General features: G+C 44.0%; 2 protein-coding genes across 6 annotated transcripts; both read left to right on the forward strand.

Moving 5' to 3' along the window:
- The first annotated feature begins 1,118 nt into the window (after window positions 1-1,118).
- Window positions 1,119-6,226, forward strand: CYSLTR1 (cysteinyl leukotriene receptor 1). Its single transcript, XM_065643487.1, has 2 exons — window positions 1,119-1,189; window positions 4,523-6,226. The coding sequence occupies exon 2, from the start codon at window positions 4,569-4,571 to the stop codon at window positions 5,601-5,603; it is 1,035 nt and encodes a 344-aa protein (XP_065499559.1). The 5' UTR covers window positions 1,119-1,189; window positions 4,523-4,568; the 3' UTR covers window positions 5,604-6,226.
- Window positions 6,227-22,525: 16,299 nt separating this feature from the next.
- LOC135993383 (fibronectin type-III domain-containing protein 3a-like) lies at window positions 22,526-60,461 on the forward strand. Of its 5 annotated transcripts, none has more exons than XM_065643209.1 (28): window positions 22,538-22,606; window positions 25,383-25,516; window positions 27,096-27,199; window positions 37,039-37,173; window positions 40,047-40,122; window positions 40,806-40,882; window positions 43,172-43,400; window positions 44,142-44,411; window positions 45,711-45,766; window positions 46,900-47,054; window positions 47,325-47,384; window positions 48,111-48,249; window positions 49,000-49,053; window positions 49,710-49,831; window positions 49,919-50,093; window positions 50,334-50,420; window positions 50,734-50,872; window positions 51,415-51,483; window positions 51,692-51,810; window positions 51,896-52,001; window positions 52,544-52,719; window positions 53,547-53,660; window positions 54,113-54,262; window positions 54,612-54,892; window positions 55,559-55,771; window positions 56,486-56,652; window positions 57,638-57,759; window positions 57,898-60,461. In XM_065643209.1, the coding sequence occupies exons 4-28, from the start codon at window positions 37,078-37,080 to the stop codon at window positions 58,213-58,215; spliced, it is 3,570 nt and encodes a 1,189-aa protein (XP_065499281.1). In that variant the 5' UTR covers window positions 22,538-22,606; window positions 25,383-25,516; window positions 27,096-27,199; window positions 37,039-37,077; the 3' UTR covers window positions 58,216-60,461. The 5 variants fall into 5 exon arrangements, with proteins under 5 accessions (XP_065499280.1, XP_065499279.1, XP_065499281.1 ...); XM_065643210.1 differs by lacking the exon at window positions 22,538-22,606 and adding an exon at window positions 22,667-22,826; XM_065643208.1 differs by lacking the exon at window positions 25,383-25,516 and having other exon boundaries at window positions 22,526-22,606; window positions 37,036-37,173.
- The last annotated feature ends 487 nt before the right edge of the window (window positions 60,462-60,948 follow it).

A 60,948-nucleotide genomic window follows, 5' to 3' on the forward strand; every position in this document is an offset into this window, starting at 1 on the left:
AAAAGGTACCAAAAAAAGCAGAAGGAAGGGCAGGATGGAGTAATACCAGAACATGTACCACAACTAAAGCAAACTACAGAACCAGACTTGCCACGAGATGAAAAGATCTTCCCCTGCCAGTGCGATTTCCCAGTAACCAGCCCAGCACATCAGAGGTTTTACTGGGCACCAACCTGTCCTGCTGGTGTGCAGCCACGGTTGCCCCATTTGCATTTGCCCCCCATGATGTTGTCAAGCTACCAGTTTCCCAGTCGTGTGCTTCCTCACTTTGGATCCCATCTCGGGGGACTGTGCAACCAGCCTGTCCTTGCCCAGCTAGAGAACGTGCAGGTCTGCGGCAGCTCTGAAACCAGCCATCAAAATGGAGCTGGGGCAGAAAAAATGGCTCAAAATTCAGCCAAGCGGTCACCCAAACATGCGGCACTATGGAAAAGCTGTGGCGATGCAGGTGCATTTTCAGCAGGAGCAGCTGGGGGCACGGTTACACCACCTGGTTGCTGAAAAGGAGCTGGACAAGGCTGTGTCTGGGACCCCAGCACCAGGCGGGTCCCAGGGATGCACAGGAGCAGTTGGGGATCTTCATGGGGAGTTATCCCGCAGGGCTGTCTTAGATGCTGCAGTAGGTGCAATGTAAAGAATCAGAGGATCGTTTTGCTTGGAAAAGACCTTTAAGATCACCACGTCCAGCCGTTCCCCCAGCCCTGGCACTGCCCCGTGTCCTGAGAACCTCCTGTCCGTCTGTCCAGCCCCTCCAGGGATGGTGACTCCAGCACTGCCCTGGGCAGCCTGTTCCAATGCCCCACAGCCCTTTGGGGAAGAAATTGTTCCCCAGATCCAACCTCAACCTCCCCCGGTGCAACTTGAGGCCGTTTCCTCTGCTCCTGGCGCTTGTTACTTCCGTGAAGAGACCGACCGACCCCCCCCCGCCACCGCCAGACGCTTCCCCGCTGCCCCGCGGGGGCGGCAGCTCCGCAGGACGCGAAAAGCCGCCGGTTTCCCCCGCCCGCCGTCCCGGGGGCAGCGGGGACGGAGCGGCCGGGGGTCCCGCCCGGCCCGGGGGGGTCCCGGTGGGGGCCGGGCCGGGGCCGGGGGCGGGCCGGGCCCCTCCCCTCCCCTCCCCGGCGCTCGTCCCGGCTTAAGGGCGGCGGAGGGGCGGCTCGGGCGGAGCTCAGCGATCGGCCGGGCGGCGGTGAGTCCTCGCCGGGGGGCACCCGGGGATGGGGGGGTCGGGACGGGGTCCCTGGCGCTGCCCGACGGGAGGGACCCGGGGCCGGGGGGGACGGGACCGGCCGGTCGCCGTGTCCGCCGCCTTGAGCACCCGCGGTTTGCAGCCCAAGGGCGCTAGTCAGCTGGGTTAGTTAGCGTCCGCTACTTGCTTCGGTTTTCCGTTCTGTTCCTCTTTCTAAGACCCGACTCTGTTCCCTTCGAAGAAGGGAGTTTGGTTTTGAAGCGCATTCGGTGTTTTGGGGCAGTTTCTGTGCCGCCTCCACCGAACATTAAGTTCACCCCAAATCAGCCCTCAGAACACTCACGAGAACTCCTGGGGCTTCATCTCTGAGCTCAGAACCAGCAATAGCATCTTCGGGGGCGTGCTTTTTGGTTGCGTGATTAAATTGAATATAATCTCTTTATGATTATTTATGGCAACTATAAATCTAGCTGTGCTGCGTGAGACGTGGAGAATAATGGTTTTTTCAGGGTTTGGCTTAGTTTGGGATACTTTTCTCAGCCAACCATCGCTGCTCCGTCTCACTTGTGTACGTTCCTAATGAGCTGAATTCACCAGCACATAAACAAATGGTTCAGTGAACCATGACGGTACAAACAAAGTGGCAGAAGTGACATTTGTCTTCAGTTCGTGATGCAAACCTGGTTTAAAGCCTCCGCCAAGAAATGGTGTTTTGTGCGTTTTTTTTGTTTTTTACACGTGCACTTCTAGGTGTGGAGCTCTCTTACACTTTAGCAGCCTGCTTCGGTATTGTAATCGTCAGTTTTCCTTTTGGTTACAAAAATTATGTTTAGAAGTATGGCAGATAGATAGATGGCTTTGGTATCTTTTAGACAAGCTCCTTGTGCGGTTGCTCACTATCTGCTAATATCTTTAAGAACAGAAGCTCAAAGACTGAAATTTGGTCCCCAAAGGAGGTAAAAAGTTTATAATCCGGCTCAATACCACTTAAGAAGTGCGCACAGATAGGCATAGAGATGAAATAAGGAAGTTTATGTGAGCAGACGATGGGCTGAGACATTTAGCGATATCTCCAGGTTATCTCTTGGGCAGAACTCCACAGCGGTGCCTTTGCAGCCGGGCATCGCTGGTACCACCTCGAAAAACACACAGGAACCAGACCCAAAACGGGCTGCTGGGGGATGCAGGTTCTGCCCGGCTCCTTGCGCTCCATCCGTGCGCGTTCCTCCATCCGCGATCTCTTCCCTTCTCCAAGCATATTACATCACGTTGTTGCTTTTTAGCCAAAACATCTGTGTTGATCCACTGGGTTCACCACACAGCCCAGTCTGTCCCATTTTCTGCTCCTTCTTCATACTGGTCTTACCTGCCTGGAGGTGCCGGCAGGTGAAAAAAGACTCAATGTACAAAAGAGATTATTCCAGCCTCTTAATCTCAAATACCTTGATAGTGTTTTGTTTTTTAATGTCTGAGAAAGAACTGATATAGGATGCCTTGGTAGGCACAGAGATTTTACCTATATGAGTTTTCATATTAATAAGATAATTGAGCCACTAATCTCAATGTGTTCTTACAGTGCATAGCTCGGCAGGCATTAACCCAGCGATAGGAGTAATGGTAGTAAGAGCTTTATCACCTGCGTCAGATTATCTTGATGGATAAAAGCAAGGAAATGGGATCCTGCAGCTTTTTTCAGAGAACATTGCGCTACTGCCACATCCAATCAATTGGTTAAAATCAGACCAATGTTACTGCAAACTTAATTTTAGACCCGTCTTAGAGATTTCAAAGCATTATTGGAGTATTACTCTTTCCATAACCTGAAGTGAAGACCTCGGGCGATGCAAGGATGCCAGTGGTGTGGGATGAAGGTTGGATCTCTCAGCATCTCCCAGGGCTCGATGTCCCCTGCACGGTGCCACCGGGGCAGCAGCTCCGTGTCGCTGGCCGGTCCCGCACAGGAGGGATGGCTGGAGCCACGAGAAGCTGCTGGGGACAGTCTCTGGTGTTCAGACCCGCTCTGGGCTTTGCATCGTGGGGAGCCCAGACTCGTCCAAGCTGGGGCTGGTGTCTGGATTCTGCCACCACCAGGTTGCCAGAGGGGCAGGGAGAGGACACGGCTGCAAACTTGCTCCTTCTCTCTGGTTCTCGGTTTATTTGTAATGAGCATTGCTAGATAAGCTTCGTTTTTGCAAACTGCAAGCAATCACATACAGTGTTCTGATCTATGGCTTTTGACAGAACCGTGTCGAGTCTTGGCTGCCTCTTATTGCCAAAGACCTCCGTGCAGTCGCTCACAAATACCCAAGGGGGAAAAAGAAAATATCCTCTCTCGTACCAGGTTTTGCCTCCTCTCCTGCCTGTGCCACCTCGCTGATATCTGTTGAGCTTTCATGTACTTTGTGCATTGCGGGTAATCAAAGGGTTATTTTTAGAGTACAAACCCCCGAATTGCTGAAACCTGACTGAAACCTGGAAGCCTTGAGCATCCCAGTGTGCTCCTGAATTCCCAGTAAATCCTGGAGAGAGACAGAGACTCTACTTTAATGCTGCCAGATTATTTGTATGGATGAAAATATGTACCATGTAACATCAGGTTTGAGCACATATATGGTGTGGGTTCTCATAGCCGACCTCGTCCCATCTGTTGCTTTCGTCATTGTTTTTCTCAAATCCTGTTATTTCAGCCTATGTGTGCCCTGCAGTTCCGATCATCGGGGTTTTTCATGGGCTTGGACTGCAAGTGAGATTCTGCGTTTGAACCATTAGAAATTGAAAATGAATGGGGAAGATACGTGCATATTTTTCTCTTGCTTTGCTTTAGGACAACCCAAATTAAGAATGTAATGTCTCACTGCACTCAAATACCAAGAGGAAACAATAAAATTTCATGAAAGTCTGGCAGGCGTGAAGGTGGAGCACGGGGAGGCGGCGTTTGCCAGGCGGTGCGGAGGGGCAGGACTGAACAGTCGTTAGAGTCCAGGTCTGGTCTTTGTATTTTAAAATGCATAGTGCCACTGCCGCCTTCGTCAATCCTCTCTGCAGTTTTAATGAGGAGCTACCTGGTTTGCGAGGAGTTGGGGCTTTTTGGTAATTCAGTGGAAGAAAGATGCTGCCAGTACTGAGGACTTATGAAAGTGTGACTCTCTTAACGTGGTACTGACAGCTGGTGATGTAAAGGTGGCTGTAGAAAATAGTTATGATAAAGCCTATCCACATCCCTTCCTAGCTGTTCTCTCCTATATGAGATGACAGGTTTTTCCTCCTATTTAAAAATGACGTTTTAATTTTGTGTGTCGCTTTACAAAACTCACCCGAGTTTTCCATCCTCAGGCCTGACGTTCATCACCAGGCGGAATCGGTGCCCCAGCCAGGGAACATGACGCTGTTCGATAACCTGTCGTGCCATCACTCCATCGACGACTTCCGAAACCGCGTCTACTCCACGCTCTACTCCATGATCAGCATTATGGGCTTCGTTGGCAACGGCGTCGTGCTGTACGTCCTCATCAAAACCTACCGGCAGAAGACGGCCTTCCAGGTGTACATGCTGAACCTGGCCGTGTCCGACTTCCTCTGCGTCTGCACCCTGCCCCTGCGCGTCGTCTACTACGTGCACAAAGGCAACTGGTTCTTCAGCGATTTCCTGTGCAGGGTCAGTTCGTACACCTTGTACGTCAACCTGTATTGCAGCATCTTTTTCATGACGGCAATGAGCTTCTTCCGTTGCATTGCCATCGTTTTTCCGGTCCAGAACATCAACCTGGTAACGCAGAGGAAAGCTAAATTTGTCTGTGTCGGCATCTGGATCTTTGTCACCCTGACAAGTGCTCCCTTCCTGCGAAATGGGACATACCAACATGGCAACAAGACCAAGTGCTTCGAGCCCCCAGAAGACTCTCAGAAGACAAATCTAGTGGTGATCCTCGATTTTATTGCCCTATTTATTGGCTTCATTTTTCCCTTTATTGTCATAACTATCTGCTACACCATGATCATAAGGACCTTACAGAAAAATTCCTTGAAGAAGAACCAGGCGAACCGCAAGAAGGCGGTCTGGATGATCATCATCGTGACGGCCACCTTCCTGGTGAGCTTTACCCCGTACCACGTCCTGCGGACGGTCCACCTCCACGTGCTGTGGCTGAGGAACGCCAGCTGCGAGGACGCCATATACCTCCAGAAATCGGTGGTGGTGACACTCCCCCTGGCAGCTGCCAACTGCTGCTTCGACCCTCTTCTCTATTTCTTCTCAGGAGGCAACTTTCGGAAGAGACTCACCACGTTCAGGAAGGCTTCTTCCTCCAGCTTAACGCAAGCCTTCAGGAAAAAGTTCTCCGTAAAGGAGAAGGATGGGGAACCCTTTGGAGAAAGCCACAGGGAGAATGAAAGAGTGGCCGTGGCCCCTTCGTAGGGGGACAAGACCTTCCTCTAAGATCTTAGATGGGCAATGGAGATCTCAGAACTCTTCCGGAAGACATGATGGAGGCTTGCAAGCCTTTGTTGCAATTAGCCATGTAATCATAACAGTGGATGGTCCACTATTCGTGCTGCTTGGTGGTACAGCCGCTGTCGGGGATGGGCAGCCCCTGCTTGGACACGCACATTCACTGAGGATGGAGGAGCCACCGCCAGCCAGCACGAGAAAACTGTCGATCTGATGATAAACTCACATAAACAAACTCTTCAAAGCCTGTATTTGGGCATTTGCTTCGTTTCGCAGCTCCACAAAGAGCGTTAATGCCCCGAGTCAGTGGGAAATGTAAACACGTTTGCTGGACGCGGCGCTCGGGGAGCCGCTGGCAAATAACGAGGGCAGAGTTTTCACTGAATCTTCAAACAGCCGCTGAGTTATTTACACAGCAGAGGCCAGGATAATTCCTGCCCTGTTCCCAGCTGCTTCTGCTTTGGATTTCGGTTTTCAAGGCAATTCTGTGTGCAAGGTTTGCAGGGTTGGTGCCTGGGTCTGCGAATCCGGGACCTGGGGCTGAGCCCTTCTCCCACCTCCAACCTGCAGCTCTTTGGACACTCTTCCATGGGCAGCAGATCAGCAGGTCTGCCAGGATTTCCTGAATTTTTAGAATAATCTTGTCTGGCAGAGCAGTTTTAAAATTACACTGTCCTAGTCTGCATTTGAAACTTATTTCGATGGGGCTGGTCCTGGTAGTGATGGCTGCAGGATCTGGATTATCCCTCCAGTTCTTCAAGAGGTTTTACCTAAAAGTCGAGCTCTGGGTGCTCAGAGTCCAGGGCAGGATCAGGTTGATTTTTCTGAACTAGTCACCAAATTTAAAAAAAAAAAAAAAAAAAAAAAGGCAGCTGAAGTCCTTTTTAAAAATAGCTTTCTATGGTATTTGATCCTGTTCAAGAGCGTTCACCTTGCTCACACCTTGCAGAAAAGAGGCAACCCAAGGCCCTCGGATTTTTGAGACCAGCATGGTGAAAAACCCGGCTGGGTGACCTTTCTTATGTCCAGAAGAACTTCAAAATCTTGGTCAGAAGGAAACATTCCTGTGCTTTTCCAGTAAACCCATGGAAAAGCAGCACTGCCTCTTGCTGGAGCAATGCCCAGCCTGAGATGTGATACATCAAGATAAATAGAAATTCTTGTAGGATTAAGACTCTTATTTGGAAGAGTGGTTGATAAATGAATAGCAGGTATGTTTTCATATGGTGTTTATGAAGTTACCTGGTGCTGGTTCAAGGTATGACTGTGTAAACAGCTCCGAGAAAGTGTAAGAGATTCAGCTAAAACTTCTTTACAAGAGTTGGCATCAAGTATTATAGCTGTGTCTTAAAGCATTAAAGGCATTTTGCAACAGTAAATAGAAACCATCATGGGAAACTGAGTTTGAGAACATGTAGAAATAATGTGCACATTCACAAATTTTGAATTATTGTACAGTAAAGCTATATATATCTATATATAAGCACGTGTGTGTGTTGCAAAGCATTTTTATTGTACCGGGGGTATTTTTTTTTTTCCTTCTTACCTTTGTTTTTTAATGAGACAATGGTTATGGCAAGAGAAACAGCAGTGTTTTTTGTGCAAGAGGAAAGACTATTTAAAAAGAGAGTGCTAAATATTAAAATGTTCCGAGTTAAATTTTAACAACTACTGGTTTCTGTGTTTTATTTTCAAGTGTCTGCATACAGATTCTTCTTCCTTACAACACATTTTTATCTACACAGAGTGCCAGAGCGTAATGTTAATGTAATAATCATTGATAATGATAAAATAAAAACTTAAAGCAGCGCAGAAGTTGCTGAGGGCAACTCCGGCTGGAGCTGGAGTTGGGTCCAGCCAAACTGGCCTTTGCTGTAGCCCAAATTCCCCGGGCTCAGGGCAGCAACTGGGGCTGCTGGTGTGGGGACCCGTCGGAGCCAAAGCCCTCGGCAGGTCTTGCAGGGGTGAAGAACCTCCATTAATCTGTATTTACAAACGGAAAATGCTCGTTAGCCCCTTGGTGGGAAGTGATGCTTTTGGTGAGGATGATGTATTTGGGTGTCTGTCATCACGCAGGGTTCCTGCGCTGGAAATTCTGCGGAGAATGACGTTTTTCGACTCGGCTCTTCCCGAAATAGGCGCAGGATCCAGCTCCAGGTGAGAGGCAGAGGTGGTTGTCCCCTGCTTGGGTGGCACACAGAGAATTGCCACCCTGGCAGCAAACGCTGGTCGGGTTTTGCTGGGGAACAAGGACCTGGAGAGAAAAACGTGCCAAAACCAGGACCCGTTACTGTCACGAGGTGGGTTAGAAACTGTGGCATTTTTATGTGCTGTAAAAAGTTAAAGGATTGGGAAGAGGGGTGAAGTGCTGTCCTGGTACAGTGTCACTGTCAGAAATGACTAAAAAAAGAAAAGTGTTCATTTCTTGCCTGAAACTGGACTTTTTTTCTGCTGCGTGTGCTGCGATTTCTGGTACGATAGTGTCCCCTAGTGCCCAGTTACTCCTGGAGCAACTGCCTGTTGCCTGGTGGGGTTTCTTGTGTTTTTTGGATAGTCCAGTCTCAGCTCCTCACCTGTCCCCTTGTCCTGTTGGGGACACTCGGGTCCCTCTCTCCCACCCCTGCCCGCATTTTATTGTAGAATCTTTGGTTTTCCCTCTTTGCCACCTTCTCGTTTTCTTTTCCCGGAGGGATGCTCGGGCTGGGGTCCAGCAGCAGCATCAACCTTGCCTAAAAATTGTTATTTCTCTGTTAAATTTCTGTCCCGGTGCGGAGCTCAGAGCTGCAACGCTTTCACTGGATGCCGAAGGAAACTACAGCCCTGTGGCATCGCATCGTCGCAACCGATTGGGCAAATAGTAATGATTCTGTGGGTAAATCGGATAGTGGGGTGTTGGTACTTGTAGCACTGTTCGTTGCTGTTTGCTCAAAAATGGAATAACTGGAGCATCATAAACACGCCCGACCAGCTGCCTTGTCACTTCTGTCACTTGCTGTGCGCACGTCACCGGTCCTAAGCACTCAAAAACCTTGAGTCCAGCCTTCCAAATCATCACTTAATACTGCTCTGGATCTTTCTTTGCTGTTCAGTGCCTGTAGGGTGCAAGCAGGTAACATCTTCAGGCTTTGCTTGGCAGCCTCCACAGCTAGAAATATACTTCTTGTTCCCCAGAATAAGAGTGTAATTCTAACCAGTTTCCTTCAGGAATCTGGGTAAAACAGGCCAGAGAAACAAAAAGCAAGGCTCGCAGTTTATATTGCCATGAAGTAGTCGCAGCAGCATGGTAGCGCAGGGGCAGCTTGACCAGACAAATAATCGTATTTCCCTGTGTCACAGACGCGTTGGGAAGAGACGTGTAAAGACTCTTTCTGCAAAGACTGAGGCAGAGGATGAGGCTGAAGCAGCCACGGTCCCGCTCCTGCAAACACCTGCCTGCGTAGGAACTGCTGCTCTAGACTAGATTTAAGCCAGCCTAAGTCCAGCCACTAAGGAAGTCTACTCAGGGCTAGTGTGTCTGCATGGCAACCGTTTAAATTACACACGGGGCTCAGACAGTGGGGGAAGTGTGCTCTAGATGCTGAAGTATGAACTGATTAATATTATATTTTAAAAGGCTGACCCCAGCTGAAGCCTATAGAACGTAATGATGGTACGTACAACCTGCAGGTGTGAGCAGATGGGCTGAGGCTGTGCGAAGACACCCATTCCTTATTCTCCTTTCATAGTTTCGGTATATAAACCATACATACAAGAATAGAACAGAGATATTGTAGTTTATTTAAAACAAAAACAAAACCAGTGAGGGCACTCAGCTCTTTTCCCTGTGGGTTTGATGTGCACCACCATCTTCTTAGAGCATGAAATGGAACAAAACTGTGAACTACAAAAGAGAGAAACCTGCATCATGTGTTGATGGAGGCAGGAATCTCTTTCAGTTTGGATCACAGTGTGGCAGATAATGTACAATTCCCTAAAGGGCAGATGGGGCAGGGAGTTTCACTTAACAAACAAGAAATCCTGGTTTAGCAGATGCCTGGGCAGACAAAAACCTCTCTCCGTTACCTCCTGCAGGATGCGTTTCAGGATAAACTCCTGTGTAAGCAAAGAGAACCAGGTGGATGCTGGTTTGTCTTTGTAGCAGGCGAAAATGTGGTTTTATTTGTGGTCATTTGCAGAGAGGGTCCAAAGCAGCCACCTGCCACCAGGGGCTAAACCACAACCTAGACTTTCTGTTTGCCAAAATAGAACAATCTTTCTGCTCCTAAGAGAACGGTACAAACCTTGCTTTACAATAAATCCGGACCTTGACCACTCTGTGCTCCCTGTCAGCAGCTGCTCAGGACGGGCATCCCCTCCCTATAAATCACGGCAGGTATGAGCCCTATTTCTAATATTCAGTGGCACGTCTATCTTGTTTAGAAGCCTTCAATGGCCTTTTTTTCCTCAGGCTGTAAAAGTATTTCCGTTTTTTTAACACTCGTGGTCCTATAGCATATTGTCATTTGGGGTTTTTTAACCCCGCACCATTTTTGCCAGTTGTGAGGCCAAATTCCAACGCCACAGGCTGGGAAATTCAGAAACGGGGTGTGCGCAGGACCCTTAGCTGGAGCTAATTCTCGTGCTGAAGCCTAATTTAGCTTTTTTTCCCCCATTTCCACTGCAGTCTGACTTCTTCCTATGGCGGGAAGGAGAGCGCTGGGCTCTCCATCCTTCACGTACAGCAGCGGAGGACAGGACCTGATTACTGGGGGCGGAAAATCAGCAGCGAAACTGAAGGAACGTACATCAGATTTTAAAACACCATCAGCACAAGCAATAAAATTTCTTAGAAATGCCACTGAAAGCAAACCTGAGGGATGGCCAGCCCGACCTGCTGCTCGGGGTGGCGAATCCGTCTCCCGGTGCATGCATCGGCAAGAACGGGAAATCAGCCCGACTTCTCCCAAACTCTGAATTTCAGTCCTGCGAGTGGCCGCACGTACTAACAAATATTTGGAGTATTTGCAGACTTCACCTGAGGGTGAAACGTGCCCGTTTCTTTCCTGTCAAGGCGGCTTCTTACGCTTCAGAGGAAGCCAGGCTGCTCTGGAGCAAAGTGAGGGCCCCTTGTTAGCTCAATAAGTATATTGCAGAGGGATGTTCACCAGGTTGTTGGGGGATAAAGGGGAAGAGGTAGCAAAAAATAAAAAACTCTGCTTGCAGGAGCGCTGCTGCATGTCTCTGTTAGGGATGCCGAAGACTAAACAGAGCTTATTTTGGGTTTAGCCCATTGAAACCCCTTTATTTGCGAGGAGCGCGTCTCCGTGATGCTCTGCTTGACTTTAACCTTGACAGGGCTCCGCGCAGCGCCCGTGAACCCCCGATAACGCCGGCGCGATCGAGGGCAGCAGGAACAGCGTCACCCTGGGTCAGCATTTTGGGAATCGCCATCAGGACAAGGCAGGAGGTTCCTGCAGATATTTTGTCTGGCGAACTGGAGAGCCGCTCGCTTTTGTGAGCTGTTATTGCAGAAGGTGAGTGTGTCCCTGGCTCTGGGAGAATCGCATCTATCCCAGGAGTCAGCCAAGGCTTTTCTTTCCCCTCTGAATAACCATGTGAAACGAGACAGTTCCTACTCGCTGCCTTTTTTTCCTTCCACGTCACTCAGGGCAGGAAGCGGCCGAAGTGACGAGCACATGCTGCTTACGCCAGCGAGGGCTGAAAAATGCTCGGGTGCCCTTTCACCACGATTTTTCAAGGAAAATGGAATGAGAAGTCCCCCATAATTGGCCTTGAGCCTCTGCCTCCTGTCAGCAGCATCTCCTCCCACACGGCTCCTTCATCACCCCGAGTTACTGTGCCAGAGGGTCACAGGACTGCACAGCTGGTGTATGTTCCCCCTCGCCCTTTTCTGGGTGCTTGGGAGGGAACAGCATCCCCACAGCTCCCCTGCGAACCTCAGGCAGCATCCTCATCCTCGTCCTCATCCTGTGCGGGTGGTCCCAGCGCCGGGCCGACCCTCTGCTGAATTCAGGTGGATTTTTCTGCTTTAGGATGCAGCGCGATGACTCCGGGCAGGGTTAATCATATCCTGTGGCAGGAAAAGCAGACCTCGGGGATGAGAACTAATAAAACAGGCACTGAGAAACTGTCACCAAAGCCCCAGGGGACAGTTCTGCACGTCCTGAAGTGCTGGGTACTTTTACCTTGTGATTTACCAGGCTGTTCAAATCTGAATTGTGCTGCTAATACCAAGCCAGCCGTAGAGTTTGCTTTCACTGCAATTAAAACTAAAAGTAATCATCATAATCTGGGGTTGTTCTCAGGGTTGGCAAATGTCCCGGGTTGTTTCCGTGTTGCCGGAGCAGACGATGCTGTGGCAGGTCTGGAGAATCAACGGCGATAGAAAGTGGCACCGATAACTCAGCCGTGGCGTCCGCACAAATCAGATTTCTAAGCACAGTAACTCTCTCCTGTGGTGGGATGTTCTTCCAACTAAACAACGTCCAGCTCCTTCAATATTACCCAGAGTTTACATAAATGTGACAGTCCTGATCGCATCAGCCTCCACAGCTTCCAGCGAGGGGTCCCTGAGCTCGTGGCCTCCTCCACGGCCGCCGACCCTGCAGCAGGGTGATAGACTTTGAGTTTCCGCTGTTTATTCCTCCTGGGTGTTCCTCTAAAACAACTCTGCTCCAATGAGCAGCGCTGTAGGAGGCACCACTGACACTTCACACTCACAGAGGATGCGTTGTGTTGGTAAAGTGACTCTTCTTAGTAGGAACTTGTGAGAGTTAATCGATAGTTGCAAGGGGAAAAAAAAGGAGAATTATAGGGTATTGGCCATCCAAAGCTTGAAAAGCGTTCGCTGTGATAGCCCTTCTGCATCAGGGCAGACAGAAAGGAGCAAAACATCGTAGCTGTGGCCACGCCATCTACAAGGAACATCTTAATCTTGATTCAGGTATCTCACCTGCTGTGTCTCACCCAAGTGTTCTCTGGGCAGCAAACAGAAAGGTGTCCAGCCCTTCCCCCCCCCACTGCCCCCCAAACAAACCATTACACTGATCACGACAACTTAGTGTTGAGCATTAATCAAGAATTCAGACCAGAGAAGCCCAACAGCTGAAGCTTTAATCCCAAATTTAGTTCAAATATACACACACATACACAAAAGTAAATGCTTCAAGCCCTGGTTTCCCCAGAAAAATGAAATCTTTACCAATTACCAGCTGTTTATCCAAACTACAAAGTTGATGTCAGTACAAACCAACCACACCGCGCTCTCCCGGGGTTGTCGGGAGAGGGAGGGGACTTGAGGCTGTTTGAGAAAACAGTAAACTGGGGGATTTGTTTGTTTCTTTTTATTTTATGTTAAACTCCAGGGGCTTTTCTTTAAGTTCAGAGCAGAAACACTGCAGAACAGCATCACCTTTACCATCCCAGCTTGCATAAACACAGTTTAGGCTCCTTTTGGACGAAGGGATCTATATTTACATCCTCATGGCTTTTATGATTGTTTTTGCTGTATTTTATATATAAATACAAACCTACTTATCCAAGGGCAGCGGTGAAAAGGCAGCTACACTGGAGGTGAACAGACCCCCATGTTGCCAAGACGTTTTCTCTCCTCCTCTCCCACAGATTTAGGACCAGGATCCATTTCCCCGGCAGGTTCCTCCAGAGAGGCACCAACAACGTTTTGCCCATCAGAAGGAGGATTTTAAAGCCTTTAATAAGGCGAGGGATTAGCAAAGCTCTTTGAGTGATGCTGCGACAAATGTCCTACCCCTGCCCGTGTGCCCCAGGCTGCTGGCACCGTCTGGGGGGAAAGGGCTGAAATAACTGCAAAGAGGGGAAGTGAAAAGCATATTGCTTCATAATTTTATGAAACAAGAGTCCCGCAGTTCTCTCAAACAAGTGCTCTGTGTTTCTGGTGTCAGAGGAATGGCTGGAATAGACACGAGGACACACGTGTAGGTGGGAGAAGGATTCGGGCTCTGCTCCCAGGGGTCCCTCCTGGGGTGACTGACCATGTTCGATCATCCACAGGTACAAATATTTCATGTTTGGAGGGTTTCCCTCCGCTCCATTTCATAGAAACACAGAAGGGTTTGGATTGGAAGGACCTCCCCAGCTCCCCCAGTGCCCCCCTGCCCTGAGCAGGGACATCTGCACCAGCTCAGGTTGCTCAGAGCCCCGTCCAGCCTGGCCTGGGGTGTCTCCAGGGATGGTTCAGCCACCAGCTCTCTGGGCAGCCTGGTCAGTGTCTCCTCGCCCCGCGATGGGGTTTTCTTTGCACCAGCTGTGACGTGGGACTCAGTGCGTGGTGGCCGGGGCGATGCTCAGCTCCCCAGAGCAGCAAAGCCTTTGGCTCAGGGGCGGCCCACCAATTCCTGGCAGACAGCAGCTCACCACATCCCTCTTCCAGCAGAAAACCGTCCTCCGTTGCTGCCAGGCTTATCTCACCCCCATTAGCACAGCAAAGGAGTCACCGCTAACGAACTCAGGCTCGTTAACTTCCCCATTAAGCAGGGAGTGACTGTTCTTCCCAGTGTGTAAATGAAGAAGTGAGGTGGGGCCGATGTGGAGCACCCACCTGAAATGTTCCTCCTGAGCTCACCAAATTTTTTGAGGCCAATTTTTTTTTTTTTCCTGCTTTCTCATGCACAAAAGGGTCCTTGTTCATTTTAAGCGGAGAAAGATGCCTCAGGCCAACCATTGCTTTAGACCTTCTCCTCTGCCCCCCAGGGATGGGGAACTGGATCCACCACAATCTCAGAATGGAGAGCGCTAGCCCTGAACAAATCACTGTAATAGATTGCAATAATGGATACAATGTGGAGGTTTCCTCAAGGAGCCAATATTTGTGTTCTTCACAGCTGCATCTTTTTCTCCTTTTTTTTTTTTCTTTATAGCCTGAAGTGCTCCCAAACGCTTCACGCCACGTGGCTGCTTCTTATTGGCATCGAAGACCTGATTCATCGCCGCCCTGCGCTTTGACGGGCGGCGTGTGCTCCTGCAAACAGATCGAAAATGCTCGTCGGAGGGTGCGACGAGCCTGCTCTGCACGGACACCGACCCGGCACGAAGGAGACGATGCTCCAGCTCCGACGTGTCGCTGCGGCTGGAAGAGGAACCCCCAGCGCCCAGCAGGGGCCCCTGGGCAGCCGTCAAGTGGAAAAAAAAATTTAAAAAATATATATTAAAAAAAAAAAAGAATGGAAACAATAACGAGGAATGGGGTTATTGTAGGAGAGAGCAAGTAAAAGAGGTTGTTCGGGGACAGTGAAGAAAATGCCAGATAGGAAAGAAATAGTGCTCTGAGGAAAGACAATGGGGAAGCGGAGTGAAACAATTGAAAAGCCACGTCAGAGCGGAGCGGGGGGATGGAGCAGTTGTTCACCAAGGTGAAGCTGCAGCAGCACACGCAGCTTAGGGGATGCAAATAGATCTCTTTGTGTACATAGCTAAACCGAAATTTCCCTGCTAACGTGGGGTCCTGAGGGAGACGTTTTTGCTCCCTAAATGTGAAGGGGGGGAGGTAGAAAATGGGCAGGAGGCAGAAAAATGAGGGAACGTGCGTCAGCTGGCGGGAGGTGGGAAACCTGCACCTCATGCACGGCAGGAGAGAAAACAAGACAAACAAAGGGAAAAGTGTCAAATTATGCTTGACATGAAAATGTCTGGGGATTGCATCAGGCCTTTGCTGCTGATGGTTCACCTGCGGCTCGTCCAGGAGTGACATTTAGACCAAGTTAAAGAAGAGACCAGTATTTCAACAACTCAAGTCTCAGCCTTTTGGCTGGTGGAAAAAGTTGGTTCCAAATGTGGAACATTTCGATGAAGACTCTAATCTTGTTACAATTCAGATTTATTTTGCTTGCTTTCCTTTTTGTCCTTCCCCTCCTCTTTGTTCCTCGGGAACTGGCTCCGACGCTTCGCCCTCCAAAGCCCCTTTGCAGCTGAGTCGGGCGCAGCAGGAAACGAGTCCCTGCCCAGGAGCAAACCCGCTCCTTCCAAATCCCCGTCTTTGGGATAAAAAACACGGGACCCGGGTGCTTCAGCTTCTTGCAAGTTTTATCTTGATGCAAAGCAATAGTAAAGAATGTCAATCATGGGGGGTTTTTAAACATTTTCACTCTGTTTTATAAGAGCTGGTGGTGAATTCATTTTGGTTTTCTCCTTTTCTCGCTAGAGCACGGCCAAGCATCCTCCAGCTCTAATGTGTTTAAATTATGGTTGATTTGGACACTTCCGAGGATTTAGCCACTTTAGTTAATAGCACTATAGCTATTTCCACATCAGGCCAGGCAAACAGACCCAGCTTTGCTCCACTGGCAGCTGAAGAATGGGCTGTGTCTTTACTCTGTATTTAACCTTCCCACCGTCGAAATGTCCTGTGGGATGCTGCACCACCAGGGACGGAGCTCTTCAGCCTGTTTGTTTGTTTGTTTACTTCTTGGCTTGGGGGAAGACACATAAATTTATGGGTAAACGCGGCTAGCCTTTGGAATTAGGTTGAATCGGGATATTTGATTCTTATTTGGGCCCTCGCTGAATAATTTGAGGAGGGACTGAGCAGAAAGACCTTGCAGAAGGTGGTAAAGGCACGTGGGACGGAGCGGGCAGGTGTCCCGCAGCTCCTGGGATGGCGCTGCAGAAGAGCACGTTTTAATTCACTTCTCCTCATAGACCGTGTTGCATTTTCAAGACCTCGGTCAAACCTGCTGGCTGGCACAAATGAAGATGCGGGTGCAGCTCTAGGTCGGGACACACGGTGTTTGCACACAGGCTGTGCCAAAAGGATCATAAACCAGATGTTCTGTGCGAAGTGCAAATTATCCAGACGCTGAACTTCATCCCGTGCCGTGCACAACAGCCATAAATGCAAAGGTATGTTCGCTGTGGGCTGCGGAGGGGCTTTTGTTTTGCGGCTTTATCGTCACTTTGTACCAGCAGCATTGTGGATCCGGTGAGGATATTCGGTGAGTTCACGTGGGGTTTCACCGGAGAACTGGTGTGCAAGGCGTTGGAGCGGTGGGAGAACCACGGGGGGTCCTGCGGTGTCCGTCTGCACCCCCATCACCTGCCAAACTTCTCTGCCGATCCACCCTGATGCCAAGAATCTGTCCTTTTTTTCTCAATCTCTCTCTCTTTTTTTCCTGTAAGACACCAGCATTCCAGTTGTACCAGGAACATAAACCACTGAGAGGGCAGAGAGCGCTGTGAATGTTGCCAGACTCAAAAGAAAATCTCCTAATTTCATTTCTTCACTTATAATGGTATGCTTTTTTTAATCACGTAGTGCACAAAATTACATAGAGCGGGGTGCTGGTAGAATCCAGCATCTCTGGTGGTATCACCCGGTTGTTTAGATGGTGTTAATTAACCTTAAATCATTTCTGCTGGTGATGAGTTGCTGCTGGGGTTCAACGGCAAAAAACCAGCAAATTCTCTGGAAGAGGGATGAGTCCACCTGTGGTGCATGTTCCATCTACCTGCGAGGGAAATTCCCTTTGCGCTTCTTTCAAAAGTGCTGGCTCCTCTCAATGGACCAGGTCCCCAGCTGGAGAAAAGCCCTTTAATTCGGCCGGGGTGGACGGAGCGATGCCGGTTCACGCTGGCGGAAAATCTGCTCTGGATGCGCTGTTTACTTTTGAGGACCTCGGCACAAACGCTTCCAACGAGGTGCTGTTTGAGACCAGCTTGTTTGCCAGGTTACCTCGCCTCGGTCCCTCCTCACGTGTACACACGAGGATTTTGTATATAATAAGAGAAAATGGAGCGAATGTTTTCCAACACTTCCTTCGCTGGCCCTAACAAATTCAGGAGCTGGGAGGCTTTGCTAGACACTCATTAAAATAACCATAATCATTATTATTGCCATGCAAGTATGGAAAATGTTTTTATTATGGGCTGGAACTAGAAATCCAGAGCAGCTGCTAATTAATGGTTGTGACAGGTGGGTCGTTGGCTTGGAAGGGGTTTTGTGCATCCAGGTATTTACTGTGTCCAGCTGTGGGCAGCAGGTTTTTTGTTATCCAACCCTTAAGCAACGTCCCCCACCCGTGTTCACACTGGAGTACGTTGTAACTGTAATATTCCTCTCATCTATTTTTTTTCTTCCCTTTCTTTTTAAGGCTTCTCTTTTCCATTGCTTTAATATTTTTATTCCTCTTCCCTCTTTTTTTTTTTTTTTCTGTTTATTAACTCACCTAAAGCAGTCGGATTAGCAAAGAAAAAAAATATAAATTACCATTCAACATTTTCTAATGGAAGAATGAGCATGTTTTTGGCGCCGCTTCTTGCCATTGTTTCGCCAAGACGGACTCTCCTTAACCCTCCTTTTCCATCCCAGAGACTGCCCTTCCTTCCCAAGCCCAGATTCCTTCCCATTCGTCCTCTCTTCCCTCCCTCCTGACTCATTTCCACTTCCCATTTTGGCTGTTTCTTTTCTCTTTCCTTTTTCCTTTCTCCAACTGTTCTCTGATCTTATGTTCTGCTATTTTTAATCCCTTCTTCCCAGGCCTGCATCCACCCTGACCCAACATCCCTGGGCTGTGTCTCCCTCCCCTCTTCCTCTCCAGACTGAAAGGACAACCTGGGTGATCATTTTTAAAAAAAAAAAATCCCATTTTTTCCAACCCAGGGACTCGAGGTGAGCATCAGGTATCCCCACTGCCCTTGCACAGCCCTCACGGTTCTCCAGGAATTCCAGAACACATTCAAGCTCCCCTTTTTCCATCCTGCTCCGTAATTTCTGACCCAACCAACCAGGACCTTCTTTCCAGGCAGTTTGGTCACTGTGCTCCTCACGCCAAATATTTATTTTGTGCAGCTTTGCCATCTGGAATGACCCGCCTATTCAGCCTCACCGACCGGCCATATAATTTCCAGCTTCAGCTGGAAAAAAAAAAAAACATTTCCCTTACTGTCATTCCATAGCAATCTGGATGTAGGATGTCGGCAGCAAACATGCCATCATTTATTTTCCACGGTGTGGGAATAGTTCTCGTACTTGAAGCAATTTCAGTTTTAAAGGAGCCCTGGAGCTTGTGGAATGTGGGCAGTTTTTAGATCTTTCATCCTGAGTCTCACAAGCAACTGGCTCCGACTTCGTAAGCTTTTCCATCAGCCATCGTGTTTGCTAGAATTACCAGTGAATACCTCGCTAGCATATAAAGTCTGTTTAGAACGGAAAATTAAAGGGGAAAAAATGATTTAATGAAAGGTCGGGGGAAAGGAAAAGAATTTTTCTGAGTGCTAAAATATTGCATTATTACCTACAAAGAAATTCTTGTAATAATCAAAGCTGGGAGGTCCCACAGCCTTCAGCACAAAGAATACTCAGCATTCACCCCCGAAGACCTTCTTTGCACTGGGTATCAGACACGGGACGCTCCCGATATGGAATCAGACCTTCGCACATCAGACAACACCACTAGTCATAACTTTTAAGGTTAAAGCTGGCAATGAATAAATACCGAGCCCGCAAAGTCAAAATAGTCCTTGAATTGCTGCCTTCAGCAGCGACGTTCGTTTAATGCAGTGCATTTCAAATTTCCAAATCGCATCCTGATAGGTCTCTTGCGGAGGATCTCCCAAAAGTTAAGTACAAATATTTCGCTTCAGAAATTAAATCCCCAGGGCACTCGATACGCTTCGCTGCAGATTAGTGAGATCCTGCGGAGTTATAAGATTCCTGAGATGGAGGGCTGAAGATTCCAGGAATTCTCTCAAAGGTGAAATGATTAACCAAGCTTTTGTTCCTAGAGCACAATAATGCAGAAAGCGGAGTCCCAGGCGGGTCTCGTCTTCTGCCTTCTCTGGAGTGTTCACAAGCCTTAAATTTGAGCTGGAAATAAGGAATTTCATTGCAGAATTGTCAGTGAAACGAAGAGCTAAGTGTTAGTGACAAAAGTACGACATGACACAAAACAGAGCAGCTTGGTTTTCCTCTGAACCCTTTTCTGAAGATTTTTATCTGTTTTATAGGCACAAGGAATTATTAATTTTGCAATAAAACATGCGATGTGCTGATCCACGCTATTCCACAGGGCGAAAGTAGGGCTGCTGCTTTTCTGTACCACAATTAGACAATAATCACATTTGTGCAGGAAAACTTGTGGAAGGGGTAGAAAGAAGAGGAAATTTCAGGGCAGAGACCGTGACAGGGATTTTGCCAATTGTCTTGCTAAGAGGAAAAGGTTTCCCCTGCCTTCTCCACCTGGAATTGGCCATCAATTCAGCGACCAAATTTTGCTTTTTCATGTCACAAAGGACATTACAACGAGCTGTTCAGACAAAGAAGCTCTCGTATGTGTTCAGAAGCTTAAATAAATAGGGGTGACAACAGAGAACACAGAATGAAAAGGTAACGGGCTCCTTGCAAAAGCCATTTTTTAATGCACCAGCGATTGTTATCCTGCACCAAATGTCCATTTTCGGTGATGCTGAAACATAATGGTAGAATTTCCTTGTTTTCTCCCCAAAACAAATGTAAAATTCAAAAACATCACTGAAACCTTGTAATAGCTAGACAATCAAACACACACACACAAAGACAACACTTCAGCAAGTGCCAAACAGACATCGGTGCAAGCGGAGAATTTAATCTCTTCTTTCACTGTTTGCTATCACTTTGCAGAGAATATATTCATCATTTTATAGCCCAATATGAGTAAAATTAATTGTATAGTTACACCGAGTGGTTTTGTATCATTTATTTGAGAAGGTAAGCTATTAGTCGCCTAGAAATTCGGCAGACACCACAACCTCTGGCCTTCCTCAACACTGCTTGCTTATTTAAAAAGATGGATGGGAATTTATTTTAGTCCTGTTTAGCACAGGTTGTTGGGCACGGCAAATCAACCACTTCCACGAGTCTCCAGAGAGCAATTCTCTGACGTGAAGGAACAATTTCTTCTATTCATTATAAAATTTCCTATATTCATTAAAAATATATCTAAGATCAGCCCGGGGGTAAACACATGGATATTCATTTTGAAAGGTTAGATTCTTTAGATGTGTATTATATAGCTTGCATATAAATGTCCAGTTTGGCCTTTTTCTTCTAAACTGCTGTGATCCACAGTTTACGTGGAGTTGTCACATTTATTTTGCATCCATGCAGAAGCCGACTCGCATGCTGTGCGCAAAACACCCCTTAAATCACTGCTTTAAATTAATAAAAAAAAAAAAAAAAAAAGTGCCTGGAATTTGCTTAAAACACTTTAATGGAAACGTATCGGTGCAAACAACCGTCTGGTGGAAATAACCTGAAGAGCGCAAAATTTATCGCTGTGTTCATTGCCGGAGAAAATGGATGTGCCGGGGGGTTCTTTGGCCTCTGCTGTGTATTTTTTTAGCCCGTGTCCTTGATCCTTTTTTGAGGTGGGGCTTGGTGTCCCCAGGACTCGGTGTCCCCAGGACTCAGTGTCCCCAGGGTTTGGTGTCCCCAGGACTCGGTGTCCCCAGGACTTGGTGTCCCCAGGGTTTGGTGTCCCCAGAACTCGGTGTCCCCAGGACTCGGTGTCCCCAGGGTTTGGTGTCCCCAGGACTCGGTGTCCCCAGGACTCGGTGTCCCCAGGGTTTGGTGTCCCCAGAACTCGGTGTCCCCAGGACTCGGTGTCCCCAGGGTTTGGTGTCCCCAGAACTCGGTGTCCCCAGGACTCGGTGTCCCCAGGGTTTGGTGTCCCCAGGACTCGGTGTCCCCAGGACTCGGTGTCCCCAGGGTTTGGTGTCCCCAGAACTCGGTGTCCCCAGGACTCGGTGTCCCCAGGGTTTGGTGTCCCCAGAACTCGGTGTCCCCAGGACTCGGTGTCCCCAGGGTTTGGTGTCCCCAGGACTCGGTGTCCCCAGGACTCAGTGTCCCCAGGGTTTGGTGTCCCCAGACTCGGTGTCCCCAGGGTTTGGTGTCCCCAGAACTCGGTGTCCCCAGGACTCGGTGTCCCCAGGGTTTGGTGTCCCCAGGACTCGGTGTCCCCAGGACTCGGTGTCCCCAGGGTTTGGTGTCCCCAGAACTCGGTGTCCCCAGGACTCGGTGTCCCCAGGGTTTGGTGTCCCCAGAACTCGGTGTCCCCAGGACTCGGTGTCCCCAGGGTTTGGTGTCCCCAGAACTCGGTGTCCCCAGGACTCGGTGTCCCCAGGGTTTGGTGTCCCCAGGACTCGGTGTCCCCAGGGTTTGGTGTCCCCAGGGCTGGGGACGCTCTGAGGACGTGGAGGATGGAGGGGCCGCGCTCCGGGATAACCAGCTCCTCATTTTGACAAGCCATTAACAAAATTTTGCCTTTTTGCTTTGCCCAATTAAGCAGTTGGTGTCACACCTCTGGCTTCCTACGGCCGCCAGCATTGAGGCTTTTTGTATTATTACACAATATTATAGCTTGGGTCTATCTATATGCTGTGACCCACCTGTCCCCCTGAGTTGGGTGGGAGGGAGATGAAACGTATAAAATGTGTAAACCACCACGTTTGTCCTGGTTTTGGCACAACGAGGGGACGGAGGACACAGCTGGGCTTCGGTTTGTGTGTGGGGTGACAGGCCAGCCGCCATCAGGTGCCACCAAGCCCGGCCCTGCGGGACAGGGCCCAGCGGCACCTCAGGGGACACGGCCCAGGCCTCGGCCATGGCGGGATCACGGGCGCCGGCCGCCCCAGCCACCGCGGCCTCTTTGCCTCCGCTCGGTGCCACCTCTGCCCTGAAGAGCCGCGTCCCCTCCCTCTCCCCCCAGCCCCGCCACCCCCGTCACCCACCCCGGGGCCACGGCCGCCCGGTCACCTGCGGGCTGCCCCCCGCCGCCCCCCCGCGCCTCTTTTCGCGGGAGCGGGTGGCTGAAAGACGAAGATCGGCCCGGCCTGTGTGGTTGGCGCGCCCGCCCGCCCCCGGCCGGCGGCGCAGGCGCAGTGCCCGCATTCCATCATGGCGGAGCGGCCGGTTGGCGGTCGGCAGCGCCGGGGTTGAGGCGGGGGCTGCGGCGACGCGCACGGTCAGTGCTGCCGCGGGGGCCGCCGCGGCGCGGCCCGGGACGGGGGGTGGGCGGCTCCCGTGGCCTCCCCGCTTCTCCCCTCGGGACTGGCGGGAGATGGGCGGCGGGGCCAGGCCGGGGGAGAGCGGCGCTCCCCGCCCAAGGCGCGGTGGGCAGTGCCAGGAGCGGGCGGCCGGCTCGACCCGCCGGCGGGGAGCGGAGCGGAGCGGAGCCCGCCGAGGTCGGGGCTGAGGGGGGGAAAGCGGCGGGTACCGGCCCGTCTGTGGCGGGAGGCGGCCGGGGGGGCGGCGGGGGGGCGGCGGGGTGGGAGGCGACTGAGGGGACCAGCGGGACCCCGGGGTGCGGGGTGCGCGTTGCGCGGGGGAGCCCGGGGCGCGGCGGTTTGAGGGTGGACGCGGCGCACGGGGCAGGTGGGGGGCGGCTGGACGTGTGGGGGGCGCAGGGGAGGAGAAGGGCTGTTCGGATGGGCTGCCCCGCGGGGAGCCGGGGCTTTGGGGTGCGGGGGGGCGGTTCTAACGGGACAGCCCCGCGGGGCCGGCAGCGCCCGGGCCGGGGGCCCCGGGGGGGGTGTCCGGGGGGGTGCCCGCGGGCTCCCCGCACCGGCTTTTCCCGCCGCCCGTTCCCGCTCCTCTCCCCAACGCACGAATTCTCCGTCTCTCGCCTTCCCTTTCCTCTCCTTTTTTCTTCTGTTTCTTTAGGGGTTGAGATCTGAAGTCATATCGTGCCCCCCCCTCCCCAGCTTCCCCCTCGCCACCCCCCCTTCCCCCGTTCTCCCTCCTCGGCAGCCGGAGCCGCTGCCTGCAAATGCCACGTAGCCTTCTAGTTGTTCCCCTTGGCTGATCAGCAGCTCCAGTACCAGACACCTCCCCCAGCTCCTCCTGGGGTCGGGGCAGGGGGAGGTCAGTCCTGTCATCTACTGTTTGGGTGGTGACCATCTCTTTTTTTTTTTTCTTTTTTTTTCTTTTTTTTTTTTTTAACCCTCCACCATTCTGCTTTCTCCCCCCTCTGCCTTGGAGCAGCAGCAAAGGTGGGGACCCTAGTGTGACCGCTTCTCAGCGCAGTCCCATTTACTGCCTCTTACAAAAGGCTGTTGACTCCAGTGCTGAGCGGTGTCTTTCCTGGGGAGGGCTGGAGGAGAAGCTCGAGGGCTTCGGGACCCCCAGCCTCAGCAGCCCCTCTGCCACCTCTTATTTGCGGCGTTTTGTGCGCAGCACATTGCAATAATAATTGAAAATGGGGTATTAATGCATTGCTGGCAGGTGTATTTGCTTCTGTGAGCAGCTCACTCTCAGCTGCTTTCTGAGTTTTGCTTCTGTTTAAAACTTGCTGTTCGGATTTCTTGTTGGAATGATGGAAGTTTTCTGTAAAGTTAGTTTATTTTCATAATTGAGGTTATATTGTGTTTCAGTTTCTATCCATTTTTTGAATATTTTACATCTTTTCTGTCCTGTGGCAGCTAGGTTTTTAGCACTGGCAGCCCTTCCTTGCTTTACCCGATGCCTAATTGTGAATATTGACACACAGAACCGCTGCAGATAAGTTCTTCAGCAGCCCCGGTCCGCATATGCCTATGGTCTCTGATTCCTAATGTTTTTATCTTTATGACACTTGGTTCAATAGGGAAATACTATCTCAGTCACAGATGGAAAGACTGAGGCACCGAAATATTTATGGCCCAAGGTCACACAGGAAGTATGTGGTGAGGCAGGGAATTGAATCTAGATTTCCTGAGCCTCAGATTAGCATTTTAACCAGGGAAGCATCCTCCCTGCATTTTAAACCAATAAATTGCCTTTGGAGTTAATATCCAGTATAAAAGAAAACACTTTGTATTTTGTTCAGTATCTTTGGGAGAAAGAAGCAAAACCCGAGTTGCTCCCCACACTTGCATTCCTTTCCTTGTTTTATGTAATTTGTATGTGAAAAAGGATAAGGTGGTAAAATAGGAAAGCTGTTGACTTTCTCAAGGCTCTGTGTGTGTAATCATGCATGTTGAAAACCAGCCAGCTATTACGCTGTCCTCTCTTTTAGATCTCTCTACCTTCCTGCGTTCCAAAGTTTTGGAATGCTGTTGTTGTCTGGGAATAATTTGTTCTTAGCTAGAATCAAATAAATCTAATATTCTACAAAGCTGAGTCGACAGCAATCTACTTTGTGTTCAGTGTTATCCTTAGTTTGTGATTCTTAATCCAGCGATCTCTGAACAAGCAGGGCTTGGACTCCTGGAGCAAGATATTACAAGTTCTTCACTCCATTGGAGGCTCAGGATTGTTGCAGCAAGCTTTTGAGAAAATTGGCCTTAACTGCAGTTAAGCAGCATTTTGACAATGAAATGGACTAATTTCAACTTCTTGGGCTTTGTATCTCCACAGATGCATATTACAGGCTGTTTTCATTCCCGCTCTATTAGGATAGATTATTTTTGTTTGTAAAATTTGGTGGTTAATTTTACTACAGTGGTTTACTTGCCCATGGTTTTGGGGAATTGGATGTTAGAATAGCTTAAAACAATACTTCCCAGTGTATTCACCTTTCGAGAGAATAAAGATAACTTTGTCTACACAAATACATTTCCTGCCACAGTGCTTGATCACAAACTGCATCTTTTGATGTGCTGAGACCAAATTTGCAACAAAGTTGAATATAAATGTTCTGCATAACACTTTGAACAGGCTTTTGTTTGGGGCTTTTTTGGTGGCTGGCGTTAGCATCATGTTGACTGTGTGGCTTGTCACACCCGTGCCAACAATCTTTCATCTTCTATGTTTATTTTTAGGAAAGGTTTGGTGAGTCCTTAAAAAACAAGATTTTGTGTGTACTGTGCAAACAGTAAAAATTGGGGCATTCTGCTCACGAGAGCGAGTGCGTGGCCTTGGCAAAGCCCCACTGGGAATACAGCACATTTGAGCGGTATGTGGATGGATTTGTAGATCCATTTGTAGACCCATTATTAAAAACCATTTTGGAATCTCTTTGAGTGAATTTCAAGCAAACTACAATCCATGTTTTAAGCTTGGAAGACTGAAACTGGCACTTTGATATGATGACCCGCTGTTTCCGCAACTTGGAAAACTTCTTGTCAAATTGTAGAAATAAGCTTGTAGCTTCTAAGAAAATATACAGCTGGGGAGGCATTTGTACAGTATTCTGCACCAAAGTCATGAGCCGGTATGAAATACTGTAAGAATGCCTTCCCTAGTTAGATATTTTCTTGATTTCCTGTCATCATTTCGTTTAATCAGACGAGTTTTAAATTTAAATCTCTGAAAGCAGATGAGAAAACCCCAATATTAGTAATACTGCAACAGTCAAGAGACTTCAGGAAAAAAAATTACATTTCTCACTTCTTATTTTGCTATATCTCAAAAAGATGGGGTCTGAACTATTGTTATTTAAAACTGTGGTTCTTCATTGCTGCCATTTCAAGGCTGGTGAATATCAGAGGAGTAACCTTTTCCTTTTTTTCACCTGTTTTTAGCACGTTGTCATGAAGCTTTCCAAGGTCGAGATGGTTAGTTTTCAGCTGTTATCTTTGCTGCCAGCCAGACTTTCACTGAAAAGTTTTGGATTCCTGAGTGAGGAGCACACACTGAACTCTTTATTGCATTCTTGAAGAGCTTATTGTAAAAGCAGTGATAATTTATTCTTTCAGTGGTGCTAACACAATCCTTTCTGTGTATTGACCAGCAAAGACAGACCACTGGCTCTGAGCCCTTAGTCTGTTCCAATCTCAGTGTAAATCTGCTCTTGCTCCCTGTATCTTGACTGATGTGGAAAATGCCTCCCTTTGCTCAAGCTTGTAAAAGGTGATGGTTTTTACATTATTAAATATAACATTTTGACTGACTACTGAAGCTGTTTGTTACCTTCTCCTGCTGGAGCATCTTTAGTGGAACAGTTTCTAGGATAAAGCTGCGCTGCCCCGCAGCAGAAAACTGTGATTGTGTTTTCCAGATTGTACGATTTATGTCTTTTTTTATGTCCCCTATCTGAAGATAAATACTTTCATGATAATTTAAATTTGGACACATTCACATACTTTTTTGGAAATTTGATTTATTTTCATGATTATTGCTAAATAGAGGAATACAGCATAGATAACTGCACTTAATTACCACAGAATGTGCTTCATTTGGGAACTGTCTTTATAGGGTTCAAGTTACCTTTCACTAATTAGATTATAGACAAGCAGTGGAGTGTCTTTGGCTAATATAGCATTATATATATGTGCAGTGTTTACACAGTTGTCAGGTTTTACTTTCCGTACATACTGAATAAATGCAAGAAAGCTGTGTAAGGTCTTCTGGTTCTTTCCCAGTGGAGTCTTCCTTATTTGCTGTTTCTAGCAGAGTTAATGAGTGGCTCTTCTCTAATGGCTTTTGCTGTCTTATTGAATGTGGGTTGTTTTCTGCACCTTTTTTTTCCTGAAGACTTTATGCTTGCCAGCTCACTAAAAAAGAAATTACTGTTACTTTTTTCTTGTCTGCAGAAAGAAGATCGAGGGACAGTACAGCACATTGCTCACACTCCAGCAGCCGCTCACCGTATAACATTTATCAGCAGGAGCAAATTCAAGTCAGGAGAGTGTCAAAGGTAATTAGACATAACTTATTATTCTCCCAGATTTTGTGAAGCGTTTTTCCTGTTAAGTAATACTTTAAGGTGGAATAATATTAAAGTATTTGACAGATTTCTAAACTTAAGACTCCTTTTTTTTTTTTCCTGGAAGAAATTGTTTGATAACATATTATCAAATGGAAAAAATGAACTAAGGAAGGAAGAACTGATAGAGTTCTTGAGGCAAGAAGAGGTTTGGTATTTCCACAGAAACATTATTGATTTTATGAGGTAGCAACCTTATCTTTATTTTCACATAACATTCTCTCTGTCACTTTCCCGTACCCCTGTAGCTGGATGTGTTGACTTAGAGAGACTTGTGTTATTGGCCTTTGGATAAAGTCAATTCTGGTTTTAGTGAAACGCATTTCCTGGTTAGAACAGCGCTCAGGTGGGTGGTAGCGAACGTACAAGTGACCAACTAGGTACCCTTACTCAGATACTTTTAGTTGGAGTTCATGGAATTGAGCTCCTCAGTCACAGAATTGCTCAGGTCATGGAACTGACCTGCTCCAAAAGCAGAAAAAAATCTGTCAGAGAATTGCCACAGTATGGCACAGGTGAGAGCAGGAATTCTCTCACTTTCTCTTTCTTTATTAATGAAGATTCCTGTGGATTGTCTTTTGTTGTACAATACTGCAAGACTCTTATGAAACCATAGCAATTGTGTTCTTAAAAATACAAGCAGCCAAAAGTAAAGACGAGTTTTAGAAACTGTGGGCTAGATCAGTGTGTTTTACACTGGAGGGGAATAAGCAGATGCACTGTAAAATATTCGTGAATCAGAAATCACCTTTTGATGTAAAGACATAGAATGGTTGTTCCATCTTTTGGAGAGCTGATGTGAGTTTTTCTGTGATGGGGGATTATCTGTGCTGTGATCAGGTCCCCCTCTAATGAAGAAGTAGTTTTTGTGTCACGACTTTGCTCTATAATTCAGTGTAACGTGCTCGTCTCAGCTTTGTGAAGAGCAGTTTACCCCTTTTTCCCAAGCCCTGTCTGTTTGGTTCACAATTCTCTAATGCAACAGAAGAAATCAAGGAAAGAACTGAATGGTAACTAATCGATGTAGAATAGAATGTGTTGTGAAACTACGTCAGTCAGTCTTTGGGGAGAAAAGCTGGGGGTGTCCTGTGCACAAAAGATCCATCAGCAGATCGATTTCTTACAAGAGACAATGAAAAAAAAATTTGGTAACCGTGTTATAGTCTCCTAGAGTTGAATAGGTATTTTGGGGAGGAAGGTCACTTGACCATGTTACATATGGGTTTATAAATTTACATGACGTATTTTAATCTGCTGTTCCATGGCCTTTATTACATAGCTTTAACACTGATATCTCTGTAATGGGGATGAGTTGCTTTCGGTTCTGCTGTGTGAAGTATTGAAGTGTTGCGAACCAGCAGAGTGATCTGTACCATTAATGTATAACCTCAGTTGAGGTCGTCATACTACAGTGACCTGGGGTTTCTTAAAATATAAACTTTATAAAACATACCCTGTCATCCTTAGATTCTTTAAAACTGTGGTAACTGCCACTTATGCTCTTATGTAAAGGTGTGATGACGTGTCTGAACTTGTAACAGGTTAGCTGGCTTACCAATAAATATTTAAAGCTCAGGTATGGAAGCAAATTATTTTAGTGTGTCCGCACGCATCAGCTGAACTGCGATATGGTTATATGTGTGTTCCAAATGCTGAGCAAAGTGTTTGCTTAAACCCCGCGTATGATCTCATACTCGTGCCTTACCTTGCATTTTCCATGAACTAAAAAAATGCACATGGTCTGTTACTGTGAGACTGCTCAGATGTGGTAATTTAAGTAATTTATGGGGCTGTTTTAACCCCTGGTTTAAGTATAACCTGTTTTAACTAGACTCATCTGTTGCGCAGTGCAGCTAAAGCGTTACAGCCCAAACCTCTTCTCATGTTGCACAAGGGAAAGAGTCTTCAGTTTGTGTATCAAAATAATTCTTCCTTGGTTGCAGTTTGCATAATCTCCCGCCGTTTGAAGAAATCCTTTGTTTTCGCTGTATTTCTGTGCTTGTCTTTGAAGCCATATTTTGTAAGGGAGTTCTTCAGTTAAAAAGCTTGTTTGCATCAGTGCACTGATGGGATACCCCAAGCACATTTCTGATTCGCAGAAGCAGATTGAATCAGAGCTGGTGGAAAATCAGCCTTTGCTGTCCTTAGTGCCTACAGAAACCTGAAAGCAAACTCCTGCTTGTGTTTGTCTTGTGAAGTCCTGATGTTACTTCTTCTTTGTTGGATTAGACACCACCTGACAGCTCTGAGCAACCTGGTGGTAGGGAACCTTTCCTGGAAATGGGGGTGTTACTGTTGGGTTTAATAATCCAGATGATTGCTCTCTCTCTTAGAGTCAAGTTTAAAACAAAAAATCAATCATTGTTCAAGATGTGGAATGCAACCCTTTGGAAAAGAACTTCTGGATCAGATCCCGTTGGTGTCACACCAGCTTTGTGCGTGTGTCTGCCATCCCATAACACTCTCTGGGTTAATTTAGGACAGGTACTACCCAGCTCTGGCACTAACAAGGGCTGAGTTTTGGTGTTTCCCTGATGTAATCACCAGAGGTTTCACTGGCTTGGCGAACACGCAGCGTGTTTGGTGTCTGGAAATACAACGCGTAGGATAAGGGAGACCAGCCACTTAAATTTACCAGCTGGCTGGTCCTCAGCCAGCTCCTCCTTGAAGATGACAAGAAAAGCTTTTAAAAATACGTAGATACTTATCCCTTGCTGTGAACTAGGTATTCCTCGCTCACAGGGTGCTTTGGAACATGTATTCCCGTTGCGGTGGACTTGTCCACACATACAATAGCCATTTCTTTGGGTTGTTTCCAGTCTTTGAAATAGAACTTTTTGCCCTGAAAATGACAAAGATTGGTAAATAAATGTGCAGAACTTGTTTCCTTTACAGGGGAAAATTATAATAAAAGGGATTCAAATTTACCTTCCACTTCAAGACCAAATATATCCCATAGGAAAGAATTTTACTTAGTTATCCAGATATTTAACGTGTGGTTTAGAATCTCGGAGCATGTGCAGCTCCTTGTAGAAACTTGCAGTTTCCATCTTGTAAATCTTGGCACGGTTTTAAACATTTTGCTTCATCTGTTCAGGTCTGGAGTTACATAAAGGTGTAAATTCTAGTTACCTTTTTGCTGACCAGTTCAGGCTTCTCTGGGGCCATTATGGCATTATCACCAAGGTTCGTTTTCAGGTACGTAATAGGGCTTGTGTTGTTTAGAGTATAGTGTTGTCTTTCTAGAGTTGGGTGTATTTTATTTGCAAATAAATACACTATTGGCTTTCCAGCTGTTCTTTACCACTGATAGTGCTCTGACTGTACCGTGAGACCTCTGAGGACACCGTCACTGCTTTTGTCCTTTGTAGGGTTTTTCCTTTCTCATTTTTTTATCATTTTTTTCATTTCAACAGCGTGCTCTACTTCTTGTGACTCTGGTCAGAAGTATTTTTGGAATTACTTTTCAACAAGCCACGGTGTGTGTTATTTCTGTAACTAAGTGGCTTAGATAGACATTTGGGTATAGAATTTCAGTAATATGTTGTTAATGTGTAAATAAACTGGTTTCCTTCAAGGCCTGAACAACCAGAACAATGTTTGGAAATTCAGGGGGTACGGTTTCACACTTAGAAAATCATATTTAAAATAAATATGTTGTTACATTGCAAGTTTGAAAATTTTGTGCTTTGTGCTTTAGGACATTAAAATGAGTAACTTGGCTTCTGCCAGAATATGTGATCTTCCTCGCCGGCGGAAAGCAGCAGTCAGGTTTGCCTTTAATTACTTAATTTTTCTAAACAACGCTGATACAGCTGGAAAATATCTCCATCCCGTTACTTTTTAAAAACTGAAGAAAGAATGAAACGCTTGAAGGGCTCAGTCTTTGGAGGTGTTTAGCTCGCTCGGACACTCCGGGAGCTGGAAAAGGACCTTTCAGGAACGACTGGGTTTTGTTTTATGGGGCTGGTCGCTTAGGAAGCAGCACAGAATTGTGTAGGATATGACATAAAAGAACCAAAACAATGAAGAAAATATTTATCTAAAAGTAATGGAATGTTTGTGTTACAGAAATTGTTAATGCAAATTTTACAGGCCTCATAAATGAATCATTAAGAGGACAGACATGGCCCTAATATGACCAATGAGCATATTGGTAACGAACGGCTCAAATCGAGTGTCCTCTGGGCATTAACAGATAATTTCTTCTGAACTCCCAGTTGTTAACAGTGGAGTTTCTCTTGTGACGAGCAGCAAGAAGTTCAGCGGTCCCGGGGAAGATGCGATGACCCTGTCGGTGAGCGCCGCCCTGCCCACTGTGTTTGCCAGGTTTGTCCCCATGGAGTAGAGCTCTCCCGTCTCGAGAGATGTAGTTTCAGGCTAGAAAATAATTCTTCGGTGCTAAAATAATTCTTCAGCACTGTGGGCGGTTGCTTGTGTAGTTTCTATTTGGGAGTGGAGCGGGACAATTTTTTTTTTATTGCCTTCCTGGCACAGTCACGTCAGGAACCTGATCCAGATGAGTAAGGGAAGGTGAAAGTGAAGGTGAAAGCTCTAATGTCAGAGTTCCCATGGGCCTCGGTATATTGTGTCTGCTGTTTCTCTGGGGTTTTAGGGTTTTTGGTGAACAAGCATTTAAGGAACAGTTAAACTTTTTGGAAGACAAGGAGAAATGTTTTGGAGTTGTCACTTTTTTAGATCTCAAAAGAGGAAAAAAAAAATAAAGTTTCTAGAAGAAAACACCTGGCGCAGAGTGCAGAAGCCTCGGACTATGTGTCTGGAGTTGGGATGGGCATTTTGTTGAGTTTTTTGTTTTACACGATCAGAATTGCGAGGTCCTGGCGATACCTACATCAGAATGACATCGGGCTTTACAGCTGGAAGTACTGAAAAACATTGAGCATGTTTGTTGGGTAAGTCATGAAGAAGGTTTTCATATCCAAGTCCTGGTGCCCTTCTGGCTGGAAGCCCAACTTCACACGGGATGGGGCGGACAAATTCACTCGGGTGTCATTATAAATTATTTCCACCATTTGAACCAAACCATATATTTAGTTCTGAAGAGCTGACTGTTATGGAGCGATGGTGGTCTCTGCTGAGCCGAGCTTGTAACTGAGCTTCTGTTAAGTCTGATTCTGTTCAGTCTCTCATTCCCTTAATTTTGCTCAAAGTAAACCAGTCCACCTAGAAGGTCTTGTGTGTGGTCCTGTGGCAGAGGAGAGCTATTTTAGGATTGGGATGATATCTTAAATACCTTGTTAATACTGTTTATTTGAAAAACTTGGGTGGGAGAGGGTAGCTTTTATAGATACATATACGTATTTCTCCCCCCCCCCCGCCCCACAATGTTTCCTGCCTCAAAATTGCAGGGGGCCTAAATTTCAAATCAAGGTTTTTTTAGAATTCATAAATAAGGTTTGATCTTTTTGACAAGGCTATTCCCTAGCCTAAGGTTGGGGATGACTTTTGCGTCTAATGTTATAGTGTTTGAACAACCTTTGGAGATCACTGATGCAAAATTTAACTGACAGGTTAAAGTGTGTTTAAAATAACTCCTAAGTCTTATTTGCAAGAGATCTGCTGGAGTTTCAGGCATGGCAGCATCTCAGCGTTTTCTTTATCAGAGTACAGGAGGTTCATATCTCGATGTGTCCACAGATCCAGTTCTAGATGTGACTTTTTTCCAAAGGTAAAAGACAAAATTAAAAAAAAATTTTTAAAAAGTCTCCATTTAAGTAATAAGCTCTTTGGAATAGGATTTTTTTCATATTAAATCCAGCACATGTTATAATGAAAATACAGTCTTTGTGATAGCTTCTGTGTGGGATTATAAACTTTTTATTTGCTCTTTATGAAATGTGTTCAGCTTCTGCTCTGGACAGTGTTCCCCCCATTCAGTTTGTGTGTGATGTCTATCTGGAGAGAGATTTTTGATACACTAGGAAAACATTTTAATATAGCAGGGTTGCTGAGACTTGCCAAATATATTATACTGCTACATATTTACACAATAGATAATCTGATATTCTGTTAACATGACTAAAGGATATAATTCCAATGAAAAGGTTTTTTTTAGTATATGATTTTTTCTTACTTTATACAGCACTATAAAACAAATCTAATGAACATACAAACGTTTTGTTTTCACATGCACTGCACTTCAGTAGTTGCAAATTCCTTGTTACTGCCAAAGGAGAAACCACGTCTGTCAAACTGCGGGTGTGCTGCTGGTGTTACTGGTGACTGCCATTTGCGCAGGAAAATGATTCCAGCCGTAACCTTTTCTTAGAGGTGTTACTGTTATAATTTTGAAACTATTTTAGGCTGTTTTTTGTTTCCATTTCCAAACGTCTCCTGAGAATCCATGATGATTTCCAGACTTAAGGTGTGATGGTCTAGCACCAGATAGACTTGAATGAGCTGCCTTTGCTTTCCTGGTTCGTACAGGAGCACAATAGCTGGTTTCATTTAGTTTAAAATGTATTTTTAATGTTGTGAAATAAATAACAAAATGTTTCAGCTTTTTAGATGCGTCTTGAACAATAATCTTTGAAAGCAGCAGCTTAAGCTATTCCTGGGGTAGATTTCTGTTAACTTAGGAATGCAATACCCACTATTATTTCTTCCAGCTTTGATTCAGAAGGTTTATTTTTGAGATGGTTAGTCCCAATTCTCTTTTTATTTTAACGGCTATCATGCTATATGGGCTGAATTCATCCTTCAGCTCAAACAAGGTTTGGGAATGACCTTTAGCTGATGTCTAATAGAAACCACTGTAAAGAAATGAATCAGACCAGAAGTGCCCTTGCAATAAAAATTAAACTATTTAATCCCACACCGACTCAAAAATCTCCAGTGCCTGGTGACAAAGCACTGGAAGGTACCTCTACAAATTCTGCGGCTGATGTGTGCAGAATCATTCACTAATTCTCAGCATCTTCCTTTGCGACTCTGAAAATGACAAAATTTGCCTAGTCTTTAATGCTTGCCGGTGGGACTTTTGTTTCTTTTCAGTCTGGAATTTAAATTTTTGTGTATTAGCTCATCTTGAATGTCAATGCAGCCTGTGGATTCTTAGTGCAAATGCTTTTTTTCTTCTTTTTTTTCTTTCCTTGGCCCTTTGGATAGTGAATAGTGGTGTGGGGCTGGATTCCTTCCTCCCAGAGCAGCCGCAGGGGCTGGTAACGGCTTTTCAGGATCCACCTCTAGTTCTTTGTTTTGTTATTCAGGAAATTGTGCTGAGTACGTAATAACTTTTCAGGAATTCTCTTCTTACTTACCCAAATAGCACCTAATTCCTTGAACGAAACAGGGACTTTTGGGAGGTGAAGTCGTCGATACGACGTTCGGTGGGAATGTTTTATTCTCCTTAAAAGGTTTCACCCATTACCCTGGGGAGAGCTTGAGTCCCATGTCCCAGCATGGGTGGTGCCTTCCAGAGCATCAGTGTCTTTTGCTGCTCTCTTAGCGGTGTTTGCAAGTGCTCTAAAAGCAAAAAAACTTGTTTTTTTTACCAAGTCCATCAGTATTCGGTGGGATTTTCTTCTTTACAATGGCTGTTCAGCCCCGTGCAGGCACTTGGGCCCAGCTGGGCAGCAAAATGTTGGCGTTCAGAGGCTGTCGAAACCACCTAAGAGTTATTTAAATGGTTTCATTTATGCCAGTACTTCTATTTTCTCTGCCCATATGGAGGTTCCTACTAAGACACAAAATTGTATTTGCTATTTTTGGAGGTTGTCGTTAGCTGTATAAAAACATTTGTTTCATAATACTCCAAGCATTGAGTTCTTCCTCTGAAAAATGGGAGGTGACAGCACTGAGTAGAATGTGGTGGGTGTGTAGGTGTAAATGTAAATCCTACCTGTGTCACTGGGCAGTAAATTAATGATTTTAAACCCCACAATTAGTCCCGAGTCCCCCGTGCTGCTTGCTGATGGAGACTAAGCGTCAGACAATTCTCTGCAGCCAAGATAATTGAGATAGAAGAGACTGGGGTAGAAACTTTGAACCTGTGTTTAAAACTGCAGGTGCCATTGGGACTTGGTTCAGAACAATTTTTTCTACAGCTGGTTATTTTGGTTGGTTGAATGTTTGAATGCAGATGTAGTTGCTTTTTGGCGAAGGGTTTTCCCCTTTGTGTTAAGTGTTAATTTCTGCCGTCTTTGAGGTTCGTGGATGAAAGAAGTTGAGACAATACACACATATAAAGTATTTTCAATCTGCCTGTGTCAACTGAACTGCTGTTGTGGCTTGTAAGCCTTAGATCTAACCTCCAAACCTCTAAAAATGGGAGAGATGTAGTGGAAGAAACTTCTGCCTTCACGTTAACACGCATCACCACGGAGGTGTTTTCAGTGGAATAGTTATATACACTCAGATGGGTTTGTTTCCTTGGCAGGGGTAATTCCAAATCTGACAAACAGGATGGAAGATTATTTTATTCAGGAAATAAATAACATGCCAAGGTAGTTAAGTATATTTAGGACAAACCTGATACCAACTGAAGCTTTTATTACAGACCCTTTCTGAATGAAATGAGTTAACGCCAGAAGAAATGATAACAGTCAGGCTGTGGTATTTCTCCTGTTGTTGCTGATTTGCTGAAGATTCAGCTCTACAGTTATGGAATTGATCAGGAGTTTTCCCTTTTTTTTTTTTTTTTTTTTCCCCCAAACGTGTTTCCATGCTGGTCATAGAGAACTGATTTGGCAGTTTAGACTGACTTGGTTCATGCACAGATTTTGTGGGGGGAATGGTTTTTGTTTTGACATTGCTTTTTATTTTTAATTTAATGAATTGGACTGTCCTAACCGCATGTTGTCTTCCGCCTGGGTTTATAGGAGGTGATGGGAAGGGAGAAGGAAATGTCAGCATTTCCTGTATCCTGTTATTTCGTGCTTTTTATGGCTGCTGAATTGACTACACACTGAAAATTCACTGATATTTGGGTTGCATTTTGAGGTTTAGATTGTATTTTGACTTATTGTAATTGCAGATGATTGTGTAGAAGCCCAGAACTATGCAGCACCTTTCCATCTGCAATTCTCCACAGTGCCAGTTAAAGACATTTGTCCAAAGTGCTCTACTCTCTTGTGGTGACTGACGTGTACATGTAGGATGTGAATTATTTGCCTTAAAACTTGTGTTCTGGAGTACAGGCAATTTCGAAATTGTAACTACACGTTTAGGAATGGTGCGTTGTATAAATGGAAATTATGCTACTGTGTAATTGCTTCACTTACCAATTTTCATGGCTCATGGCATGTCAAGTTGAATATGCGTGATACGTATTCGAAGAGCATGTTTTTGGAAGAAGGATATTTATTGCTTAAATGCAGTACACAAAAAGGAAAAGTAGGATAACGTATTAGAATAATTGGGCGTACTTCATAACGAGGAGCTCGGACATATGGCGGTTGATCCCCTCCACGCTTTTAAGACTGTCAGTTTGCACGAGTGTTTAAATGTGCAATGAAACTAGAAGTGGATGTTTTATTTAAAGTCAGTTTATTTGAAAATCTTTGGGGGAGAGCTGAGGAGTGTTGAAGTCTGAGAGTTTCCTACTGAGTTTTCGAACGTTTTTGAATTGCTGTCATTAAAGGAGCCAATATCATAGTGCAAGTGTTTGTTTTGTGGGCAAAAATAAAAGGTCCTGAAGGCACTGCTGTGTTTTTCTTCTGAACCGCTGGTACCAAATTTGGCAAACGAAGGAGATGATTATTTGGGGGAGAGATGTATGTAACGTTGCCGCTCTCTTTGTGTTTTAGCAGCGGTGGACGTGAGCAGCTGCCCATGAATAGTTTCCAGACATGATGGCCGACCAGCCGCCTCCACTGGAAGCGACGCCGCTCTTGAACGAAGTGCCACTTCTACCTCACATGGTGAATGGGGACAGCATCCAACAGGCGAGTAGATCCCTCCGATTTGGACAAATCGCTGCGCCAGCCGTGGGAGCAGGGATTTCAGCATTCAAGCCTAGTGTAGAAAACACAACAGACAAAAAAACTGGTTATTGTACAACTTGTGTGATGGCTGAAAGAGGATGAGGCTTGAAATAAAGCAGCTATGATACCGACTTGCAACATTAGAAAAGCACGTGGTTCTCAGCGCCGATACCAGTAAAATAGAAGTACAAACAGAGAGAGGAAGAAAATCGTTCAACATTCATATGGTGGAAACGTGAAAGGAATGCAAATGAAAAGGAAATTTTGTTATTTGCATTGAAGTGCTTTAAAATTATACTTTTTCCTTTCACTCTTTGATTTTTTTTTTTTTTAGTTTAAAATATGGATTTAATAAAGCACTAAGGTTTTGAGAGCTTGTCTTAAAGCTCATGTAAAATAATCAATAAAGATAAGTAAGTGGTTGCAGTGCCCTAAACCAAGAAGTCTATTGCAGGAAAATGAGAGGAAAGACCTTGGCTTCCTGATATTAAGTATCTTCATTAGTAATTACAGTGCAGTGCTGAAACCTGAGTATATTTAGTTGAAACTTCAGAATTTTCTTGGACACAACCCTTCAAAAGTACCTGGTATGATTAGAAATACAGGCAAAAGCGAAAGCAAAGCAACTTGAGGCACAAGTTTGTGTAAGTTATCAGTAAACTTGAAGTGAATTTACTGTTTTGATTCTATAAAAACAAAACATAATTTTGAAGGCTTTCTGTACCTGGAGTTAAATAATGATTTTGTTGAAGCAAGGGACAAAACTGCCCATTGCTTTAATCTGATCAATATATAACTTCAAGTGCCTGACACTGATTGAAATAGGAATTAAGGGATTAATCCAGAAGGAAAAGTTGCATAAAATTTTCCAGAGGATAACTGGCATGTGAAATGATTATGAAGGGTAACAGTGAAGACCTTGACTTGTTTGAATGTGCAGTGGATAAACAGGGTACAGCAAAACAATCGTGAATTGTTGAGGGTCTGATAGACCATAAAAGCTGGAAAGTTTTAAATGAGATACCAGCTGGGGAAGGAGGAGAGCTCTGCTTTGCTTCAATTGTAGTATACTTGGAAAAATAGGTTTGATTTAAAAGAAAAAAGTCTACTCTGCTTTTTTTCCTCAGACTCTGGAGATAAAAGTGCAGTAACTGTGTCTGAAATAAGTAGAGCTATAAGGTCTCTGAGCTAATTCTGAAGTTCTAGCACTAGCACCGTGAAATTTTAGACCCTGCCCAGCTGTGAGGTTATTCAGTAGGTGCCATTTCGTGTTACATGAGGAGAAGGGATCAAGTAGATCTAGCTGGACACCATCTCCGTAGCTGTGTGTACAGCGTGGGTGGTATAGACCAGTGTGTGCAATACTGCTGCGGATTGAATCACCCAAATGAACATGACGGTCATTGGAATTTTGGGAACCCAGTAGAGGCTGTTTGCAGGCAGGTGAGGTTTAAAAATAAAAAAGTAGAAAAAAGTACAAACCGTTGTATCTTGGAGATGCGTGGGGAAAATGGCATTTGAAGAGTACATTGAAGACTGATAGTCTTCAAGACTTAAAATTGAATCATGTTGGAAATAATGACTGTTTGTCTAGTGAAAAATCTTCATGGGACCAGGAACACGATTTCAAGTTGAAGTGCCAACATTTTTCCCTCTAACGTGTGTGTATAAACAACCACATCATGTTGCCATCACATTTGCAAGTTTGCTTTTAAATAGAGTAACTTGGTAGCTTTATTAACACAGATGACTTTTAATTCTTTTGCTGCCCATGCCGTGCAGGATGGGCTATTATAGAGTATCGGACAGTGGGTTTGTTTTCAGAAGTGGTTTTGTGGGACACGTCGAGGTGTTGACATCTGTGCCTCTAACTTGGCTTAGATTGACTCCTCAGAAACACTCCGGCTTCCTGGAGGTTTCCCTTGGTGGAAGGGAGATGGAACTGCATTTTTTCGTTAATTATTGAGAGTTATTCCTCTTAAGACGTTGCCCCGTGCATTCCTAACATTCCAGCCTCCCAACCGCTCTGCAGCCTTATGATTACACCGCTCGCGTACGAGTTAATAGTTTCCTGAACTATTGGTAAGTTCAGTTAATTGAAACCTGTTCCCAAGATCCGACACGTTCCCTGGATTTCTAAAAGACTCTCTTTCCTGCCTCTGAATTTCCTTGCCCGGCACAAACCATCTGTCCAAGAAAATCCCCGGCCCATTATCATCTGTTTTCTTTAAACAAGTAACATCACTTCTCTCCCTTTACTCTTGAAGTCAGAAATTTACTTGTACACTGAAATGACAGATCTGCTTCAGCTTCAGTGTTTTTAATTATGCCATTTGAAAAAGTCTTGTCAGTCATCTGTCCTTCTCATGGAACCGTAATAAACATTACTGACTAAATGGCCTTTCCAAGGGGTTTTATTGTTTTACTTGTGTCCAGAAGCGACTCGTCTACCTCAGGTAAAATTGTCAGGCAAAGTTAGGAAAGCAAGAAGGTGAATTTTATTAATAGGCAATTTATTGCTTCAGTAGAAGAAAAAAAGCAGTGTGAAAATATTGACAATAAAAGCTTAGTTAATTATTTTGAGTGTATCAAGGGAAGCACTTCTGGTAGTAATTGAAGAAAAATACTGATTATGCAAAACTAGTGATTTTCTGTGAAAGTACGAAGACATTTCATTCTACCCATCAGTGTTTCTCGTCTTGCTTTTTTGCTCTCGAAGGTTGCCAAAAGCTGTATTGTTTTAATCTAGCATGTGGGTATAGGGAAGAGATGGGTTTTCTTTCCCAAGTAATTTCTAAAATTGAAAATAAAACCACCTCTTTTGTTTTCTACAGGTTATTCTTGTACAGGTAAACCCAGGTGAAACATTTACAATTACAACTGAAGATGGACACATTCAGTGTATTCAAGGTAAAGGAAAAACTGAAGTACCGAATCCAGATATTTTGATGCTGGAAATATTATTACTAGTATTTGTTTGTGAAGTGTCAAATGTGGTTTTATATGTTCTGCAGTGTAATAAACCAGATTTTTCAGTTTGTGCTTCAAGTACAAATGAGGCAGCACTGGGACAGACACCGTCACAAAATAAGAACTAACATTTATCTGTGCTGATTTGTACAATTAAAGAAATGCTATTGGCTGTATGAGCACAGTGGTTGGGATAAACCTAATCTGTGCTTTTTGTAGAATGAATGTACAGCTATACTTGCATTCAGCAACATTCTGGATCCTTCTGAAAGTTATTAGATTATACTTAATTTGTGTTTTGAATGTGAAAATGAGTTATCCATCGGTGACATGAATTGTGTTCTTTTTCTTGATGGAAACCTGGTACAGTCACTTTCTTATTTTTTAACCTGACAGTCCTGATTATTTAAGTTTCTCTCCTAACTGACTTTTTAATTGGATAGTTTAAGCCTTGCTTCTAAATCTACTTGTCTAAAAGTAATTCCACAAATACGGAGGTGGATGCAGTTCCTGATTTTTCAGGCACCGAAGTGAGCCACCACCTTTGGAAAATAAAAAAAAAAAGGTGTCTTGAGTTTGTAAAAGCCTCATGTGTTAAAAAGTGGCACCTTGTTACTTCCCAGGTCCAGCACATGTTCCTATGATGTCACCAAACGGTTCTATGCCGCCTATATTTGTGCCTCCTGGTTATGTATCTCAGGTAAACTTTATTCTTATATTTCAGTGTGTTTGTGGGTATGAAACTATTGAGTATTTTGTCTGGAACAGCTGTTGAAGCATTTCTCTCTTATTTCCCCATTGAACTTAACAACTCACTTTATTGTAGGGTCTGTCACCTTCTGTTCACTTAAGTTAAAACCAAATGTTTAAATGGGACAGGCTTGGTTTTTAATTTTCTAGTGATGTTCATATTTAGGAGTTTTCTAAGCAGGCTTGAGAACCTTGTGCCTGTATGTTCTTGAGTTGCCCAGACAGTTGTTTTTTTGCATACAGCTGCCTCTGCAGTTTGTACTTCTGCTATTACGAGTAGGTACTTTCATACAGACCCTGAAGAAAGATTCCCCAGCTAATTTGTGCATCAGTATGCAATTAAATCTTTGGTGCAAACACTGTGCAAAAGGCTGGCAAACGCTGCGGTGTGCAGACTGAAAATTATATTTGTTCTGTGTTTGCTGTCGCATGAAACCAGGAGGTTTGGGGGTTTGGTTTCCCTTGGCCATTATGACAGGGACACACAAGCTCGTAACCAACTTTAAATCGGAGCTTGAGTTATTTATCCAGATCTTGTCAGCAGATGAAACTTTAACTTTCTGTTCCCCAAAGTGTTTGGCAGAGCCCAGAGATAAGTTCTGTTGGTTTCTGCCTCAGTGGAATGAAGTGATTCCATTGTGGATAATGGGGACACAGCAGCTTCAGGCTGTAAAACCATGTGAAAGCCTTATTATATTAAAGTAGCCTTTCTACCTGAAACTGTGCTGCGTGTTCTTGCTTAATATACACATAAAATAGAGTTAACCTAGCCATCAAAATCTGCCTTGAGTTGTGACATGTATGTTCTAGTGTGTGTTATGATATTTTGCACTGTAATGTAGTCCAAGTGGTGTATTTAGTTCTGTTGATGAACCAAAAAGCCCCCCACGTTTTTTCTAAAATAAAGTGTATTCAGTATAAGCTTAGTCTTAAGTGGCTTATTCTATTTTTTTTTCCTTCTATTTAAACTCTGTTAAGAATTTCTAATAGTGCAGCTGTCTCACAGCTGGACGTGGTCCTTGCTGTTTGTGAGTGGCCACGTTCTAGTTCCCTTCACAAGAATCATTTCTCGTTAGTTTGCTTTTTCTTTTGCTGAGGAGCTTTTCCAAATGTACTTTTGGCGCAAACAATCTTTCAACATCCACAATGCCACCTTAGCCAACTAGGAAACGCTACAATGATTCCTTATAGCCAAACTAAATATGCTTTAAGAGAGGATCTTGAAGGAACTAACAGCATAAAACATATGGCCTGCTTTTGTGTAAGCGCTGTCTTTAAATGCCTGAAAATATAGATTGTGTATATTTTTAGTAAGAGGGCTACATAAATAAGTTGAAATCTTCTAAGAGCCTGTTTTATTTTGTGTTATTTACTTTATGGATTGCTCATACCTGTTTAATTTTTTTGCATGGAGGAGAAGAGGAAACAATGGATTTGTTGTCTGCCTTTAAATAGGATTTAATACAATCTAGTTTGCTTCTGAGTCTGTCTGTACCATGAACCCACCTGGAGAAAGGGCTCTGGAATCCTCAGCTTCTGGTTGTCTGTCCCAGGGGTCTAAAAGCTGAGACTAAACTGGGCTGGGCTGTCTGTCCCAGGGGTCTAAAAGCTGAGACTAAACTGGGCTGGGCTGTCTGTCCCGGGGGTCTAAAAGCTGAGACTAAACTGGGCTGGGCTGTCTGTCCCGGGGGTCTAAAAGCTGAGACTAAACTGGGCTGGGCTGTCTGTCCCGGGGGTCTAAAAGCTGAGACTAAACTGGGCTGGGCTGTCTGTCCCGGGGGTCTAAAAGCTGAGACTAAACTGGGCTGGGCTGTCTGTCCCGGGGGTCTAAAAGCTGAGACTAAACTGGGCTGGGCTGTCTGTCCCGGGGGTCTAAAAGCTGAGACTAAACTGGGCTTTGTTTTACTCGGCGGCATCGTTGTTTAATGTGCCTTTTTGCAAATCCCACTCTTGTATGATCTCCTGACCTTGTGTTCTGAAACCTGTGTTCTGTCCAAAGCCTCTTCTCAGTTTTAAGATTTAGAGAAGCGTTGTATAAAACCTTACCGTACTTTAAATTTACTGTGGGAAAAGCAATACATTGAGATATTAATGTATTTCACGCTTGCAAAATTCGACTGCAGAAGGGGCGTATATATTGCTATGCATACATATGGATGTGCCTTTTTAGCATCTCCTGAGTTTGGGTGCACAGACAGGTTCCTTGTACCGACTTCTAATTCCTTCTCTCCCCCGACAGGTGGTGGAAGAGAACGGGGTTCGGAAGGTGGTGGTGTTGCCCCACTCGGCTGAATTCCACCCCTCCATGCACCCTCCTCCTCCCCCCCATGTGCCGCCCCATTACATGCCCCATCCCCACGCGCTGCTGCCGCCGCCGCACCCCGTGTACCCCCCGGTGCCGGGGACGGGGGAGCTGCCCCCCCAGTTCCTGCACCAGCACCCGCCGCCCCACGTTTTCCAGGAACAAGGTGAGGTTGGTTTTTTTTAAAGACACGAGAAAGCCTTTCACTCCGCGCAGCCTTAATTTTGTTGCTATAAATGCTTCTACCTTTCCCTAAAAATCATACTCTCCAAAAGTGCTGTGTTTTGTCACAGCCTTGGCATGAATTTTTTTTTTTAAATGCATTATTGTATAAACAAGCATTTAGCGCAGAAAGGGATTAGACGGTGTAAGACCGTTCACCATCTCTCAAGCTGAAATTGGTAATTAAGTTATTTCAGATCATGTCCAGGGTGAAATATTCAGAGGCACCCAAGCTATGTTTAAAAAAGTTAGTTTGGGTCTTAAATTTGCTTACACTTATTTGAAATGTGACTCAGTGGCTGTATTGGGGAAGAAAGACAATAGTAAAGCTGATCTTGAGCAGTTAACAAAAGAGAAAGGCCTGAAGAATTAAATTTTAAAAAACCACCAAACCCTAAACTCAGCAAGTGATCAAAAATAATGTTTAAGGAAAAAAAAGTGAACCATTTGGGTATGAGTTAAATAGGAAAAATGGAAATTTGCTTGCAGATATTTTGTGTGTCTTCCTGTAGCATTTAACTGAACGTTTCAAAACGCATCTACAGCCTGACAAAGCAATCCCAGTGACGTTCCGTGGGTTTTCAAGTTCTGCGTTTACTGCAGTTATTCTTCTAACTTACACAGCGTTTCTCAAATGTCTAATAAATTATACTGAATAATGGCATAAGTTCTCCTTTCTTTGTAGAACCTCGTTCTCATGGAAGGACAAACTTCATTCAGCGGGATGAAAGGAGTCTCAAAATGCAGGAACACCTGAAGAAAAGGCTAAAAGACAGACAAGCTGGTGGTCACACTAACAATAAACTGAACAGTCCTCCGGCTTCACCACACAAAGTTGTTAATTCTTGCAACGCAACAATTCAGAATGGGAATGGCAAGGGCCAGCAAGGGGCAGGAGCTCTAAAGCAGAAGCAGATCGGGAAAACAAAGGGCGCTGCAGAGGCAGAGGTGGGAGGTAGGTTGGGAAAGGGTAAAAAAGGGTAAAAAACCCCACAAAAAAAACCAAACAAAAAAACCACAAAAAAAACCAAAACCAACAATAACAACAAAAAACCCCACAACAACAACAAAACAATAAAACAAAAACAAAACAGAAAAACCACCACAATTATTTTTTTGGTAACAGAAGGTGCTGTAAGTTCATTGCAGAGCAATTTCTCAAAAAAACCTGGATTTGTAAATGTCTTGGGCTACTCAGGGTTCGAGAGAGCCTGAAATAGTTTTCATTATGTTTGGGTATTTTTCCTCTAGAAATAACAGTAATGTCAAGTTTGTTCATTTGAGATTTATTAGATTAAATTTTAGACCTTTTGTTCGCTTGGTGCCATTTCTGACCCAGAACTGATGGGGATGACCTGCTGGTGTCATTCTCAGGGATACTTTTCAGATAACTGGGAGTTATTGAAAATGTCAAGAAATAGGAAGGTTTGAGCAGTGCTCTGTACAGGTTACTGATTGTAATTTCAGTTCAGTGCATTATTTTGCTCAAATTAATGTTTGAGCTTTTTAATAGTTTATGGCTATTTACTTGCATACTCTAAAATGCCTTGTGTACAATATCGTTGTCTTTCCTGTTGGTTTGAAGCAGCATCACTGAAACACAGACAGTTTCTTGTCATGTTTCCTTCAATGATTTGTGCACCTTTTAGTGTTTCGTGTGTGTCTTAAATTAAGTGACCTCGTTAGGCTGCAAGGGCTGGTCCTCATTAGTGTCACAGGGGGAAAAAAAAAGGGTTTTATTTGATGGCAGAATAATATCCTGAATTGTTTGACGTGGACAATTGAGAGATAGGGTTCAGTTTCCAGACGTCAACCTTTTGGTACCTGTAGGTATTTTTAGCGTGCGGTTTTGATCAGACTGCTTCCAAACTGTGCCCCAACCAAGTGTTCTGCAATAGAAATTCAAAGAGAGCACATACAATGGAGAGATAAGATCTTATTGTCATTTTTTTAACACCTTTCATTTTGGGAGGATTGTTTTTGTGTTGTCAAAGAAAACCCATTTATGCTCAGATTAGGAAAATATCCCCTTTGTGCAGGATGTGCTAAAAGGGTTTTTGTAACACTGTTAGTTTTGGATAGTTCATGTTTCTCCCCGTCACACAGCCAAAACAAACAGGGGAAATGAACTTTGCACAATAAGTCCTATTGTTAAACCCTTAATGAGGAGAACTCCATCTTGTGGTGGCCTTTTGGGAACAGACTCGTTTGCTCTTGGGGTTTTCAGTAATCTGTTTTGTATTTGAAATTTCAGAATCTGACACAGAACCCAAGAAATGTGATATTCACTTGACCATTGGCAAGCCAGTCGTAAGTATTATCCTTAAAATACCATTATTTTCTGGGCATACACTTTCTATAAAATAACACGTGTCTTATCAATCTCTCTTTCTTTTTTCTTAACGGTTTTGTTTTCCAATGGAGACAATGTATTTTAATTTCTAGCTGGGAAAGGGCAACCGTGCTGTAGAAACCCACTTTCTGAACTTTGTGACTCAGTTTCCCAGTCTGTGAGCAGAGCACGTACCCGCTGTTGAAGTTGTCTGGGATACACGAGGGCTTTAGCACCTGCTAAACTGATGGGAATCTTTCCAGTCTTGGAACCATCCTTTGTTCCGCATAGAGGATTTAAGAATATTGGGAATAGAATTTAGAAGAATAGATAATCTCTTTATTTTACGTTTAGAAATTGGAGCAAATATTTGAGTACTTGCACACTTGTTTAGGAAGTTGGAGTCTGGTGACGTTAATTGAAATATCTGAAGGCTAAAACTGTGCTGATATTTTTTGATCTTGAGCGTGCTTAATGAAACTCTTTGCATTATCTAGACAGTCAGCATGGGTTGTGTTCTTTTGCTCCAGGTTTAGGGGAGTATTTTTTCCACTCATCGCACTTTGTGCTGGCAGAAGGATGTGTCGCCTCTGTCAGAGAAAATTGGGAGTGTGGGAATTAAGCAGCAAAAAGCTTAGACCAAAACTTTTAGTCATCAGCACTTAAAATCAGAGCCTCTTGCTACCATATAGCTTAGTGGTTTAATATTAAAACTATGTGAGGGAATTGAAACAGGATTAGAAAGTGAGGCCGTCTGACTGTGCCTGAGTAAGATGTGGTGTCAGTGTTCAAGACTCCAAATCTGCAAATTTGCTCCAGATGAGTGATGTGAAGCGTGCAGGTGAAATAGACATTTTCTCTTCATACACTGAGACAATGTAGTGTGTCTGTAAGTTCGTTTAGTGTTCAGAGGGAAATCTTTTAAATGTTATTTTAGAAATGAAAAGAGGAAATAATTTAAATTCAAATATTGACTCAGTGTTCCCACTACAAAGGTAAAGAATTCCTCCAGTGAGGAACTTCATGGGCAAACTAGCGACACCATGTTATTGACTAATAAACCGTTTATTACAGAAAGCAAACTTACTTGCATTATTTATGCTTTTAATAGGTTTCTGATATACAAGCAAGATCAGCCGTTCTGTCCTGGAATCTCCCAGTTAGTTCACAGAATGGAGAGAGCCATAGTCATAGTCCAGCAGCATTTACATTTGAAGTAGCAATATCCAACAGTGGTAAAAATGGAAAATTTAAATCTGTCTATGTGTAAGTTTAGTTTCTTCATTTAAGCACAATACCGATGTTTAAAACCATTAACCGATCAGCAATCTCTCTATCAGGAGCTGTTTGTTGACTTGCAGACCTACCTACTTCACGGGAAATAAATTTTAAGTAATATCACTAAAGAGTTACGTGGCCAATGGAAAACTTGAAAATTAAATGTGCGCTACATGGTTTTGCTTTTCAATGAGCTTTTATCCTTCAAAGTATAAGGAAGAGCTGTAACTCTGGGTGTTTTTTTCCTCTTTTTCACAGTGGGGAAGAATTAACAATTACACTTCCTGATCTCAGACCAGCAACTGATTATCATGCCAGGTATATTTCTGGGAATGAAATCCTTAGTGCTTTTGGTGAGATGTTAATTACAAAATTATTGTGGCTACGTGAAAAAGGTGTGATCCCAAACATCTTGAGGAATATTCTGCATAAAATATCATAGCTGTGGACACTGCTGTTGCCATCTAAATTCCCACTTATCTTCTAATTTCATGCAAATATCACCTCATTGTCTTCCCTACTGTCTTCTCTGTCTTGTCTTGTTTCTCTGAAATACAAACTTTAAGTTATCCTCTGGTATTTTTTAGAACAAGATTGGTTCGTGCTGTTCTTTCCATACCAGCCAGCTTTCTTTTACCTACAGTTTGTTTGCTAAGATGGACAGTATTTCTGAAAAATTAGTCAAACCCAAATATAAATGAGCGTGACTGTTCTAGAGATTGGCCCATTTAAACAATGACACTGATAAACATGGCTTTTTTGCCTCGACAGCTGATTTAGCCTGTTTTGGTGTCCATACTCTTGCACAAGTAAGTGTTGTCTGTATTCGAATCTCAAGGTCTTTTTAGCAAAAGGTTAATTTAGCGTCAGGTTCAATGATCTGAAAGAAGAGCGATTGGTCGCTTGGTTCCTGGTCTTGTCGCTGTAACTGCTGCTCGTGATTTAATTCATTTCTAAAGCCAACAGCTCTGTCCTTAAATTGCCAGATGCTGATGCAATAACAACATAATCAATTGTCCTTTTTTTTTTTTTCTTTTTTTCCAGAGTTTCAGCAACCAGCAGCTCCATAAAAGAATCCATTTCGGAATTAGTGAGCTTTACTACCGAAAGTTGTGAGCCAGACTGTCCGGCTGCACCAAAGCTGATTAACAGGACCAAGAACAGCCTGAGTTTGCAGTGGAAGGTGAGCGGTCCCGTGGATTTGCCTCAATTACCTTTGTCAGTCGTGTCGTGTGTGCTTTATGTGTTTGTTTCTTCTGGTGCTCACATAGTTTCTTGCATGTGCTTTGAGCGTGATGGAGTTGGCAGCAGGTCGGTCTCCCTCAGTGTGAGCTATCCGACAGGAAAGTTCTTCTGAACTGGCAGCTTGGGAAAGAACAGCATTTATATTTTTGCTTGGGGTTCCCGGATCATGAATAGATTTACGTTTACAATTCCTATAGTTACTCTAACCAACTCATAGTGAGTTTCTTTGGCTAGTTTGTAGATTTAACTTTTTGAATCTATACAGGATCTGTGAAGACTTGTTGGTAACCACGTTTTCTTTTCATGTTTTCCTTATGACTGCACTTCAACCTGGAAAACAGTTTATAGCTAAATGTCTTAAATTAGTTACATTATTTGTACAATCTGTGAAGCAAGTTCCCAATTCTTATATCAAGCACAAATGTTGCATGTCCGAACGCTTACGTTGTTCAGTTGGTGAACGCACAGTGCAAGGACACAAGAAAAAAAGCTGTAAGAACATAATTTACATTATTCATAAAATAAAACTCTTCATTAGTTCATATTCTACGCTATCAGAATTAACAGAATTCCTTTTAAAAGGAAGTTGAAATATATCCAATTGTTAACATGGTTTTTTAATGTGCAAAAATGTTTCTCAAATACAATCACTTGATTTTAACTTGTTTCATTGTTTCTTTATTTTCAGTCCTCAAATGACAATGGTTCCAAAATAACTAATTTTCTTTTAGAATGGGATGAGGTAAGACCTTTTCTAGTGCAAAAAAAAATCATAATGACATGTGTAGACCAGTTATACTTAAAAATACTTTTTGCTTAGGTACATTAACTATTTTCAGTGTGACTGTCCAGACAGTTTAAAGGGACAAAGCAATTAAAAAGCATGAATCGAATGACTGGTATTGCAGCAATTCAAGTCAATGATCCTTTCAGACAATGTAAAACTCCCTCGGTTGGTTCTTGTCGCTTAGAGCATCATGAATCCCCAGCCTGCGTTTAAATGGGTGAACATTTGGCTTCTGTCTTCAGTAGCTGTCACAAATGTCACTCTGCTCTTGAACTTCTTAACTGAAATGTATTCCAAAGTGATATGAAACTTAAAAAATGCATTTTGTTTTCAATTGCAGTTATTTATTACCATTTTGTCAAGTTGACAGTGCCAAAAACTCAACAGATGTTTCAATCAAAATGTGGTTTTATTATCCAGAATGCTCAGGATTGCAGTCAGGCACAATCGGTGTGGCCATGATGACATTAGATTTTTACATTCTTTAGGCTTACTGGTTCATTGTTTTTTAATTAATGAACTGAAATTTAGGAAAACGTGAAGTAGGTGACCTTAGCAGGGAGGATATGATCCCCGTGCAAAATATGACTCGGGTTGTTCTTATTTTAAAGGGCAAGAATGGAGCCTTCAAAGAATGCTACTATGGGCACCTGAAGCAGTACAAACTTACCAAACTCTCTCCTTCGACAAAATATTCGCTCAGATTAGCTGCTAAAAATGATATTGGAATGAGGTAATGAAACCAATGTATCATATCACCTATTTTCTCGTCAACTACTGTTGTTAAATTTTTTTTTTTTTTTTTTTAATCCTTTTGCAGCGGGTTCAGTGAGACTGTGACCTATTACACAGCAGGAATCGTCCCCCCGGCGCCATGTCCCCCTGTGCTCGTGGAAGCGGGGGTGACCTGGCTGGCGCTGAAGTGGAGCCCCCCGCACGGCGTGTCCTGCGACGACGCGCTCACCTACAGCCTGGACGTGGAAGAAGAAGGTTCTGTAAGTGCTGATTTTTATTCCTATATATGTGCAAAAGCCTGATAGGCAGCAGTGCTCAAATAAAAAAATCAACTCTGTATTTTACTTTCAAATAAAACACTGCAACAGTTGGCAAGTATTGCGTGTATTCGCAAAAGAGATGAATTTCAAGCTAAAAAAGAAATGATCAATCTCATCTGTTTTTTGTTTGATTGTGGAAAATTAGTGACTGCGTTTGTTCTCATTTTCCCTCCTTTACAGGGTTATGGTTTCCAGCCACAGTACAATGGAGATGAACTCTCATGCACTTTAAGAAATCTTAGGAGGAGCACATCCTATAAGTTTAGGGTTCGTACTATATTTTGTTTCTAATTTAATCACGACTGTATGCCTTTCTGGAGTCTTAGCATTTTTGTACAGCTGAGACACTTTCTATGGAGACAGCAGAAAATTACCTGCAGCATTTCTGTTGTTGTTATAGTTTTTGGTGGAATCGTAATACAAATTGGATTTTTTTTTTTTTGCATTATCTAATTTCGTTTTCTTTTAAATTGGAAGTTTGTTTGTTTTCTTTTTTTACGGAAGAACTTTATAAACCAGCAGCACATTACTTGTCATTAAACCAAGCGTTTATTCCATATTCTGTTCATTCTTGAACCAGCTCTTTGCCTACAACAGCGAAGGAAGGAGCAGCCCCAGCGAGGTGGTGGAACTCAGCACCAACCCCGAGAAACCGGGGCCGCCCAGTAAACCCAGCGTCAAGGGCAAGATCCATTCGCACAGCGTCAAAGTCACCTGGGGTAGGTCATCTTGGGTGACACCATGTTTCAGTGCTGCTTATGTATCTACGGGCGCTTAGTAATGCAGATTAAAAACCAGAGGTGAGCTCAGGCTAGTTATTTGTCTCCGCAGATATCGTTATTGCGGGACAAATATTTAACATTCCCAAAAAATTGCAACTTGGTTTGTTTTGGGGCTGCAGGCCAAACGTAGTGTTTTTCTTGATTGATTTTTAGAGCAGCAGTCAATACTGTTGGCTGGTGTAACAACCTCTTGATTTACCATGATGCTTAGATAATAGGCACGTGCTCTTCATTTTGAGAGATGATACCTGAAATTGGCAATATTTTCCTAGTTACTCCTCTTCCTGGTGTAATTTAATAACAGGGAAAAAAAATGTTCTGGAAAATGTATTGTGAACATATAAGCGCACAATTTTGTTTGAATTGAGTTTGCTGCTTGAATGTATTCTACAATGAATATGTTCTCTGAAAAAGCTGATAGAATGATGTACTGTTTTAAAATCTTCTGTAACTGATTTTGAGATGTTGATTTCTTTCAGAACCACCCAAAGATAATGGAGGATCAGACATTACTAAATACTTTTTGGAAATCTCAGAAGCATCAGCTGGTGAGCAATCGCCTTTAAGTACTAATTGAGTTGTGTGCTAATTCAGCATACGGATCACTGTTGTGCTGTACATGTTCTTTGCATAATTGATCATTCAAATTGAATTCTGTGGCTGGATTAGCTCTTAACTAATAATTATGTGAGAGAATTTCCAAGGTTGATTTTTGCAGAAGTTCCATAGCGTGAAGTGTTTTCTTTCTTTGCTCAGGAAGCAAATGGGACACCATCTACAGCGGTGCCCAGCGCGAGCACGTGTGCGATCACCTCCGGCCCGGCACCTCGTACAGGCTGAGAGTCCATTGTGCCAGTAAAGGTGGTGAAAGCCAGGTGAGAAAAATGAAAACCACTTCTATTTCTGGTTTAGTGACGTATTGTTTTGTTTCCACTCTAAAATAACGTGTATTCCTGCCAGGCTTCTGATGTTCTGACCATCACAACATCAGCGGTTCCTCCTGGGCCGTGTCCCGCTCCGTGCCTGGCGGGCAAAGCGAAGCCCAAGGAAATCACTTTACAGTGGGGTAAGCTGCCGTGATTCTGAGCAAAACTGAAAAATCTGTACAACACTTCAGAGGGAAAAGAAAATTAAAACATATAGATGTAGTCCGTGCCCTCAGTTTTGATTTTTTGAAGGCGGCCAAAGCTTGCTGACCACCTCTGATTTGGTGATGCAGCGATGTGGTGAGACTTGAGCAGCCAGAAATGCCTTCCAGTTACTGACACGTGTCTGGCAATTTAAAAATCAGCCCTCCTCCTCTCATTTTAATCTCAGTAAAGGAGATAATCAAAGAGTAGTGAAGATGCACTTGTTTTTGAAGGAAATATAGGGAAAATATTTGGAAAATCCTAGTAAAGGCCATGTTAAACTCATTGCTCTCTGGAGGGAAAAAACAAGCTTCATTAAGTGTTTCTGCTCAGGTGTACGATTAAAGCCTGCGCTCTAACTTAGAATGCACCTGAGTCAACTTTTCGCTTGAGAAGGCTCGTTAGAAACTTACTCAAAAGCAAAAGTGTTTTGTGAAATTAATAGGGGGGGGGAAAAAATTCTCTTTTAATTTCCTAGGCCCACCGTCCGTGGATGGAGGTTCTGAGGTTACAGAATATATCCTGGAGATGGCAAACGCTGAAGAAGATGAACGCAGACAAGTGTATCAGGGTCCTGCCTCTGAATATGTAGTAACCAGTCTGCTCCCAGGGAGAACATACTGCTTCTGGATACGAGCAGCAAATAAAGTTGGGGTAACCACCGCACTAACGACATCAAATGTTGCTTTTTGACACAAGAGTAATATAGTTTTCTTACTCATACACTATTGTCTTGCAAGACCAGCAGTATTTTGTAGCTTCTGTGTTCTATTTCTGTTGAAGGAGCAAAATTTCTTACAGCATAAAACAAACTGATTTAAAGAAGATTCACTAAATTAGGACTGAAGGAAGGACGGAACATCCCCAATTCAGGGGATGTTCCCCGTGTGTTGTGTTTCTGTCGTTTTTACTGGGTTACTGTCAGTACCCAAGGTAACTTGTCCACATTAGTGCTAGACGTTCTTTTACTACTTTTAGTCATTTGCAATGTCAGCCCTACACTTCTGGCTGTGAATAACCACTGAAAGCCATTTCTTAAGGCACAAATGCTACATTTGACGATTGGCCTCGACTCTGCAAATCGGTGGCTTGGGAATAGTATTGTGTAGAGAGGGGTGTGTTCAAGTAATGCCGGCTTTGAAAAATGTTGAAATAAATGTTGGTTGCGTAAAAGTCTGATTGAAACAGCACCTGGCTGCTTCTGGAAGCCAGATCTGACGGTGGGGGAAGGAGGAGTTACAAAATCATAGTGGAGGGAGTTACAAAACCGTAGCAGGAGGAGTTCTTGGGAGGATGACAGATATCCTGGAGGCACGGGGCCAGGTTAGAGAGTAAACTACCTGAAAGGAATTTTAAACGGTGAAACTAAGCACTGAACTATTTATTTCTCTGTTAAGTTAAAAATAATTTGTTTTCTTCCTTGCATATCAGGTTTTGCTCTACTGCTGTTGCTATATTCATGCGGCTTTATTTTCTTGCAGTTTGGCCCCCACTCTGACAAAGCAGAGATCTGCACCGCCCCAGGACCCCCCGATCAATGTCACAAACCCCTGATCACTTGTAAAAGTGCGACTTGCATTGTAGTTTCATGGGAGGTAGGTTTTAATGATTTTCAGTAATGCACAAATTTAATGCACAAATTAATATTTGGCTTTTGGAATTGTAGTGGCACATGTAGGATACACAGAAATAGAAGAAATAACAAATGTAGGGGTGGAATATTTTAAGCACATTCTTTATAGAGTTATACATCGATTTTGTAGATTTTGCCAGCTGTGAATTTCCCTCTTAACTGCATAAATTGGGTGACATTCAATCCTCCTCGTGGTACCTAGTAGATAATATAACTAATTCATCCCAGTTGTTACTATAGCCATGTGTCTAGATGGCAACCTTTCAACAAGCCAAAATTAAAATCGTGCCCTTGGCTCTGGTGGACAAGACCTCAGGTTTCAGCCCCAGCGCTTCTCTTCCAGTGGCTGTTCAGCGGAACGAGAGATCGGGCTTGTGCAACAGCTGAAAGTAAATTTCTCGCTTAAACCTGCAGAGCCCTGCATGCAACGGCGCAGAAATCGGGGAGTACAGGCTGGAGTGGGGGCAGGTGGAAGGATCCATGCACATCGCTTACGCCGGCCCCTGCCAGAGCTACGAAGTCAAAGGTCTCACACCCGCAACCACGTATTATTGCAGAGTCCAGGTATTAAAAGCCTTTTGTTAACCTGTTACTAAGCAAATGAACAAGTACTTAGAGGTTGAAGAAAAAGTTCAGCTGGAGAATGAAAATGTCACCTACTGCCATGTAGTAGGTAATTGGTAAAAAACTTTTCCTTCCCCCGCCCAGTCCCTCCTAACTCTGTGTTTTTAGAAATTAAATCGAGATTTAGCATTGCATTATCTACCAGGCATTTTGCTGTATTCACACTTTATGTGGCAGATTTTGCATTCTCCCCTAAATGGCTTTTAGCGTCATGCAGAAGGAAGTGTGGTATCTATCTGACCAGTTAGAAACATGTAGATTCAGTAAATAATCGCGATGTCTCTCTCAGGCTGTGAACGTGGCTGGAGTTGGGTTGTTTGGCGAGGCTGGTGTGGTGACAACCCCCGCGTCGGTGCCCGCGGCTGTGTCAGTGCTGCATTTACTTGAAGAAGATCAAATGGAGATCTCTCTTCCTTTATCAACGTGCCTTGCAATTCAATGGGAAGAACCGTGTTGTCATGGGTCAGAGATCACTGGATATAATATAGAATATGGGGAAAAGCAGCTGGTGACTGTTGGAAGAAATACAAGCCATGTTCTTGAGAATCTGCTGCCTGACACTCTGTACAGGTAATAATCAATTGTTTTGTTCTGATACCACATTTGTAGGATTTTCAAGCAATAGCTTTGAGGGTAGAGTTTTAAAATTTTAGAGTACGTTTTTATTCACTTACAGACTATTTGCCTAATTCACTCTGCAACTCTGAGGGGACAAAAAAATTAAAAAGTTGTAATATCCTGAAACCATGATGTTTTAGTGGCAAGAGTTTAAGATTGCTGTGTTAAGATTAACATTCTGTCTCACAGCCAAGGCTTCATCCTAAGTTTTCTGGGTTTAGAATTGTTTTATTCAGAAGCAGTGCATGGAATGGGATAATCAGTATCTCGCCAAACGAGGATGAATGTGCAGGTAAGAGCAGAGTGGCTGTGCCTGTGTCGCTTGGTTAAAGCTGAGTTCAGATTATGGATCTTCAGCATCAGTGGGAGGCAAACGGTTCAGGTTGAGGTGGAGAATAAACCTGAACAATACTAAGAAACACTGAAGCTTCATTATGTTGAAAGCAGTGTAATTATGTTGACTTGTTTTGAAGCAGGTTATTTTTTATAGTTAATTTCTAACTGCATTTGAATTGCTTTATTGATTGGAGTTATATTCTTTACAAATTTTAACTCTTGCTGTATTACCTAGCATTTTTCAGTAAATTAACCATATAGCTGCTCTTCTCGCATTTCTAGAATTAGAGTACAGGCCATCAATAGCTTTGGAGTTGGTCCATTCAGTCATTCCATGAAAGCCAAAACCAAACCATTACCTCCGGACCCTCCTCCCCTGGAATGTGTCGTCTTCAGCTACCAGAGCCTTAAACTGAAATGGGGTGAAGGTCCCAGCAGAGCTTTAATCACCAACCCCACACAATTCAACTTGCAGATGGAGGACAGGTTTGGCAGGTAGGATAATGGGAACATTAAGGTTGTTGTTGCTTTACAGCTTCATATCGAGTTTTGAAGACATTTTCAGTATTCTCACTTGTCATTGCACTAGTAAGGCACTTGGGCAGCCCAAAGTTTGCCCCTTAGTTTGCATTTTTGCATCCCATCTTTCCACCACAAATGCTGTTAGTAGCTGTTGCATTCATATTTACTTGTAAACAGTAAATACTAATTACTATTTAAATAGTAAGATCTTCCCATCTTCCTCTGTAGCCAGTTTTTCTATTTTTTGGAAATTGTAAAATGACGTCCAGTTTGCCTGTAAGAGACCTGGGGTTGACAGCTCTTCTTTAATGTGAAATCGCAACGTACCTGGTACATACAAGGGTTATTCTCTTGATTCAAATCCAGAGTTTGGTCGTGTCGTTTCAGCGGTAGCCCATGTACAGCTGCAGCTCAGTGCCGAGACAGGTTGAATAAATGCTTTGGGAATGTAAACTGGGACTTGCACCAGTTTGAACTGGTTTAATGCACATTGTGAATTGCTGATGACAACAGCAGAGCTCGAGCTGCCTCATGTTCATCATGCCTGTATATAGGAATCTGAGGCACCCAGAATGTCACTTTTTTGTACTTAAGTTGGGTATGAAAATGTTCCACTTAGAATATTCACGTTCAAATTTGTGATTACTGAATAATTCTAAATTGTATGTGTTGTGTTTTTTCTCGCAGGTTTGTTACCGTTTATAATGGTCCTTGTCACACTTACAAGGTACAGCGGCTCAGTGAATCCACTACATACTATTTTAAAATCCAGGCATATAACGATGCTGGAGAGGGAGAGTTTTCTGAAGTTTACGCTTTCACTACAACCAAGTCTCCACCTGCATCTCTCAAAGGTGAGATTACACCGCCCTGGAACTTCTGCAAGCCTTTACTTATGAGATCGAACTCCACAACCTCACTCTCTTCCCAGCCCCGCATCTTTCCAGGGCTTTTGTGGGGCAGAGAACAGAGCCTGGCTGCGCTGGGCTTCGCCTGGGTCCAAGAAGGGCTCTGCTGGTGCAGGACCAGCCTGTGGCTCTGCCACCCCTCACAGGCAGGATTTCTTCCACCCTTTTTCAACTAGAAAGTCATTTTTCAGGGTTATCTGTCAGTTGATAGAAGTTACAACAGCATGTAGGCAAAGGAGAACAAAAGTAATTCTTCCGACCTTCACTTTCTAAGAAAAATGTTAAAGATTGCCATTAGAGAAAGTCATTCTGAAGATCAGGATGATAATCACCTGCAGGGAAATTAGTTGACTTAACTATGTTTATAATGTAATTTTGGCTCTGGAAGTATGTGGCCATAAATACTGGTTTTTTTCTAGTGATTTGGAAGTGCTTGCTCATCTGTACAAGCATTAGACATCAGAAGCTCATCTTGTCAGCTTGAAAATAAAGACAAGTGTAACCTACAAATACTGCAATGATCATTTTTTTAAGCTTATGTCATGAAATATAGCAGAGAATGAAACAAATCTTAATTGCTTAAAATTATTTGAATGACTGTTAACATCTTACGAATCCAGTTACCTCTACGTTACTGACAAAGATATTGGAAAACCCTTAAGCTTTTAGATTGACACTGCCCAGTCACTTGCGTCAGAACTGAAACAGTTTTGGTGGAAAATGCACAAAAGCAAAGTTTATTTGAAGCCAGAGTGAGAAAACTTCTTGTCACTGAAACCACTGTCCATTTGCTATGTTAACTGTGAAAATGAGCCACTGTAGAAACTGGTGATTTGGCCCTTTTCTTCTGATTGAAAAAAAAACAAGAACATTTGTAGAGACCATTGTTCTCTTTTTCTAAAATGCCAACAAATCACTTTTTTTATTCTAGCACCCAAAGCGAATCAGCTGGAAGAAAACACTTACGAAATCACATGGGAACCTTTACAGCCGATGAAGGGAGATTCCATTGTTTACATCCTTCAGCTTGCTGCCGGGAGAGAGTTTGAGCAGGTACCTTTTCTTTCACATCGTGAACTTGAGGGTTTTTTACTTGGAAAAATTATTGCACATGTAAAGCAGAATGGAAATTATCGTGTCCTGCTTGTGAGGTGAATCCCGCGCCAGGTGGTTCTCTCTTCTCCTCGCCAGGTGTACAAGGGACCAGAGACTTCGTTCCGCCTCCCGAACCTGCAGACAAACTGTGAGTATCGGCTCCGAGTGTGCGCTGGCCGGCAGTCCCAGGATGCGAGCGGATCGCAAGAACTGTACGGTCCCTACAGCCCCAGCACCGTGTTCTCGTCTCAGAAGCAAGAGCTGGTTGCGCCCTGCACCGATTCGACAACGGAGTTGGCAGAGACCAAGAAGACATTGCGCGAAGAGCGTTTCATCGCCATCGTTCTTCTCTGCGGGTTTGCTGTGGTTGCTATTTTATTTGCTGTCGTTATTCAGTACTTTGTAATCAAGTAGACAAGAGCCTATTCAGTACTCAGCTTTTTGTACAGAAGCTCTTTCGGGTATTTATGGTTAGTTCGAATTAAAATCCTCGCTGGAAATGTAGAGTTTCATGCATTTCCACCTTTTGCTGCTGGCTGACAGTGAGGCTGGGTTGGCAGATCATTTCCAAATACTGAACGCAGATTTCTTGTAGAAAGGGTAATCCTGGGTCCTCAGTAATCAGGGTTAGCTGTTAATAAAACAGCAAAAAACAAAAACAGAAAACAAACTGCCTTACCGTGCACAGCGGCATGTGTGCACAATCCTCCTCTCTCCGAATTCCAAGCGGGGCCCCTGGCCGGTTCGAGAGAGCGGCATTGACAGCGCAAGTCCAACTAGAGCCGTGGTAGCTGAGCGCAGCGTTTAATCAGGTATCATTGTAGTTGGGTATACGTGAAATACAGCAGCACAAACGCTTCAGCTTAGAGCCGTACTGAACTGCAAACTGTTACTAGAGCATACCACATGTAATAGGCTGTAGAAGGAAAGCAGAATATTGACTTTGACTTTAGCGATATTACTACTTTACAGTTATTTTAGTCTTTTTGGAATCAGTAATAATCATTTCAAGTAGAGAGTGCCGGCATTTGTAGAGTTTTAATCAAAATGCTGGACAAAACCGTGAGCAGGACGTGACGTGTGTCCAGCCCAGGCGTCCGTACGCGCTGCTGCAGAAAAGGCCCCTTTTGTATCGCGCATTTCTGACCGAAATGCTTCCGCTGGTGGGGAGCAGCTGTTGGCCCAATCCACATTTCACTCTCAGTGCCTGAGAGAAAAGTAATTTCCTGTGCTTCTGATGAAATCTTTGCAGCCTTCTCAGAAAAGCACAGGTATTGTCTTTAAGGAGAAAGAGTGCATTTATGATAAATGTGACACTATTTGGCTCAAACTGAGCAAATGTTTTTTGTACTATTATTAACCTAAAAATAAAAAAAAGTTCAAACTGCTTTTGGATGCCCTTCTAACTGAACCTGAATGATCAAATTGTACATGAAAGAACTCTTCTTAGAGAACATTGATACAATGTTTTAAACGACTTGCTATCTCAGCGGTAGCAGCTTCACATTCCATTGTTTTCTAGCCAGGAATGTTCAGCCCGCTATGAACTTTTTCTGAAACTTGTCCTGTTTGTTGTCTGGAGGGGATTTTTTTGTGGACACTGTGCACTACGTATGACTGTTCTTGTTAAATCTGCTGGTGAACACCTACAGACGAGTCTGTCGTCTTTATGTCCAATATTTGGGAAAGCTGGAACTCGCCAATTTTGACCGTGGGTCTTCCTAACAGCATTTGGAACATGCCAGAGAAAAGTAGGTTTAGTTTATTTTTGCCAAGACTATGGCTACACTTTCTATACACGAGAGCAATGCACTTGTACGTGGAATGTCGGATATGATAGTGCTACAGGCTGTGTATTTCCAGTAATTAATCACTTTAAGGGTCTTTCTCCTATGGCAGTTGATGAATAATATTGTGTTAGAGTTCGAGGCATTGTGTTGTATTTCAGATGTGGAAACCCTAAATTATGACATAGTATCGCTTAATACTCTTAAAAGTAGATTTATGGTGCAATCTGAAATTAATCTTTTCAAAATGTAATCTTCATTTTGTATTCTATTTATTTTGATTAAAAGTCCTGGAAAAATGTATGTTTGAATGTATTGTTCTACTTGTAGCAGAACTTTAAGTTAATCATTTATTATATCATAGAAATCTCTCCCTTCAGTGTTGGAAAGAGTTTTATACAGATATTAGTCTTTAGTTTGCAGAAGAGTTTACAATCTGTCTTTATTTCTCTTCATAGTCGACTTTTAGCAAATAAGATCCTTCAGCAAATCTCTGTTGCCAAAGGGTTATTTCTTTAACTCTTAGAACAACGTTGGTAGAGGTTTATTTGGCAATGATACTTCTGATCATTTTAAAAGTTAAATTAGGATTGCAGAGTAAATACTAACAAGTCCTGACTCCTAAAACGTGAAAGTTCTTTTGGAATTGCCACAAAAGACTCACGTTTCCAGAAAATATCCGCAAAAGCCAACCGCAATACCGATGTTACATCAGCTGTTGTCCATTCCAGAACGATGTACCCGAGTGGCATTAATGTATTAGGTATCTTCAGTTTTCTTGTATCGTAATGTTGAGGTATCTCAAACTTATGTTAAAGCTGCCATGCATTATATTACTAAATTGTAACTATCAAATAGATAATATATTTAATACAGCCAATAAATAATACAAATGTATTCAAATTTGACTACCAGGTGGTGGTGTCTTTTTGTGGATTTTAATCTCGTTTAAGAGCAGTGGGTTGAGTGGTGTGTAATTTAACGTGAAGAAACATGTTTAGCATAGTTAGTAAGTGTCATTAAGAGCTGTCTTAAATCTTTCTGGAAGAAGAGTTATTCGTGAGAACCCTTGTGCATCACTGTCCTCTTTCTTTTCTTTAGGAAGAAGGCAATGCTTTTGTAGCCCCACAAAATGAGTATTTCTTACCGCTTTCCTTTCAAGAACCTCACAGATCATAACCAGCTGGCCTGGCGTTAACCTCCACTCGATTGCTCTTGGCTTCTGTGGCAAGAAAGTAACTTGAATTATGTTTTACAGGTCTGTGATTAAAACATCTGGTCCTGAAGAACTGAGACAAATCCCTGCACAGAAGCTTTGTGGACAGTTCAGGTTGCCAGTGTGGTCCAGGATTTTGCTCGT

Source organism: Caloenas nicobarica, chromosome 12 (assembly GCF_036013445.1).
Source record: "Caloenas nicobarica isolate bCalNic1 chromosome 12, bCalNic1.hap1, whole genome shotgun sequence".
NCBI lineage: Eukaryota > Metazoa > Chordata > Aves > Columbiformes > Columbidae > Caloenas > Caloenas nicobarica.

Excerpts from the sequence above, each read along its gene's own strand:
- CYSLTR1 (XM_065643487.1), top strand. The coding sequence starts at position 4,569 with ATGACGCTGTTCGATAACCTGTCGTGCCATCACTCCATCGACGACTTC.
- LOC135993383 (XM_065643208.1), top strand. The coding sequence starts at position 37,078 with ATGATGGCCGACCAGCCGCCTCCACTGGAAGCGACGCCGCTCTTGAAC. Across the intron at positions 48,250-48,999 it reads GCCTGAGTTTGCAGTGGAAG|TCCTCAAATGACAATGGTTC; the intron begins GTGAGCGGTCCC and ends CTTTATTTTCAG. Across the intron at positions 52,720-53,546 it reads GAGCAGCAAATAAAGTTGGG|TTTGGCCCCCACTCTGACAA; the intron begins GTAACCACCGCA and ends ATTTTCTTGCAG.